The 72,089-nt window shown below is 43.4% G+C and overlaps 1 protein-coding gene across 1 annotated transcript; it reads right to left on the bottom strand.

Moving 5' to 3' along the window:
* Window positions 1-12,214: 12,214 nt before the first annotated feature.
* On the bottom strand, window positions 12,215-41,089 carry RAB12 (RAB12, member RAS oncogene family). The gene is made up of 6 exons (XM_054381559.1): window positions 40,837-41,089; window positions 24,996-25,056; window positions 16,903-17,041; window positions 16,297-16,386; window positions 13,946-14,050; window positions 12,215-12,865 (listed from the first exon to the last, which is right to left on the bottom strand). The coding sequence occupies exons 1-6, from the start codon at window positions 41,078-41,080 to the stop codon at window positions 12,752-12,754; spliced, it is 753 nt and encodes a 250-aa protein (XP_054237534.1). The 5' UTR covers window positions 41,081-41,089; the 3' UTR covers window positions 12,215-12,751.
* Window positions 41,090-72,089: the final 31,000 nt, after the last annotated feature.

Raw genomic sequence — 72,089 nt, forward strand, 5'->3', positions numbered from 1 at the left:
GAAAGGCTCTGGCTTAGCCTTGCTCCTGTGCAGACCAAGTGCACTGCCACATCTTCTGCCCCACCTTGGGGGACAGGAAGTCAGAGGTGGCAACTGCAGGAAGGAGCAGACAGGACAGGTGACCCTCAAAGCAACAGATTGCATTCCATGGACATCATCTTCAGGATCAAGCTGAGGGATCACCAGGGTCAAGCCTCTTCTTCACTGGCTTGGTGTCTGAGGAGGACTGTTTGAACTTTGATCCCCATCCATGTGTTCCTGAATCCAGCTCTAGAATCCAGTTCCCATCTACTGTTGAGTCCGCTCCGGGACTTCCCTTGTGCCTGCTTCTGGCATCAGTGGTGACAATGGTGATGTTGTTGTCATCAGGTGCCAGGTTCCATATTGGTTTCCATCTCTGTCTGTTTCATTGGATTGTTCTTATTTCCATTCCAGCTGGTTTAGTTTCTTTCCCAACCACCAGTCTCTCTCCCTCCTCCCCTTTCTCTGCCCTTTGGGAAGGCAGAGGGGTTCACAGAGAGCCTCTGGAACTCCTGAAAATGTTTCCTTCTTTGCTTTCTCCCAGCTTCTTTGTTGATTGTTGTTGGTCTAGAGCTCAAGAGAAAATATTGCGGTGTACTCAAAGTTCAGCAGGATCAGTCAGCAGCCTAAGAAATTAAGAGGCTAGGAAGAAGGCAAGATACCCACAGCAGCTTTATATGGTGCTTGATACATAATCAAATACATGCAAATATTTTGATAAATAAATTATGAGCCTACTGTCTCTTGGCTCTCCTAACAGTGAAAGAGATGACTCCTCCTGACTCCACTCAGTGAAGGACTCTAATTTAAAGCATCCAGATTTAGATGAGTTAAGTATATGATGTGATGACTCCTTCCCACTCCTCTCCATTTTTCCACTGCTCACATGGGTTGGAAATTCAGATGTAAGTTACTACTTTATTTTTGCTTTAGCCATGAGATGTGACCCTTTATTGCTAATGAGAAGACATTAACCTTTTGAAATGTGAGGATGAAATTACACTCTCTTCAGAGCCAGAGCCATGAGCTAATATAATCATGGAGAGCCTAGGAAAGAGTTATGAAGACACCAGAACCTCAGACCTGAAATTTGTGTCTATAATGAGGAAATCAGAGCCCTTACTAAAGGGTTATTTGAGCAGGCTCAGGATCACAATCCCAACGATTCCCTGGCCAGGAACAGGGAATAGTGAGCAAAGATGTGAACCCAGATCTCCACCCACAGTTTCAGTGGGAGGAAACAACCACCTTCCAGCTGGGTTTTGCCTTTGACTAATCCTACAACATGCAGAATTTTGATTTTCATTGAGAGGTCTAGGAACTCAAAAGAGCTCTTAAACTGCAGCCCAAACACCATTTGGAACTGCATTTTTGGGTGTGTAGCATACACTCCTGACAGTCTTTGGCTGTGCTATGTCACATCTGCAAGCAGTCATGGAGTCATTCCCTCAGAAACATCCATCCTGCTGATGGAAATATTAGTATTCTTAGAAAATAGTAGTCACTAGGAGAGAGCACCCTTGTCTGTCCATATGCTGAGAGAAGAACGTTTATTTCAGTTTCTCTCTTTTATTGATAGAATCCTCAAGGTTGGAAAAGACCCTATTCACAGAATCATTAGGGTTGGAAAAGACCTCTAAGGTTGAGCTGAACTGTCAAACTAACACCACTATGCCCACTAAACCATGTCCCAGAGTGCCACAACTAAACATATTTTGAACACCTCCAAGGATGGTGACTCCACCACTGCCCTGGACGGCCTGTTCCAGGGGTTTCCAATCCTTTCAGGGAAATAATTTTTCCTAATGTCCAACCTAAAGCTCTCCTGGCACAACTTGAGGCCATTTCCTCTTGTCCTACTGCTAGTTATTAGGGAGAAGAGACCAACCCTCACCTCACTAGAACCTCCTTTCAGGGAGTTTGTAGAGAGCGAGAAGCTTTCCCCTGGACCTACTTTTCTCCAGGCTAAACAACCCCAGTTTCCTCAGCCTCTCCTCATAACCCTTCACCAGCTTTGTTGCCCTTCTCTGGACACACTCCAGCACCTCAATGTCCTTCTTGGAGTCAGGGGCCCAAAATTGAACCCAGTAGTTGAAGTGTGGCTTCAGTAGTGTTTCTGATGGCAGAGCTGCAACAGGTTAGACTTTCTCCAGAACCTCTGACTTGCTTAAGGATTTTTAGCAACTGAAACGTACAACCTCTCCCCACCTCTTCCCCCCCATTAATTTGGTGGGAATTCAGTTTCTAGATGTTGTTAGGATAGAACTAGATGGATGATTCAATTAATCTGCCCTGATGCCTGTTGATAAAGCTGGTAACTGAGGTTCTCCAGGTACTGCTTTCTGACCTCTCCAGAGATGGGGAGGCTCCTGGAGGCAAATGTCCAATTTTCATTTGGACCCCTACATCAGATAAAATCCTGTTTTAAGCCTTTGTCTCTCAAACACTGCTATGGCTCTCACTCAGATGTGCACTGCATTGCAAAGATTGATTTTTATCACAGAGCCCCGCAAATTCTCTTTTTCTCACTGACCTAATCGTGTGCTGTATCCATTTACTCAGAAAAGAGCAGCTGAACTGGTGAGGATAGCTCTCTTCCACCCTCCTTTGGGTTCCATTCTCCATGACATCTTCAATAACAGCAGAATCTAAACATCCTCTCCGAGTGCTATCACAGCCTAGCACAACTACCATGATTTAAACCTCTCCTACCCAAACACATTTCACCCATCAGTATCTTATGACCCAGAAAGACATAAAACTCAATTTCCTCATTAACCTGAGCTTTGTGAAACTGCAATTACTGCCCTGTGTGCAGGCAGGAATTGAACTGAATAAGGGGAGCATGCAAATGCCAGCTAGCGCTGGCTACTGCTGGGAAGATAATCCAGTGTGCTTACAGAATCACAGAATCCCAGCATGGGAAGGGGTAGGAAGTGACCTCTGGAGATCATCCAGTCCAACCCTCCCTGATAAAGCAGGGTCACCCACAGCAGGTTGCCCAGGATGGCAATATCTAGCCAGGTTTGGAATCTCTCCCGAGGAGACTCCACAGCCTCTCTGGGCAGCCATTGTGTTACAGATCCAACATTCTACTAGCTGAGGCTTACAGTTACAGATAACAATGCACAGTAACTACTTCTGCACTGGAAAGCATCTTCTGAGTGGGTTGTTTCACCTCACAATCAGATCTTGTTTTCCTCCCTGCCTTTTGTAATTCAAGATGTTAGCTTGGCATTTTATACGTAGCCTCAGCATCCCTCGCCCTAGGTGCAGCAAGAGAGATCAAGATGTTGCAAACAAGGACTATAGTCAGCAAAATGAGAATCATTTTGAAGAGCACTTTTCATTCAAAACTCCTCCCCTTTCAAACATGAGTGCAGGCTTTTCCAGGCTTGTGGACAGAGCTTTTCCATTTTCCACCTTGATCTAAGTGTAGGTGACCCACCTGGACATGATCCTGTGCAATCTGCTGTGGGTGACCCTGCTTTAGCAGGGGGAGTTGGACTAGGTATCTCCAGAGGTCCCTTCTAAATACCACCATGGTTGGGATTCTGTGATTTTTAAAAGCCATTCAACCACATCCCTCATTGAAGGTGCTTAGAGATAATAAGATGCCATGGGATGAAAGGAAAAGTCCTTCTCTGGACAAATTACTGATTAAATGATAAAAAGGTATTGTGTAAACCAAGAAGACCAAGAGCATGCTGGCCTGTATCAGCAACAGTGTGGCCAGGAAGACCAGGGCAGTGATCATCCCCCTGTACTCAGCACAGGGCAGGCTGCACCTCAAATATTTGTGCTTAGTTTTAGGCTCCTCATTCCTAAAAGGACATTGAAGTGTTTGAGCTGGCCCAGAGACGAACAACAAAGCTGGTGAAGGGTCTGAAGAGCAGGTCTGGTGAGGAGCAGCTGAGGGAACTGGGGTTGTTCAGCCTGATGAAAAGGAGGCTGAGGAGAGACCTTATTGCTTTGTACAATCCTCTGAAAGAAGATTGTAGGAAGGTGGGGGTCAGTCTCTTTGCCCAAGGAACACATGATGGGATGAGAGGAAACAGCCTCAAGTTGTGGCAGGGGAGGTTTAGGTTGCATGTTACAAAAAACCTCTTCACTGAAAAGGTTCTCAAGCCCTGGAACAGGCTCCCCAGGGAAGTGGTTGAAACCTCATCTCTAGAGGTTGCTTAAAAGCCACAGAGATGTGGTGAAGGACATGGTTTAGCATTGGACTTGGTAGAGTTAGAAAATGGTTAGACTCAATGATCTTAACAAGCTTTTGCAACCAAAACTGTTGTATGATCCTATGAGTGAAAGCATAGTTTTGAGGGCAGTGCTGGCCTTATGGAAAAAACAAAACAAAACAAAATAAAGGAACCAGAAAAGCTGTACAGAGGAGGGCTGTAAGGATGTTTAGAGGTGTAAAACAGCTTCTGAAACAGAAACTCTTGGAGATATTAGGACTCATCAAGACTATAATGATACGACTGATAGAAATGTTTGATAAAGGATCTTAAAATGATGAGAAGCACAGAAAAAGGTAAAAAGGAAATGATTGCTCAGCTGTTTCTTCTGGTAAGAGAACTCCAGGGGTGAAATGAATTAGCAGATGATAGGTGCAAATGAAAGGGAAGCACTTTTCTTTCCCCACGGTGCATCGTTCTGCTGCATAACTTACTGCCACAGCATACTGAGGGTATCAATAATTCAAAAAATAAATGCAAGCAATAACCAATTCAGGGAAGAAAAATCCATTGTGCCACTCTGATTCTTCCACTCAGGCGTACGAGAAGTTTAGCATCAAGATTTCCTACCCTGTTTTCCCATTTTCTCCTACTCCTTGCATATTAAAGAACAGCAGTGGGGGAAAAGCCTCTATTTTATGCCTATAATCATGAGGGATTAAGTTAAAGAGGCCTGAGTAGCCCCTTCTACTTCTCTGTTCTCAACAATCAAAACTGCATTGGAGCAAACAAAGCTGTGTCCTTATGCAGAGGTCATCACTGGCTGCAGATGGATGTTGTGGTCTTCTTTTTCTCCCAGGGGTTATCAGAGCTCTTTGAATTTTTGTTTCCCTCCTGCCGTGACACTAGAAAGCCTCATCAGGGGCAGCTGCAGCCTCCTCTGAGAAGTAACCATAGTCAGAAATCTGCAGCAGAATGCCAAGTCACTTCAGAATCTTCAGGTGCCCTCCTTCCTGCTTTTCATGCCAGCTTGGACAATTCCATGAAGCCTATCTTTACATATGGATCACAGAATGGTTTGGGTTGGAAGGGACCTTTAAAGGTCATTGAGTCCAACCCCCCTGCACTGAGCAAGGAACATCTTCAACTAGATCAGGTTGCTCTGAGCCCAGTCCAACCTGACCTGGAATGGTTCCAGCAATGGGGCTTCTACCATGTCTCTGGGCAACCTAGGCCATTGTCTTACCTCGCCTCTATCCAGTGTAAATCTCTCTCTTTTAATTTAAAGCCAACACCCCTTGTCCTGCCAAAACAGGTCCTGCTGAAAAGATTATCCCCATCTTTCTTAGAGGTCCATGTTTAGCTCATATCCAGGGCTAAAGGCAGCAGTTTTTCTACCACCCAATAGGCACTCCCCAGCCAAGAAGTGGGATCAGGAAGATATGAAAAAAAATTTCATAAAACAGCAAAATTGATCCCAATGGCAACATAAAGTATTGAAAGTTACAACCAGCTTAGTGAATCGCAATAAAGAGGAAAGCAGTCCTCAGGAACAGGAGAAGGAAGAGGAGCAGCAGAGGAATTCTAGCCCTAGGATCATTGTTGTGGCCTCCTCTGGCCCTGCTCCAACAGGTCCATGTCTCTCCTGGGCTGAGGACTCCAAAGCTGGACCCAGCACTGCAGGTGGGGTCTCAGCAGAGCAGAGTAGAGCAGAGAGGGAGAATCCCTTCCCTCCACCTGCTGCCCACTCTGCTGAGGATGCAGCCCAGGACACGGTTGGCTTCTGGACTGTTAGCACAGATTGGTGGCTCATGACCAGCTTTTCACTCACCAGCACCCCTAAATCCTTCTCTCCAGGGCTGTTCTCCATCCCCTTATGCCCCAGCCAGGGCTGACATCAGGGATTGTGCCACCCCAAGTGCAGGACCTTGCACTTGGCCTTGTTGAACCTCTTGAGGTTCACATGGACCCACTTCGCAAGCTTACTGCAGTACCTCTGGATGATAGATACAAGTGGTAGACTTTATAACCCTTATATGAAACTTTCAAGAGCTTTAGAGAACATGAGAAGGAATTCTGGCTTAGAAGAAAACATACCAATTTTAATCTAAAAAGCACCTTAATTCCCCCCTGACAATCAAAGCCAGAATTAAATTCAAACAGGATTTGCCCTAAGAGACCAAAATCACCTTCAGGAACCTGAAAAGGTAGAATTATAAATTAAATAAACCTCAAATGTTTCATAACTATCTGAGAGGATCTACAGAAAGTTGGAATCTTTTGCAAGGGCTGGCACTGACCCAGACTGACATTAAATTTTGTTTTAATAGGATCAGAGAATCACAGAGTGCATCAGGTTGGAATGGACCCTCAAAAGTCATCTTGTCCAAGTGAGAGGGACATCTATAACTAGATCAGGTTGCTCAGCAGTGATCTTGAGACAGAACAGCATCCTTGGGGAATAATGGATAGAATTGGACCTCTGAAGTACTTAGAATTAAAGCTGGATCTTTACAATTTTAAGGGAAAACACTCTTCATCAGAAATAAATTGGAAGGAAAAATAATTTCACCCATAGCAACCTAAATCAAGAAATGGTACAAAGAAAACATTTTAGGGATAATTCTAGGAGCAAAAAAAAAAAAAAAAGTATTATGAGTCCTGACAGAATGAGAAGTAACAAATCACACTGGATTCTTAACAATTTTTGAGCAAGTCATCAAAGAGGTCCTCAAGAAGCACACCTAAATAAATTGGAGTTATCATACAGATGCCTGGGAGTTAAATAAACCCAGCCCTTCTGCCAGGAAAGATATTTAAGCAAACACAACTTTGCCCACAGAAGTGTCTATTTTAAATCCTTCAATACTTCCTTCCTTCTATCACCACCACCACACATTTGTGCATTTCTTTGGCTACATCTTTAGTGCTCAAAGCTACTCCTCACTTTAAGTTGCTGCTTTGGAAGAAAGCAGATTTGAGAGGAGACAGTTGCTCAAGGAAGAAGCAACCAACAGGACAGGTACCACATCCTGCAGTGGTGGAGCTTCAGTGACCCCTAACGGTCAACCTGCAACAGCCCTTGCAGAGAACTCAAACCCTAACCATAAAACCTTGCAGCACTGTAAATTAATTATTCTTCTTTCAACCTAATATGAACTCTGGTGCTTTGGCTTTTCATTACTGAGGATGTTTACAGCTCACAGTGAAGACCACTGTACTACATGGACCCTCGAATTCTGACTGTTTGAAATGCTCTAAGCCAGAAAGAAAAGTGGACAAACTCTGCCCATTCTGACAGTATCAGGCCACGTTAAACTCAACTTTACCAAAACTAGGGTCAGCTAGCGTTTCATCCTTCAATAAGAAATAATGAATGTTAAGGACTAACATTTAACAGTTGGGCTTGATGATCTTAAAGGTCTTCTCCAGCCTAAACAACTTAGCTGAGCCACTTAAACTATTTGAAATGAAGATTTGCCATTAATACCATCAAGAATCTGCATAAACCACTGCAGTAATTTGAAACAGTACAAATATTTCTGCCTTTTCTCCCCAACGTGAAACTACAGCTCCCACAGCAATGAGCCATTCTCATTACAGGGAAAGGATTTGAGGGAGGTGATTCTCCCCCTCTACTCCACTCTCGTGAGACCCCACCTTGAGTACTGCATCCAGTTCTGGAGACCCTATTGCAAGAAAGATAAGGATGTGCTGGAACACATCCAAAGAAGGAACATGAGGATGATGAGGGGGCTGGAGCACTTCTCCCATGGAGACAGACTGAGAGAGTTGGGGCTACTCAGTCCAAAGAAGAGAAGGTGCTAAGGAGATCTTACTGTGGCCTTTCAGTATCTGAACAGGGTGTACAAGAAAGCTGGTGAGGGACTTTTTAGGGTGTTGGGTAGTGACAGGACTAGAGGGAATGGAGCAAAACTAGAAGAGGGTAGATTCAGATTGGATGTTAGGATATTGCAAGTGGTGTTCCCCAGGGCTCAGTTCTGGGGCCAATGATCTGGACAAGGCAGTAAGTGCACCCTCAGTAAGTTTGCAGAGGACCCTAAGTTGGGTGGGAGTGTTGATCTGCTTGAAGGTAACGAGACTTTGCTAACGGATCTGGACAGGCTGGATCAACAGGCTGAGGCCAATGGGATGAAGTTCAACATGGCCAAGTGCTGGGTCCTGCACTTGTTTCACAACAACCCTGTGAATGCTCCAGACTTGGGGCAGAGTGGCTGGAAAGATGCCTAGTAGAAAAGGACCTGCGGCTGTTGGTTGACAGTCAGCTTAACATGACTTAGCTTGTGCCCAGGTGGCCAAAAAGGCCAACAGCATCCTGGCTTGGACCAGCAATAGTGTGGCCAGCAGGACCAGGGCAGTGATTGTGGCCCTGTATTATGCACTAGTGAGATTGCAGCTTGAATACTGGGTTCAGTTTTGGGCCCCTCACCACACAAGGGACATTAAGGACTTCCTTTACATCATTTAACATGAGGAAAAACTTTTTCTGTGAGGGTGCTGGTGCAATGGACCAGGCTGCCCAGAGAGGTTGTAGAGTCTCCTCCTCTGGAGAGATTTCAAACACACCTGGTCATTGTGATCCTGGGCAACTTGCTGTGGGTGACCCTGCTCTAGCAAGGGAGTTAGGCCAGATGATCTCCAAAGGTCCCTTCTGACCTCCCAACATTCTGTGATTATATGAGGTGCTGGAACTTGTCCAAAGAGCAATGAAGCTGGTGAGGGGTCTAGAGAAGAGATCTTATGAAGAGTGGCTGAGGGAACTGGGGTTGTTTAACCTGAAAAAAAGGAGGCTCAGGGGTGACCTCCTCACTCTCTAAGATTCCCTGAAGGTGGGTTTTGGTCTCTTCTCTGTAGTAACAAGTAATAGAACAAGAAGAAATATCCTTAAACTGTGTCTTGAGGGGAGGTTTACATTGGACATTAGGAAAAAATTCTTCCCTGAAAGGGTTGTCAAGCCCTGGAACAGGCTGCCTCAGGTAGTACTGACGCCCCCATCCCCGGAGGGACTTCAAGGTGTGTAGATGTGGTGCTGAGGGGCATGGTTTAGTGCTGACCTGGCAATGCTGGGTTAACGGTTGGCCTTGATCTTAAAGACCTTTTCCAACTTATGCAGTTCTGATTGTTTGGGGGAATGTTGAAATCTCCAGCAAGGGCACAAACCCAGAGCCCTAATTTTACTTCAGCAAAACCACTTCCAGTCTTTTTTTCTTTGTCACATCCTCCTTCATCAGAAGTACCAAATGTTGGCATCAGGTGTGTCTCTCTCCTCTGAAGAAGCAGAACACCTGGTGAAAGATGGGACTGTCACTGTTCCTCTGGCACACACAAGACAACAGTACACAATTACAGGTGTCCTGGTAAGCCAGTGGTTTCCAGCTTTTACCATATCATGACTCTTTCTCATAAAGAGAAGCTTCCAGTCTTCCTACTTTCCTTCTGGTCACCTATGAAGAAATGATCTGTTAAGCCAAACCACTGGTTCAATATCCATCACAGGCAGATCTAACACTTAATGGACACAGTCAAATATTTTATCTGTCTTCTGACACATGAACTTCAGTTTTGGGGTAGGAGATGCTGTGCTAAGTGGACAAACCACTGAAAATGTCTGATTTTGGGAACCTGCTGCATTAAATCCTAACCACCATTCAAAGGGCCATGATCTGTCTACTGTTATTTCATGGAAGTCAGGAAACCACCACTGCTGCGGGGTAGATGCTACTATCCTATTTCTCACACTCCAGTGATGTCTGATTGCTTAGCAAAAGACACTCCTGTGTACTTTCTCCAACATGAAGAAACCACCAGGGACTAGAGGATCTTGGCAGCAGCTGATCAGTTCAGTGGTAGAACATGTTGGGCACAAGAAGTGTGGGAATGGTCTACCCTAACCAGGGCTCCTAAAGAACAGCGATCTTCTAACACAGGTCAGAACAGACTTAAAGCTCATCGTCCTTTCTTTTCCATGCTGTGAACTCTCCCTGGTTGGGCAGACTGTTCAAAAAGTCCATCAAGCAGTCAGCCCAACCCTTGCTGATGTCTAATAAACCTCTGTATGATGCAGTGGAGCAGCAAGAGTAATTTTGTAATTTTTTTCTGGACTCGTCTTTCCACATCACACTCCAAGTTGTGGCCAGGTAGAGCAAGGACATAAATTAACTTTTTTTTTTTGGACTCATAAGTTGAAGAGCTAGAATTAGGAGACAAAACCCTCTTCAGTCTCACAGTATAATGGACGCAAAGCAAACAGATTTCCTTAACTTTTTATGATTTCCAGTGAATAATCAAATACATTCAAGCACTCATACATAAATATGTTTTTCTCAAAGGCAATAGTATTTAATTTTTGGTACAAGAGACTGGGGTCCCAATCCACCTATATACAGACAGCACAGAATTACAAAAAAGAAAGTTTATCTAAGTCAAAGTTCTTAAGTTTTATTAAAGTCAAAAACTGCAGAAAAAAAATCACAAGTTTCTAAGTACGAATAAAAACAAATCAGCTAAAATAAAATGGTTGTCAAGGTAAAACTCATTTTTCCACCATTTTCCCTTCCTTGCTGTTGCCCACATTACCATCAGAAGTCCTACAAGTGCTTTAGAAACTGATTTTTCTCTCACCAATGTGATAGTAAACCATGAGTTTACTACCTAAAAAAGCAAACTCTTTAGGCACAAGGTGGCAGAAGACATAAGCACAAATATCAACCACGCTTCCTTAAGTTGTCAGTTGAAATCCAAGTGTGGTAAAGACCTGCATGGTGTTGTTTTCACAATGTCAGAGCCCACTTGTTGAAATAAGGGCTCTGTTTTAATTCTTTTAATAAATATATTTTTTAATGTTAACAGTTTGTTTGTCTTTTTATTTTTCCCTTCCAGAAAAGAGAGAAGCTGTTTTAAGTCAGTGGTATTACTGTACTGGCTAGAAGAGTGGCCAAAGTGACAAAATGGGTTCCAGCACCAGAGAATGAGAAGTAGAGAAGCTGTAGTGTGAAAGTTCTGGTTCATACTTGTGTTGCCAGTGTAATGAATCGTTTGCTGACCGCCTGCTAAGACAGCATGACAAGCAGTCACATGGGCTACGTCATCAGCTGCTCCCCAACACAGCAGTGATCCAGGTGAACAACTAACCTCTGCTGCTCTTCTCACTGCACCTCCAGGAACTGTCAGACTGAAAATTAATCCTAACAGAATTAAACCAAGCGTTGCTCCAGATTCTGCCTCTTAGCCATCGTTTGAGACTTGCTGTTCTAAGAACAGGTGCCCTTCCGCTGCCATTCATAAACACAACATTTTATTTGCACTTCATTAGTTTAGAAAGACCACAACTTTGGGCTTTTTTTGTGTTTCTTTTTTTTTTTTTTTTTTTTTTTGTTCAATACCACAACATTCAGGACACATCAAGTTATTCAAATATGTAACTACTGATTTACCACAGCTAAACTAAACAGTGCATTTTAATAAAAGAAGATACCCAAAGATAGGATTCACAAATTCATTATCAGACAAAAACCCCAACACAGTATTTGTTTGTATGGGAATCACTTCCACCAGTAGGGAAGAAAAGAATTTTACCTTAGGTTCCCTTCTCCCCTGCCCTCCCAACCTTGACAGATGTCCAGACAAACATACATACATACATATATATATATGTGTGTGTATATATATATGTGTGTATATATATTTTCCTTAACATAAGAAAAAGTTATCATATTTTTCTTTTTAAAGGATTTGTCTAGGACAGCAGCATTGCTTTTTTACACCTTCTTTTATATCTCAATTCTTTTATTGACTCTTAATGATTCTTGCAACCAAATTTAGGCTTATGCAGAAAATTATATATGCTACTTCAGAGTGCAGTCTTAGATCTTGCACCAGATGTGATGCCTTGGTACATAACGAGAGGGGTGCAGCATTAAAATGCAATAAATAAAAAGACTGCCCCCCCAAAAAAAAAAAAAAAAAAGAAAAGAAAAATTTAAACTTAGCTTCTTGATAAATCCAGTCAGCAGAAGATGCAACAGCCAGAAGAAAGTTTTGACTACATTAAAAAGGAAACGTAACGCTGATTATGGAAGCTTTGTACATAAAGTCCTCTGTCCTTAAAAAATTTTGTCTTTAAAATAGTTAGCAAAGCACCATATACTTATCTTCATACCAGAAGAGCTTCTGCCTGTTTATAATAACAAAGAACTATTACAACATTTATGTCAAGAATAGGTATAGATTTAATTTCTCCTCCTCCTCCCCAACTGGAAATGTGGTAACCCCCCACCCACTGTACAGTATTTATAACACTGGGGCAACGAATGAACCATCATCACGGTGGGGGATGGGGGGGGATAATAATTAAATGTTATAGCTGAATCCTACACAGGATTGCATATTTGCATATTTACAAGTTAGTGTGTAGCTCTGACTCGAATAACAAAGTGCAACAAGAAACTGCCAAATGATTGTAGTGCAGAGTAGTACAGATACTTCCTTCACCCTCCTGTGCTCCTATTTTTCACTCTGTGTGGAGTAACAAGTCAACAGCAACGGACGTGTGGCCTTGGAGGAGGCAGTTCTGGTGGGATTTCTGGCTCTGGTTGCAAGGACAGGATACTGTTGGACAACTCATTTCTTATAACATCCAGTGGCATCTTAAAGAAAAGAAAAATCACCAGAAAACAGTCATCGAATCATAGAATGGCTTGAGTTGGAAAGGACCTTAAAGATCATTTAGTCTCCACCACCCTGCCATGGATAGGGACACCTTCCACTAGATCAGGTTGCTCAAAGGCCTCATCCAGCCTGGTATTGAGCACTTCCAGGGATCATGTTGCCTACAACTTCTCTGGGCAGCTTGTTCCAGTGTCTCACCACCCTCATAGTAAACAACCTCCTAATGTCTAATCTAAAGCTACTCTGCTCTAGTTTAAAACCATTGCCCCTTGTCTTATCAGGCCCTTATAAACAGTCCCAACTCCAGCTTCCTGCAGGTCCTCTTCAGGTACTGGAAGGCCACTATAAAATCTCCCTGGAGCCCTCTCTTCTTTGGGCTGAACAACCCCAACTCTCTCAGTCTGTCCTCTGCTCATCTTTGTGGCCCTCCTCTGGAGGACCACAACAGACTCACAACTGGACCTCTCCAACAGATCCATATCCTTCTCGTGTGGGCTCCAGAGCTGGGAGCAGTACTCCAGGTGAGGTCTCACAAGGGCAAAGTAGAGGGACAGAATCACCTTCCTTGACCTGCTGGCCACACAGACATAGTCCAGGACATGGTTCGCCATCTGCAGAGACCTCGGCCCAAAGAGCTCGTTTCAAGGGTTTTCTATCAGCCAAAGCCTCCACTTAGGGATATTTCAGTTCTTATCAGGGAACTACACTTGAGTAAGTTGTGTTAGGAACTTCTTTCACACAAGCTAGGAGAGGATACCAAAATAAAGCCACTTCCTAAACCAACCACAATAACCAACCACAGAACTGCCCACAAACGAAAGCAGGCAAATGGTACAGTGAGCTGCTGATAGAGAGGGAAGTTAGAAGAACGAGGAAATAGAGAAAATAGGAGAAAATTCAACAGCAGAGTCTGTGAACAACATTATGGCCACTATGTATTAACCAAAAATGTCACCTGACTGCATGCCCTCACCTTCTATGTCCTCCCAACAGGTACCTGCAGTCATTAGACTGTGACCAATGATGTGGTCACAGGAACTCCCACCTGAATGTTTTACCTTTTTCAGAATGTCATCAACAAGCTTTAGAAATATTTCATCCACGTTAAAATTATCCTTGGCACTTGCTTCACAGAACCGCATCCCAGTTATCTGCTGTGCAAACTGATGGAAGAGAAAATACAGAACTATGTGAAGACACAAACCAGGCAGCCACAAACAGCAAATATACCTCCTGAAACATTTTAAATAAAACCCACAACTGTCCCCAAATCTGTGATTGAAGACTAAATCAGTTAATAATCCTGAGCCTCCCAGATTCAACAAATATTGCCACATATTGGTTATTTTCACTTAAAATTGGATTACTGGAAATGTGTGCTGAGTTTTCCAGACTCAAAGCTGAGAAATTCAAGTTTTGAGTTGGAGTGGAGTGCTGCAGACTGCCAAACAATAAGAACTTTTCAGAAGAACCTTATTCAATATATTCACCAGTGACCTGGATAAGGGAAGAGAGCACACTGTCATCAAGCTTGCTGATGACACAAAACTGGAAGGAGTTGCTGACATGCCCGAAGGTTGTGCTTCCATTCAGAGGGACCTGGACAGGCTGTAAAGTTGGGCAGGGAGAAAGGTAATGAAATACAGCAGACAGTGCAGAGTCTTGCATCTGGGAAAGAACAACCCCATGGACCAGTATAGGCTGGAGCCTGATTTGTTGAAGAGAAGCTCTGGGGAAAAGGACCTGGGAGTCCTGGTAGACAACAGGATGACCATAAGTCAGCAACGTGGCCTTGTGGCCAAGAAAGCCAATGGCATCCTGGGGTGTATTAGAAGGGGTGTGTTTAGCAGGTCCAGAGAGGTTCTCCTCGCCTGTACTCTACCCTGGTGAGGCCACATATGAAATACTGTGTCAAATTTTGGGCCTCTCAGTTCAGGAAGTGCCTCAGAGAACTGCCTGAAAGAGTCCAGCGCAGAGACACAAAGATGGTGGAGTAGAACATCTTCCTTAGGAGGGAGCTGGGGCTCTGTAGCTTGGAGAAGTGGAGACTAAGAGATGACCTCATTCATGTTTATACATATTTGAAGCGAGTGTCAGGAGGACAGATTCAGGCTCCTCTCTGTGATGGTCTATCTCAATGATAGGACAAGAGGCAATGGGTAAAAGGTGGAGGTTCCACATGAACATAGGGAAAAAGTTTGTCGCTGTGAGGGTGACAGGACACTGGAAGAGGCTGCCCAGAGAGTTTGTGGAATCTCCTTCACTGGAGACCTTCAAAACCTGCCTGGATGTGTTATATGTGACCTCATCTAGGGGATCCTGCTCTGACAAGGAGGTTGGACTAGATGATCTTTGGAGGTCCCTTCCAACCCCTAACATTCCGTGATTCTGTGATTAATAAAATGCAAAATGGGAAGACAGACCTAAGTATTGGCCTTGACTCTCTAACAGAAAATCCTTCCCTTCCAAATACATGACAGATAGCTGAAGGAAAATGTTTGGGTATGTCCATGCTGATACTGTCTTGATCAGGATGGTGCAATGAGTGTCATGCTAAAACATACTCCATTGTCAGGTTCCTCAGCACTTTTGGAGTTCATCAGGCAGGGCTGTTACCTGTCCTAAAATATTACTGAAAAGCAAACAACTAGAAGGAGACTCACAAAGATGTCCTGAGGAGAGGTATCTCCATTTGTAATTCAAGTTTTCACTGTGTCTGTTTCAGAGCCCAAAAAGGAGTGGGGTCCTGTAAGCCAAGCTGTAATTTACTCTAAAATCATTGAATCATAGGATGCACAGGGTTAGAAGTGACCTCTAGAGGTCATCTAGTCCAACTCTCCTGCAGTAAGCAGGGACATCCACAACTAGATCAGGTTGTTCAGAGCCCTATCAACACTGACCTTGAGTATCTCCAAGGATGGGGCCTCCACTACCTCCCTGAGGAACCTGTTCCAGTGTTCCACCACCCTCATAGTAAAAAGTTTGTTCCTAATGTCCAGTCTAAATCTATTCTTTAGTTTAAAACCATTGCCCCCTGTCCTGGTGCTTCAAACAATCCCTCCCCAGCTTTCTTGTAGGCCCCCTTCAGGTACTGGAATGCTGCTCTAAGGTCTCCCTGAAGCTTTGTCTTCTCCAGGCTGAACAACCCCAGTGCTCTCAGCCTGTCTATGTGTAGGACAAGTGCTCCAGCTCTGATCAGTTTCTTTAGATCAAAGACACCCTGCTCCAGCAGGAACATGTAACTGCATAGTCTATAAAATAAGTATTGTGGATTTTGACAGACCACCACCACTTAAGTTAGATCTTAAGTCTAACCACCTCCACAAGAGTAGTCATGGACCATGAGCTGCAATGCCACAGCAGCTTTGCTTCTGAGAGTAACTAAGAATTTGGTTAGACCTGTTCTTACCTTTTCTCCCTGCTGTCGAGTAATCTCTCGATCAACTTCACAGTCCAGTTTATTTCCAACTAATAGAAGCTCTGCATCTTCTGAAGCATACTGCAATTAAAACATTTTTAGTTAACTAACTCAAAATATTTAGTTAACTAATACAAAAAGATTTTGTAGTATAAGTAGTATTAAAAAGGGGCAATTCCTCTACTAAGAATCACATCAGCAGTTTACATTTCCAAATGTTATTTCAAAGATTTTCAGCATCAATTTTGACATTCTGTTTTAAAAACATCACTTGAGAACCAGCTGGTCAAGTTCATCTAAGAATGGACATCACAACCTTATTTCACAGACAGGAAATAAAGATTTTTTCCTCCCCAGTCCACAGGCAAATGAAAAATGTTACAGATTTCCAGTGCCACTTTGAACAGGGATGATTCTAGTTCAAGGAAGCAGGAATGGACAACCATTTTGCAATGTAAGCAAACTGTTAAATCCTGGCTAAAAGAATCTAGGGAAAAATAGCAGGCCTTAATAATCCTACATCAATGCTACTATAAGTCTTATAGAGTGCTTTTGAGGAAAAAAAACCCAACAAACACATGTAAAAAGATGGCTCACCTTATCAATCATTTTCATCCATTTTGGTAAATCATCAAAGGTTTCCTTCTTGGTGATATCATACACCAAAATAATTCCCTTGGCACTTCTGTAATAAGCTGAGGTAATGCTGTTGAATCTCTCCTGACCTGCTGTGTCCCTGAGAAGCAGCAGCAAACATTGGCACAAACATTTAATCAATTTGTGAAGTACAGAATAACTCAGTTTACATCTTAATGCAAGCACACTTTCCCCCAGCACACACTCCCTAGGAAATACTCAGTGAAGAATGTCTTTTTAATTGTGTGAATTTTAGGCCCAAAGAAATGGAGCAGGACTTTAAATCATAACAAGTTATTGTACCAGTAGTCCTTATTTCCATACTAACTTCACCTAGAAAGGCCACCAAACAGTTCTAAGAATGAAGCTGTCCAATGAAAATGCATCAGCAGATGAAGCTGGGTTTGTGGCGTTGGGGTTCGTTGGGTTTTGTTTTAATAGCCCTGAAAAAAAATGGAAGAGGAGATGGAGACATGCTTATCAACCACAGCCAGACACCCAGCTATATAATGAGCAATGCACTGATTGTTATGAGTTGAGTGTTCAGAGCCTTTTTGCATCAACCAGAGCAATTTGGTCATGGCTCTGAAACTAAATGAAGAGGCTATGAGCAGAAGTGAATGAAGAGAGTGAGCAACTGCTGTGTGCTCTGGCTTTTGAAGGCAGATAGCTGGATTTCACAATTAGAGCTAATCTGAGATGTTCACATAACATTCCCACTCTCAATTCCAGCCTTGCAGGTATCTTGGACGAGGTGTATTTAGACTGGAGATGGTTTTCCAACAGTGACACCATGTTGCCCATACTAGCTATGGCTTCTGTTCCAATGTGGATAAAAGGGTTATTTTTTTAACTGAACCACGAAAACCTGTGAGCTGCTTTAAATCATTTCATCAAGCCTGCTTAAGGATGATTTTTGGTAGTTATGCTAAAAGAAACACACCCAAAACCATAGCTGGTGCGTACGCTAAGTCTTAAAATGTGACAGGTATCACAACTGGAAAGTAAGTTATATGATGATGCAAAGCCATCAGGCATTTGCTGCTTGAGTTCAGCTCCATGGGCAATTTTGATGTTTCACCATTAGAGCAAGTCAAAAGATGGACCCAAACTAAGAGTGGTGGGAGGGAAATGTGTGCATGTGTGTTGGGACTCCAAAGCTTAATAGCAACTCTCTTTAATGGTCATTTATTAGACAAAAGGAAAAGGAGGATGAATTCAGGAATGAGATTAACAATGGGGACCCAAAACACTTGTCACCAAAAAATAAATAACATCATGTTCACAAAAAATCCCCCATGTTGATTGTCCTGAGTAATTCATTCTTTTGAAGCCTGCATACAATGACCAGTAGAATAGAACACCACACACCTGTGTTGCTCTTCACAAAAGCTTTAAGAATTTCAACTAGGTTTAAAAGTATTTAACTGCTTCCTGAATTTGCCACAGGGATACTTGACAGCCATAAATCTTTGCTAGCGATTTCACAAAACAGTGTCCACTAGAAAAAGATTTGAAACCTCAGGTTCATAGCCTATGGAAAAATATTGACTCATGCTTTGCTGCAAGCCAAGGGCACTGCAATATGAGGCAGAAGAGAACAAATTCCTGTTGCATCCATTTGTATTTCTGTTCAAATCCCATTCTCTGCACAATTTCAATCATACAAACCTTTAGGAGCCCACAGAAGGTACAAAGATGTAGCTTGTTTCAGTAAGGCCAAGCTCTAGTAGTATTTCAGACCATTTCAGATGGTTAATTGGTTGCCTTCTAATCACTAATTAAACATTTTTATTAAAGTAATACAAGTTCTGGCAGCTGAAAGGACGTAAGTAAATATCACTCAGAGCAAGTAATTCTACTTTCTCTTCCATCACTTCTTTGATATGGTCAGATGTAATTTCTGAAAGGTCCTTTGGATGTTCACTCCAGGAAAGATTTAGACATTTTAGTACAAACCGTTGATTTTCCACATATGGATAACATTGCTTTAGTGCTTATGAACTTGTTGAGCAGCCTCTGCCATCTGTTGCTAATCCAACCTCCTGAGCAAGAAGGACTAAGGCTGGGATCCGTTCAGTTCCATCACTAAGTAGATGTGACTGGATGACACGTGTAAGGGCATACCTGATGTGGAAGAATGATCAATTCCAGCTTTGGGCAGAATTTGGGCAGAAAAAAAATATTTATTTTTTTAGCTATCTGGTTTTCTCTTTTTCTACAACAAGGACACTGAGATGCTGGAGTAGGTCCAGGGAAGAACGATGAAGCTGGTGAATGGCCTAGCGCAGAAGCCTTGTGCAGAGCAGATGAGGGAACTGTGGTTGCTTAACCTGAAGAAAAGATGGCTGAGGGGAGACCTTCTCACTCTTTGTAACTACCTAAAAGGAGGTTGTAGGGAGGTGAGTGCTGGTCTCTTCTCCCTAGTAGTAAGTGATAGGATGAGAAGAAAGAACCTCAAGTTGCACCAGGGGAGGTTTGGGTTGGATATCAGAAACTTCGTCACTAAAAGGGTTGAATTCCCCATCCCTGGACATGTTTAGAAGATGCAGGTGTGTGGTGCTGAAGGACTTGGTTTAGCACCAAAGTTGGTAGAGTTAGCTAATGGTGGGACTCAAGGATCTTAAAGGTCTTTTCCAACTGAAGTGATTTTACAGTACCTATGCCCCTACAGAAGACAGAAATAAAGGAGCTGTATCAGAGTCACCTGATGGTGCCTTCAGGTCAGTGCTAAGGACCTTGAGCAGCTCCATCACAGAGGCACTACCAGACCACTCAGTTCATACACTCGAAGAACAGAGGGAAATAAATATGTTGCTGTTCAACTACCCTCCCTGAAGACAGTCAGCAACACTGACTGGGTAGGTGATGGAGCCACCCACAGAACATGATACTTTGCCATTCCCGTTATGTCCAACTCAACATTTCTTGCCTGCTAAGTGTTGTATCTCCAAGTCAGTCTGTACTACTAACCTCTCCTCATTCCACAACACCCACAGGCTCTTTAGAAGTTTGGAGTGTTCCTGGGCTGCTACTCTTCTGGCTGCTGAACTCAAGTCCTGCACTCCTCCTCCTTCACCCAAACATCACACAATAGTCTGTCTTACTGGCTGTTTGAGTCACATCACATGCTGTGGCCAGTTTAAAACAGCCATGGACAGCCTGGCTGCCCACTACATGTGTTAAATGGCCAGAAGCCCACCAACTGTCTCCTACCAGTCAATCTAATTACCATGGACTAAAGTAAGACTTTCTTTGCCTTGCTTTGAGGGATTGACTTCTCTGTGATCCACACAACCAACACCTCTACTGCTGCACAAGTTTAAATGAAACCAGTCCACAGGTTTCTCGTTGTGAAGATGGTAGCTTAATTCTTGTTCCTTTGAAAAGGGGAAGAAAGTAAGCTGAGTTCACAATCTCTAACATTACATTTATATTGTCCTTCAAACAGCTAGGTGAACCTTAGCAAACTACTTCTGCAGTAAGCTCAAAGCAGAAGTCCAAGCTACCTAAATAAGCTACAGCTGAGAAGAGGAACAAGTTGATCTTTCAGACGGAAAAATCTCATCTTCTACCAGGTGCTATCTCAGTTTCCATGAAAACATGCAAAAGGTCTTCCAATATTGAGGAAAAAATTACAACCCCTACCACACAGCTAATATTAAAAAACCCAACTTCGAATGTCTTCCTTTCATGTGTAGTGCTGGGGGAATTAAATTTGTTATGGTGTTTTCATTGATGTACTACACTTGAGGAGTGTTTTACTAAGGATTGCTGTTGAAACACTAAGGGGAGCATTGGAAGATGAGATGAACATTATCTAACCAGGCTACCATTACTCTTAAGTGACTATGTGCAGCTAGTTGTTTATTTGCTTGGTCAGAATCAACATAATGAAATAAGTCATTTCAATTTAATTCAAAATCCCCAAGTCCAAATAACAAATTGCTACAACTTAAGCAATGATTTAGCATCACTGGGAACAAAACCCTCCAACAACAGATTATTCCTTTTTTAATGCTAAAAGTGGTTTTCTTCAGTTGATTTCATCAATGAATTGTTCTAGTGGAAAAACAACTAAACTGAAATCACAAACATGCAGTACGTGACTCCTTGACCACCTAGAATCTGCAAGAATAAAATCCCACTGCTTGACTCTGTGCCTCTGCTCCCAAAACAAAAAGTCTGAAAACATTAACAAATATCACACCAAACAAAGGCAAATTAAAACCACACAATCCCCACTTTCAAGTGTTGACTTGTCACAATCTCACTACTTCAGACAGCATAAAATACAATACAAATACAGCTGATCTTAATTAAAATAGGCCTGGATATTTTGGGTTTTGTATAAATGTTCTTCTAGAAGGACCTGTGAGTCCTGGTGGACAAGTTCACTGTAAGATGGCAATGTGCAGTGGTGGCCAAAAAGGCAAATGGTCTGGAGTGCATTAAGATGACTGGGGTCAGCAGGTCGAGGGAGGTTCTCCTCCACCTCTACTCCACTCTAGTCAGGCATCTGGAGTACCATGTCCAGTTCTGTGCTCCCCAGTTCAAGGGACAGGGAACTACTGGAAAGAATCCAGAGGATGCTACAGGGATGCTAAGGGGACTGGAGCATCTCTGTGATGAGAGAAGGCTGAGAGACCTGGTGCTGTTTAGCCTGGAGAAGACTGAGAAAGGATTTTCTCAATCCATATCAATATCTAAAGGGTAGGGGCCAAGAGGATGGGGCCAGACCCTTTTCAGTGCTGCCTAGCAATAGGACAAATGGGCATAAACTGCAACACAGGAAACTCCACCTGAACGCGAGGAAAAACTTCCATCCTGTGAGGGTGCTGGAACCCTGGAGCAGGCTGCCCAGAAATGTCGTGGAGTCTCCTTCTCTGGAGAGATCCCAAACCCACCTGGATGTGATCCTGGGCAGCCTGCTGTGGGTGACCCTGCTAAAGCAGAGCAGGGCTGGACTAGATGACCTTCAGAGGCCCCTTCCAACTCCCACCATTTGTAATTCTCTATGTCTAGCTAATACAAGTTGCTTCAAACTAACATATGGAACAGATTCAAAACTGTCTTTGGCTCTGAGTGACAATTCTTTCATGAGTGGTGGTGTGAAGTGGCAATAGAAAGAACAGTATTTTGAAACATAATAAAAAATGTAACACTAATTTTACACGTTCACATGCTTTGGGTAGGGAGCAGGGAAGGGGGAAGCTGTTGGTAGCGGCCTGGTTTGTCCAGAGGAGTTCTTGTGTTGTTTATAAATTGTAAATGCATGTAAATATTGCATATTTTGTACATATTCATTGCATTTCATTTCTAGATTATAGTTTTGCTTGTAAATACAGCTTCATGTGCTTTCTAACTGAGCTGGTCTGGCAATTTTATGTTGGGGGAAATTTTCAACCCACCACACTCCTTTATTAAGAACTTTTAATATATGAAATAATTTATTTCACATGTACTGAACAGAAGGAATTACATTCTGTTCTAGTCCAAGACAGGTGGTCTTCTCCTCAGACTAATCCTCATGCCAGAGGTTTTCCAAGACAAGAAACTGTACATTAGAACAGACAAGAGTTGCAAGCTTTATGAAAATGCACCAATTTAAACAACCTTTGGAAACAAATCTGGAGCTCTGATGCATTCCTGTGTAACCTGCTCTAGGCAAAGCTGCTTTAGAAAGGGGACTGGACTAGACGATCTCCAGAGGTCCTTTCCAACCCTCACCATTCTGTGAAACCAAGACTGTTTTCTTGCCAGATGACTGACTTCCTTGCATGTTAAACCTGTAGGAGTACCAGAGAGCCCCTCTGGCTCTCTAAAAAGACACCACAGCTTCCGGCAACCAGGTTCTCTCAGAAGGGAAGCCAAAAGTGACTGCTTCTTACGTCAGCCGAGTGCCCAGATGATTCAGGCAAGAGGAGACAGACACACCTAAGCTTTGAAGCATGGAAGCAGGGTTCCTATTGTTTAGTCTAGTTCTCAGGCTTTGAAAAAGCATATATGAGCTTGTTTCAACCAAGAACTACAATCTGCAGAACCAGATTTACTGTATCTACTACTTCTGGCAGCCCAAGGGGCACTACTGCTGTTCTAGGGGGGTACAAAGAAAAGATGGACACTACTTTGTGTCCTCAGTGCTGCTCAATCATTTCATAATCCAAGGAGCAGGAGGTTGTTTTCTGACTGAAAGTTAGGGGAAGAGTTGCTGTGGTGGAGTCACCATCTCTGGATGGATTTAGAAGACACATAGATGTGGTGCTGATGGTTCAGTGGCAGACTTGCAAGTGTTGGGTTAATGGTTGGACTAGATCTTAAAGGTCTTGTCCAACCTAAATGATAATATATTTTATGATAATAAAGGTTTATAAAGGTCCAACAACATACACATAATTCAGGACAAATCAGCAAAATAAGTGCTTACTTAATTCTCAAACTGTCTTCATATACTTCTGCTTAAGGATTAAATCCAATAACAGCATTTTAAGAAATTAACATGTAGGAGCAGAATGGTATGTTCTAAGATTCCATCATATTTTAAAACACTATCTCTTAGTATTGTGTGTTCTCCACCATTTCACAAGAGTTTCAAACAGCAGCAATGGCCACATTTTAGGAACCTCTTAATTTTCAGTCGTAAAAGTTTACTAGATCCTACCCAGCATATTCTCAATATGTGGAAAATAATGGTTTAAACATCTTTTTTTTCAACAAAACATCTCCCCTATAAAGTATTTATTCATCATGAAGAAATTATTTGATAAGCTTTAGCACATTTCACAGCAAGAATTTACATCAGTAGCATCTCCATATCAGAATTTGTTGTTACCTCTGTCAGCTTCAGCAGACCCTGGCTACCAATTGCTGGCTCAGCTGCCAGCCTTGTGGTCACAGGTTTCCAAACAGGGACAGATGATGGGTGAAGACATGCCACTAACATTCAAGTGTTAGGTGACTGGTGATACCAAAGATGAAGCAGCAGTTAACTCAGAGGGAAGCAAGACAGACACATGGTGTGACAGACAGTTGATGGTGACCTGCCAAGAGGAGTTAGTAGCTGAATTCACTGTGTCCATGTAGTTAAGGACAAGAAACCACCAGTATATCCCCAAAGCGTAACAAACCAGTAATTTAGAGATTTCTTATCCCTTTTATGGATTGTTAGCAGCTTTAGCAGTTTAGCTACAACGCCAGTTCTGCATCAGGCACTGTTAATAACCCACAGCTAAGCTTCTGTGTAGTAGTTATATAAGATTAATGTATAGAACAGAGCTGGTTTATTCTCTCATAACAATGTTTATGTATTGTACTACTCTGAAAAATAAAGGAGCTTTTAATCTCAATGATTTCTAAACAATAACAATAGTTTTAATCACTGACATGGAGAATCATAATGAGGAAACATCTGACCTACTCCAGAAAGGAAAAGCTCAGCTCAGAGCCATCCTCTGTAGTAGGACTTGGGCACCAGTTCAGGTATGTATGGGACTATTTCACTTCTTAGTGCTGTTTAGAGTAGATATAATTTACTTAGGTCTTGAATGCTCTTCACTTTAAAGTTATTAAACATGTCAAAGAAACAGCACTGCCTGTACCAAGATTTAGAAAAACAGTTTAGAAAATATTTCACAATTGCTTTGGAATTGTTATACTGAGGGCCACTCTTCAACAGTTCAGAAAATAAAACCCCAAAGTGTACTTCTGTAGTTGTCTTTTTAATGCTTTTGTCACCTTTTGTTTGCAGAACTCCTAATCTATTTCTTGTGTAGGTGATGTCATTCTTCTAGGAAAACCTGCTGAGGCCTCTGTGATGCACTGACATTTCAATAATTACATTCACATCCTAGTTCTAACTTTATCCTTCTCCTCCTTCACCCTCATAAAAATCTAAAAGCTATTTGGTTTTGCTTAAGTCTAGCACGAACAGAGAAGAGGAATAGAGCAAGAGCTAAACCAGCTTATAACAGTTAATAGTATTAGACAAGCATATTAATTCATGCCAGAACATAAAAATTAAAACATACTGCTGGTTGCATGTTTGTTTTACTTACCAGATTTGTAATCTAATTTTCTTTCCTCTTAGCTCTACTGTTTTGATTTTAAAATCAACACCTATAAATAAAATACAGTGAACAGAAAAGGAGGAATAAGAAGCAAAAGTAATGAGGGTTCAATTATTTTTTTTGTTTTGCTTTGTTTTTTTATACATCAACTTGTAACAGTTTACAGCACTATGGGTCACCTCAGGAACATCATGGGGATCTGACAACTACTCTACATTCTGTGAGCCACTCAGTTTGGCAGCATCACAACATAAACCTTCCACTTTGTGCAACACTTCCAGCAGCAGCTAAACCCAACATAACAGCACAACAACAGGCACATAATGTTTGTTTTTCCCCTCTTCATCTCAGACTGTCAAGGACAAGCCTGCTCTACTTCCAGCTGGCACAGGTGTCCTGGGGCCATGGAGCAAAACCAGTCCCTCCACATCAGTTTTGCAGTCTGTGAAGTGGGAACCAGACACATCTGGTTTCCAGGCTGGATGGTTAGCATCTGTAAAGTGCTGTAGTAGAAGTGCTGGAGCTGTAGTTCCTTTATGTGAAGAAGTTTGTCAGCACTTTCTGTCTTAATTCCAGCAAATATTTATTAGCAGACTACTTAGATTTAGAGACTTAAAATGTTTGTTTCACACCGGCATGGTACTTTTATCCATCATCTCAAAACTCTAGCCACAGTTTGAATGCATGCCAAATATCAAGAGCAGAAACCATGAAGACCTTGTTTATACAGAAAGATTTGGCTTCTATAAAATGATGCTGGTCATCAACACATTAAGACATACTATGGTCAAACAATACCTAGGATACAAAGATTACCACCTTAAGTACAAGAGTATTTCAGGGTATAAATGTCCTAGAATATCACAGCATTTGTAGATGTGCTGGGTTTGGTCAGGATTGAGTTAATTTTCTTCATTTTAGTATATATTTGTATGAAGATTTTTTTGCTTCAGCCTTCCTTCTGAACGCCATCCCCTCCTAATATTGCTAAATCAAAGAGGGGGAAATCAAAAGACAAGAGAACACGGCTCAGACTGGCACACTTAAACTCACACAGAAGTGAAGGAGTGTTGGAAACACTTTGGCTGTTTCACGTGCAACTGCACACCATGGATTAGGATGAAAGTGAAGAGAGGAAAAAGGTGGTTTTATTTTCTCTAGCAAAAACTATTCCTTTTCCTAATGTGTACCCCTGGTTACAGCCAAGTATCCTTGTTGATAGTCAGTCAAGACTGGATTGCGACTCTGACAGAAAGGACTTGGCCTTTCTGCAAAGCTTTTGAAAACTCCTGAAAATTTAGATAGGGGAGGGAAAAAAAATAAAGAAAGTACATTTTACATCCTGAAAAGCAGTTACACATTGTTGGCTTAGCATTTATTCCAAAATAGTTTTAAAGATAGTTATATCTGTCAAGGTGTCGACAGAAGAAAACAAAAAATTATTGTTTTATGTGGAATCCAGGCACCCTCAGCAAGTTTGCACACCATGCTGTGTGGTGTGGCTGACACGCTGGAGGGAAGTGATGTCATTCACAAGGACCTGGACACACTTGAGAGGTAGGCTTGTGTGAACTTCATGAAGTTCAACAAGGGCCAAGTGCAAGGTTCTCTACCTGAATTGAGTCAATCCCAAGCACAAACACAGGCTGGGTGGAGAATGGATAGAGAGCAGCGCTGAGGAGTAGGGCTTGGAGGTGCTGGCGGGTAAGAGCCTCAGTATGAGCTGGCAGGATGTGCCTGTAGGACAGAAAGCCAATTGTGTCCTGGGCTTCATCCAAAGTGTCATGGGCAGCAGGTGGAGGGAGGGAATTCTGCCCCTCTGCTTTGCTCTGCTGAGACCCCACTGGCAGTGCTGGGTCCAGCTCCAGAGCCCCCAATACAAGAAGGACATGGAACTGTTACTGTTAGAGCAGGTCCAAAGCCATGAAGATGATCAGAAGGCTGGAGTACCACTGCTGTGAGCACAAGCTCAGACAGTTGGAGTTGCTCAGCCTGGAGAACAGAAGGCTCTGACTGGGCCTTACAGCAGCCTTCCAGTATTTGAAGGAGGATACAGCAGAGCTGGAGAGGGACTTCTAACAAAAGCATGGTATGACAGGATGAGGGCTAATGGCTTCAAAGTGGAAACTGAGATTAGACATTAGGAAGAAAATTTTCCCCATGACGGTGGTGAAGCACTGAAACAGGCTGCCCGGAGAAGCTGTGGAGGCTACAAGTCTGAAAGTGTTCAAAGACAGATTGGATAGAGCCTTGAACAACTTGGTCTAATAGGAGAAGTACTTGCCCACGGCAGGGGGTTTGTAACTAGGTGATCTTTGTGGTCCCATCCAACCCAAACCATTCCATGAAATGAAGTAGGAAGGAGTCTACATGCTAAAAGATGGTTTTGAAAGAAGAATGCTGTTGACATTATTTCAAAGGCAGATCTTTCAATTAACCACCTCAAAGTCACACTATGAAACATTTTCCTACCGTTAAATTTTGCAGAGAAAAAAGCAAACCAATAACAGCTTGGGAAAAGCCCATTCTTCTACAGAACTGTTTGAATCATTTAACACCAAAGTTCAGCTCGCCAGAGCTAAGCAAAGGTTGCTTGATTGCTTTTCATAATTAGTAACGCTCTGCAGGCATCAGCACAATACTAAAAGCTTCGTGTCTGTCAGCACTGAAGGAAAAAAAAAACTGGCAGCTTTCCTTTTTGCACATGAAGAAGCAAATTCCCGAGCCTGTCAGGTTTCATCACTGTGTTCCACCACAGACCTGGCCAAAGGTAGTGCTTTGAGTTTCCATACAAATTAGTAATTAAATTAAAACAACAACATGATAATTTGTTTTCCACCTCCATTTCAAGCATCATCTTGAATTATGAAAAAGTTCAACAAAACAAATTTTTTAGTTTGATTAATGAGAATGAAAACATCTAAATGAAAGGTTTTGCTGTCCATACAAGGACTCCATCTACTAAAAACATGAGGAAAAAATAGCCTCTGAAAGTTAATCAGGAAATCAACTCTTTCCAATATCAGAGATAATAAATATTTATTGGTCTACCATGACAGAGATTTTGACAATGGCACATTTCCACTCACTAAGCTAGTCTTAGATGTTCTTCATATTTGTAGCTGTAGAACAGAAGATTTGGACCAACTGCTGAAAAAATCCCAGGGATGAGGCTGATTGAACAGCTTCAACCACTCTAGCTGTGGTGAGTCCCAGTTGTGTGTGAGACTTGTGCCAGTGTCCGACCACCATCAGCAGAAAAAAATTCTTCACTGTATCTAGTCTAAATCTCCCTCTTAGTTTAAAACCATCAACCTTTGTACTGTCACAACAGGTCCTGCTGAAAAGTCAGTCCCCAGCTTTCTGATCAAACCCTTTAAGTACTGAAAGGCCATAAAAAGGTCTCCTTGCAGCCTTCTCTTCTCCAAGCTGAACAATCCCAACTCTCTCAGCCTGTCCTCACAGCAGAGGGCTTCCAGCTCTCACATCATTGTTGTAGCCTCCTCTGGCTTCACTCCAACAGGTCCAATTTTCTCCTGTGCTGACTCCAGAGCCAGATCCAGCACTGCAAGTGGGTTCTCACCAGACTGGAGTAAATTGGCAGAATCCCCTCCCTCCCCCTGCTGCCCATGCTGCTAGGGATAAAGCCTAGGATGCGACTGACCCTCTTGTTAAACCTGCTTCTAAGATCTGATAAGCACAAGCAAATGCTCAGTATTCTGTGCAGTTTCCTGGTGTTTGTAATGACTCTGGTAGTCCTTGTGCAGTCACCACTTCCTTAAGTCAGATCCCAAAACACAACTAACACCCAAGGTTAATGAACTTGAGCATCCAGAGGCTGCTCCAGCCTTGAAGCTGCAGAGCTGCACAGCGGTGTGCTTCAATGTGTGTGCCGACCAAGACGACTTACTAGCGCTAGCATAACATGCTACTAGCACTCTGTATGTTCCCCAACACATACCTCCAATTACAGCAGGTATCCCCTAAAAATACAACAACAACAACTAACAGAAGCCACTTGAGCACCTTGTGTCCTTTGTTATACAAACAGAACCGAGGGCACAGATTTATGCATAGTTCAATAAACCAGAAGGATCAATAATTGCTGTTGACAACTGCATGAGACCCAAACTACACACAGAAAGGGTTTTAAAAGGCTCTCTAGCTAGTACAGCATTGTCAGAGTACTGCTGGTTTACATGCTAACTGGTTTGTATTTTAAATGCCTGCTGGCTAATTTATTAATGAAAACCCAAATGTATACATGCCACAGAGGCAAAAAGGGCATGTGCTCGTGGGTGTACCCTTTGTCATGTCACAGTGGTGGAAGGACAACCAAGAAGACCTACCACAATCTCTCCTCCCAGTAGGGTGGCCTTCTCTCTATACATCAGGCTCACCTGGACCACAGGCAGTGAATGTGTTCAGTTTTTCCACAATTAATCCACTCACACCATGAGTAAATCCAGATAACAACTTTCCTTTTTGTGAGTTAAAAGCTGTGCACTTGGATGTGAGATTTTGACCCCCATTTTTCTCTGGGAAAAGGCCTTTTTCAGAAATCCAAACACACATCCCATACACATAAGAACTAAAGAAAAAGGCACAAAACCAGAGATCACAGAATGGTGGGGGTTGGCAGGAATCTCTGGAGATCATCTAGTCCAATGGCCCTGCTAAAGCAGGGTCACCCAGAGCAGGTTGCCCAGGATGGCAATATACAGGTGGGTTTGCAATCTCCCCAGAGGAGAATCCACAGCCTCTCTGGGCAGCCTGATCCAGGGCTCCAGCACCTTCACAGGAAAGAAGTTTTTTCTCATGTTGAGGTGGAACTTCCTGTGTTCCAATTTGCAGCCTGTGCTCCTTGTCCTGTCACTGGGCACCACTGAAAAGAGTCTGGTCCCATCCTCTTGATGCCCGGCCCTTTGGATATTGATGATTAAGGGACTGATAAGTAAAGGCTGTAACACCTGGGGCTATTTAGCCTGGAGAAGAGCAGATTGCCAGGGGATCTTCTCAATGCTCAGCAATATCTGAAATGGGGGGCAAGTGGATGGGGCAAGACTCTTTGCCAGTGGTGCTCAGCAATAGGACAAGGGGCAACAGGTATAAACTTAAATCACCTGAACATGAGGAAAAACTTCTTTCCTCAGAGGGTGCCAGAGACCTGGAGCACGCTGCCCAGAGAGGTTGTGGAGTATCTTTCTCTGGAGAGATTCCAAACCTGCCTGGACATTGCATTCCCAGGCAACCTGCTGTGGGTGACCCTGCTTTCACAGGGGGCTGGACCAGATGATCTCCAGAGGTCCCTTCCAACTCCCACCATGCTGGGATTCCATGATTAAAAATACATTTCATATAAATGAGAACATCTATGACAACATGTGCTCAACTGAAACAACACTTTTTTCCAGGGAAAATAGAGTGCTAGTAGAATAGAAGGGAGTTTAAAAGCATATTAAAGAGACAGCTCAGTGAACTGCCTGCACTGCTTTCAAAAATAAACAGCCTGAAAAGAAAGAGAACAGCCACTCAAAATAGAAGTGCACTAATGAAGTTCTAGATAAGGGCAAGTCAGTGAGGGTGACGTATCTTGTCACTGAACCAAACCTGAGGCTGTTCCAAGCTTGAAACTGAAATCCAATAAAAATGAAGTCTTGCCCAGAACAGATTACAATGTATTAATTTTTCACCCCAAAGAGGAAGTTGAAATTATCTTCTGAAGCACAAACGGAAACACACAGAACTGGGCCTCACCTCTCTCTTTATAACAATTTGTTTAGAAGTAAAACAAATAGTGAAGAAACTTCTTGCCATGCATTTTGCATCTGTTTTTCAGTAGCATTATCATTTTTTGCCTAAGTGGCAGAAAAGGGAAGTAGAAACTGTTCTGCTTAATGCACACAGAGTGACCTTTTGGTGACCAAGACTTCCTGAGGGTGAAGTTAAAGGAAGAACTGGGGAAACATGAAAATAGAGCACACAAAAAAGCCCCCTCCAACTAAAAGCAATCCCCACAGATTCAATTTTCAGAGGCCTATGAGTGATTTGTATCTAAACAATAAAATCAGAGAAAAAAAAATAATCAGACCACTTTTAAAGGAACACAGTTTAAAAATTCAGAGGTCAGATACTAATTAAGCATTAGAGGAGATAATACAATTCAAAGTCTACCACAGTTGATTTAATTTGGACATCTGACAACATTATACAATCAAATCATCTTACTTCCACTACCACTGATGACTTGAGGTTATACTGATGATTGAGGTCACATTCTTCTCCAAGCAAGCACCATCTTTGTTAGCCTGAGTCTGTAACTAAATACAGTATTTACACCCATCCACAAACTGCTGAAATCAATGAAAAGAAGCTCAAGATCTTTGCTGCTTGTTTCTACAATGGGAGAGGAAGGAAGTAAAAACAAAAAGTACATGTTGGGGGGAGGGGATGACTGCAAAAAGTGCTTGAAGAGATAAAAACAAACCCAAGCCCACTCTATCTTAATCCAATTGAAGCTGTAGGACAGGCAGTAAATCTTTAAAACACTCTAAAGTGGAAGTACCTTTTTCAAACTGTGTTACAAAGATTTTTAAGAAGATACTGGAATCATCAAGGGTTAGTCAGACATGAAGCAGTTTAAGGATTATTTTAGAGGCAGATAAAGTGCATTGGGCATAAAGCTTCAGTGTGCAATTCCAGAATGATTAACACACAGACATTTGAGACTGCTCGCCTAAAATAAAAGTGTACAACTGGCAACTGTGCTACAGAGCAGAGCGAAACATACACTAACAACAGAGGAAAAAAACCCAAGTATATATACATGCAGGCACTAAATTCTGAAGGTGTAGTGAAACTGTCAGGAAACTGACAGTAATTATTTTAATCAGCTTCTCAACACCTCAGATGCTTGGTACGTCCAAACTCAATGGGAATGGAGAAAACTAAAATGCCATTATATTCTTGTACAAAGCAAAAAATGTAGGGGTTTTGACACTATTTATGGTACTAAGTTCAAAGCACGCACCAAAATTTTGATAAATAGAATGAAGTAGGAGGGAGCTTCGAAGGAATGTGGCTGGCTGTACAAACAAAACTTATTTTCAAAATTCCTGATTACAGAACAGGAAAACATAGTGAGCTACAACTACCTGACCTGAAAAGAAAATGGAATGAGAACTTAAATTTACTACATGAGTAGCAATCTCCAGATTTTAAAAAAGGCAGAATCAACTTCAAAATGAGACTGCATTTACCATTTTGATTTGGGTCTCATTTCCCACTCCTTGGGATATCAGAAAAAATAGTTGAAGTGGGGGCATTGAATAGTTGCTGGGAATAACCATCCTCTTTCTTCTTTACGGACAGCTTAGTGAAGAGATGTAATAAAGACTTCAGGATCTTTGTGATGAAAGGCACTGTAAAACGTGTCTCTTCCATGCTGTGGTGTAGCTAAAGCCACAATTATTCTGCATAGTGCACACACTATTTTCATGAAATCAACATTTAAGCTCCCAGCAAGAAATAAGAAAGTCCAGAACCCAGAATCATATGGCCCTACTTTTTCTTTCCCTTTGCTACTGACACGTTCAGCTGTTCACAGCAGAGATGGAGTCTGACAGCTGCATTCCGCTCCCCTTGCAAACTGCACTCTGTGTTTGACACCATTCAAGTGGCCTCTTCACTTGGCCTGTTGCTTTATTGTGTATTCTCATATATGTTCTGACTGGGGACTATGAGGTGCTCTGGCACTTCTGTAGTGCTGATAAAATCCAGGGCCTGAATCTCATGAATTCAGCAAGGGCAAGTGTAGAGTCCTGCACCCAAGGGGGAACAACCCCCTGCACCATTACAGGTGAAGGATTGATGTGCTGGAAAGCAGCTCTGCAGAGAAGGGTCTGGGAGTGCTGATGGACAAGTTTCATGAAGAACCAGCAATATACTGTGACCAAAAAGGCCTATGGTATCCTGGGGTGCATGAACAAGAGTGTGGCCAGCAGGTCAGGGGAGGTTCTTCTGCCCTTCTACTCTGCCTTAGTCAGGCAACACCTGGAGTACTGCATCCAGTTGTGGGGTCCCCAGATCAAGAAAAAACAGGCACAATTGGAGAGAATCCATCAGAGCCTACAAAGATGCTGAGGGGACTGGAGCATCTCTGTCAAGGAGAGGCTGAGACACCAGGGGCCATTTAGCCTGGAGAAAAACAGACTGAAAGGGGCTCTAATCAATGCTGATCAATACCTAAAGGAAGGGGGTCAAGAGAATGGTGCCAGGCTCTTTTCAGTGGTGCCCAGTGAATAGGACAAGGGGCAACAGGCACAAACTGGAACCCAGGAGGTTTCACTTAAACATGAGGATAAACTTCTTTCCGGTGAAGATGCAAAAGCATTGGACCAGGCTGCCCAGAGAGGTTGTGGAGTCTCTGTGGAGACCTTCAAAATCCCCAGGACACAATCCTGGGCAACTGCTTTAGCAGGGCGGTTGGGCTAGATTATGCCGGGAAGTCCCTTCCAACCCCTACCATTCTGTGATTTCTATCAGCTGAAATTTATAAATTAAGGAAACAAAGTCAATTTCAAATTTACTCTTCTTCACAACCTGCTGATAATTAAAACTTCCTCAAAACCTTGTTTCTGAGCTCTGATAAATTATATTTTCCTATTTTATATGCTACCTTTTTCTATTTTATAGTTCTGTTAATTTGTGAGGATTCAAACAACTATGCACAGAAAGCAACAGCTGATTACACCAAATGCTATAAAACACAGAACTGTACATATCCCAGGCAAAATATGTGCATAGTGACAACACTGTTCCTAAAGGCAGCTTCCAGAGAACAGCAGCTTCTGTTCCAAGTTGCATTCCCTTAACTTCTGGCTATGGAAATGAAGACACTCGAGGCAGGGTTACACACACTTAACTGTCTTAGGGTTTTCACCAAGACAAAATTGTTTTCTGTGTCAATTTCCAGCCTCCTTCTCTCCTCAAGCTATACTACCTCCTCTATACGTAGTAATTGCAGCACATCATTAATGAGATATTTGTTTACTTGCACTATTATTAAAGTAGACATTAGGAAGAAATTCTTCCCCATGAGGGTGGTGAGGCACTGGAACAGGTTGCCAGAGAACTTGTGGAGACTCCAATCATGGAAGTGTTCAAAGCCAGGCTGGATGGGGCCTTGAGCAAGCTGGTCTAGTAGAAGGTGCCCCTGCCTATGGCAGGGGAGTTGGAACTAGATGATCTTTAAGGTCCTTTCCAACTCAAACCATTCTATTATTGGCAAAAAGCCAATATATTAAGAACATATATGTATTAACACCACGGATATGAGAAGATAACAATTCAGTTATCACAAAAATATTTCTAGTTAATCAAACCTTTCTTCTTTTCTGTGCAGCAGTAAAGGTGTCTCAGTCTGAGTGCAGACCTTATTTGGGGTATAAAGCCTTCCAGGAAACTCTTAAAATGGGTATAAGGAAGAAACATTTTATGCTGAGGATGGCCCAGGTTGCCTGGAAACATTCCAGGTCAGGTTGGAGTGGGCTCTGAGCAACCTGATGTTGCAGATGTCCCTGCTCACTGCAGGGGAGTTAACTAGAAGACCTTTCAAGGTCTCTTCCCACCCAAAACATTCCCTGATTCTGTTACATCTTACTGCTACTTTATGATGTGCTAAAGCAAGAAACGTCTATTTCTACCCTTTCTCCCTTCTCCCCATTCCAACTAAATATTCAGTTCCATCTTATGCAAGGGAAAAAAAAAATCTTTAGAGAAAAATTCAAATGAATGATGCTTGTCAGTTAAAGAACTCACAGGCAGATACCAGCATGGCAAAAAGTGAAATGTTCTTCTAGTCAGGATGTTTATCTGAGAATCTGATGTAGATTGCCATTCAGCTGAGATTACACCAAATTACTAAATTTAGCATTAAAAGATTATTGTAGGGCAATTTACTAAAAAAAAAAAAAAACAACAAAAAGTTTTCAAATGGTTAATAATCCCCATACCACATTTACAAATGCTTGTGAGAATAGTGATGTGAAGTAAGTAAAAAATTGAGGACCAGCTTAAAGAGTGGTTCTGAAAAATGACCGAATGATACAAAATGATTACAAAATGAGCAGGCTGATACTTTTAAGTGAACAATTGTGTTACACAACAAGCTTATAAGAAGGAAAATTTTGTGTTTTCAGTCCACATTTTTAAGGACAGGGAATAAGGAAAGGGTTTCAATTGGGACAGAACCCCCAAACATATGTGTGAGTGTGTATTTATATATATGTAATTATATAGTTATGTATCATATATGTGTACATATGTTAAAAGCAGAAGCTGCCTTACTTAAGATTGCTGTGGGAAAAGATAAAAATGAAGTTTTCACCTTTATTATTATTTGATGGATATGAGGTATTTTGCACAGACATGGGTACTTTAGGAGGAATCGGTAGGGAAAAGACTGCATGGAAGGAAAAGCTACAGAGCTCTATAAATCTAATGAGTGCCCAACTTGCACAACATCAACCACTTCACAGTAAGATCAAAGTGAGGTGACACAAGGTCGAAGAGCATTTCTGGGAAGTCAAAGGAGCCTTACACAGCAGTGCATTTGCATGTCACTGATGTGGATCCCACAGGCTACAATTAGTACTGAACAAATCACAGGTCACAGCATTCCCATCCTGATCCACAACAATCCTACCCATTCCAGGCTTAGTTGCACAGCTCTCCCTATGATTTTTGCTTGTAACCCAGGAGTGAAGGAAGCTTGAGACTTTACTACAAGCAGTAGTTTCCTGTGAACAGCTGTTAAAGAATACAGAAATGCATATGGCACCTAAATTGTTCTGATACTATCATGGCCAAGGCCTCTCTCCTGGGACGCTTTCAGAGTTGGTGGAAAAGGAGCTGAAGGACAAAGGGAGGCCTCGGAACCTTTACGTACCACTTAAAAAAAAAAAAAAAAGCCAAGGAACTCAGCTTGGTTTGAGGGAGCAGGAGAGTCAGCTGCCTGAGAGATGAGTCAGTGCTGGGCTTCAGGTTTGGGTGAGCAGGAACCTCAGGTTCAGTGATTAAAACCTGGAGAGAAGCATAATGCCTGCGGCTACATGAGATAGATGGGAAGTGCTCTGAGTACAGGAGTTGTGTAGATCAGTCATGGAAGAAAAACAGCAAAGAGACTGGGAAGAAGCTAAAACAGCTGGAGTCTTTTTACAAAGGCATATAGTGTCAGGATGAGAGGTAATGGTTTCAAAGCAGAAAAAGTTCAATATAGATTAGCTATTAAGAAGAAATTCTTCCCCTTGAGGATGGTGAGGTACTGGAATAGGTTGCCCAGAGAAGCTGTGAAAGTGTTCCAGGTGTGGAAGTGTTCCAAGGCAGGGTGGATGGGGCCTTGACTAACTCAGCCTAGTGGAAGATGTTGCTGCCCAAGACAGTAAGTTGGAATTTGCTCGTCTTTAAGGACCCTTCCAACCCAAACCATTCTATGATCCTACGTTAAGATTTGGTGGATGCAGGTAGGACAAGGTAACTGTGAGACTGAGCAGTGATTGGGCGGACACTGGGAAAAGAATCCAGGCCTTCACTATTAAAGTGACTGATAAAAAGAATGCAAGACAGCACCAGTTTTAAAAATCAATATATAAACATCACCGCCGTAGATATCTGAATTAAGATGCATTTTTCTGGGGATAAAAGCAACTTGGGATGAGGTAAGAGGGGTGCGGGGGGAAAGAAGCAAAAGCAAGCACCCTTCCTTCACCACTCATTTTCCAATCATCTCACAGTGAGTATTTATCCACTACCTTTGGGAAATCGTCCTTTTTCATGCTGAATTTGTTTTTTAATTGTCAAGAGCCTGTGACACCTCAAAGCGATAGTTTTGGATTCTGCTCCTGTGTGAATAATGCAGGTATAGATGAGGGTCAGGTAGCAAATCATAAACGGAGCTCAAATTTTACTTTAACATTATATTTAAGCTTGTTGGCAAAGCTAATATGATGCAGAAGCATTACTCCATTACAGAAGTTACCTTAACTATTCTGGATTTAACACTGGCATGAAGAGAGTCATTTTATGTCCTTGCAGATACAGAGGAATATGTTTACAAACAATTTCTTTGCCCAAACAAGCAATAAAACCAAGTCATAACCTAAGAGTACGAAGAAACATTCCGAACTAGCACATAAAAATTGGAAACAGCAACATCTATTCCTCATCTGACAACCGCATGCAAAAAAAACCCAACAGTAAATATTTGAGCATATTGAGCACTCTCAGTACTATGTAAATAGCAGATGAAGCAGACACAATATTCTATGCAACGAGCAGCCCAAAATAAATACATCAAAAGAATTTTATATCAACAGCAGCACATCGTGTGCCACACTGAAATCTGCCAAGCTATTTTTGAACGCTTTCAAAGAACTTCAGCGTCGGAGATGAGGCTGAAGACGTGGTGATGTGATTTTATTACAGAACTGACTTTACCAATCTGGCAGTGTAGTCTTCTTAAATTAGCATTAAAATCCTGTTTCTTCCTTAATTGAATCCACACCGCTCCTGCTCAGCAGAAACACTCCACTTTTCAGTGACACAGCGTTATAGGAATTTGTCAGAGTCCATACTGGACCTTCTTCCCAGCAGCGGGGCTGTATCCCAGTGGCACTGACAGCTGCACAGCTACACAACAGGGATCTGTTTGTCCTGAGCATTCCCAATGAAAACCATTAAAAAAAATAATGATGGAACTTGACTAACAAAGTTCAAAAGGGGCATTTTCTTCCCTTTTAAGTGTGGCTCAACAGAGGGAAGGTGGATACAGACTGCCGGCATAAAACAAGTTCGTAAAAGCACAACAGCTTTGAAGAAAAGGATTCCTCTCACAGAAGTTGCCCCGAAGCGAGGAAGAATTTAAGAACCTGGCTTCAAATCAACATCTTTTATACCTTCTCTTGACTTGATCAATACAAAGTGCCAGAATTTGGCGATTTTAGTCTTACAGTGTCTGAAAAGGTAATTTCAGCTGCTGAGGATACAGGCAGGACTTCTAGTGTACATAAATCACAGTTTTCAGAGCTAAATTCATCACTTCTGTGAACACAAGTATTTATTGTTACAGAAGTAATGCAGGTATAAGAGACCTCCTTGCTCTCTGCAACTACCTGAAAGAAGTAGTAGCTGAGTAGGGATTGGTCTCTTCTCCCAAGAAGCAAGCAATAGGACAAGGGGAAACGGCCTCAAACTATACCACAGGAGGTTTACATGAGACTTGGGAAACATTTCTTCACCAAAAGGGTTCTTGAGCCTGGCTGCCCAGGGCTGTGGTGGGGTCTTCATCCTTGGAGGTGTTCAGAAAACCTGTGGTACTGAGATACATGGATCAATGGTGACCTGGGTGTGCTGCGTTAATGGTTGGACTTGGATGATCTTGGAGGTCTTTTCCAACCTTAATAATTCTATGACTATGCTAAACCAGCACTTAAGAGACAGCCCAAGTTTTGGGACATCTGCAGGTCTTCCACTGTAGGAGAAGAGCTTTGAGCAGCCTGCACACTTCCATACAAAAGGTTAAGGTGTTAAATGTTGTTCTCTTTCGCCTGTACTTCTACAGGTTTAGTATAAAAATCAAGGTTGAGAGCATTAATATCAAGATGAGGAGGTAAACATACAGATTCAGCATTCCATTTAAAACACAGCTCTCCTAATATAAAGTAGGCACAGCAAACTTTAGCCTTTTCAAACTGCATCTCAAGGAATTTTCAGTTTAGCTAACTCCCTCTGAAACTGGATCAGTCACAGAGTTTTCAACAGTGTTTCAAAACACATCCTCTCTCCACTTGTAATTCTTAAAAACAACTGCAGTAAGTGGTGGCAAGGAAAGAGCCTGATGATTTCAGCTCTCAAAGTCTAACCTCGGGTTGTTTTGGAGCGTGGGTTATTTTCAATCTCTGTAAAACGTAAACAGCAGAGGTTACTTTTTCATACTCTACAGTGCAGCCAAGGGATCTGGGGGAATCTCAGCAGCTCTCAAGTTTAGTCAGAGGACCTTGAAAGAATGCCACTACTGTCAACTCTTTCTACATGTGTTTTGGCACAAGTTAATTTCCCTATACTGCTTTATGTTGGCACACTTTGTGTATCAAACATTATGTAATCTTCTGTCTAGCAGCACACTTATCATTTATTTCCTGTTTCTTTTCCAAAATAAGGAAGTTTCTTTGATTCAATTGCTGTCTCAGTTATCTAGGAAATCGGGTTTGCTTACAAATCACCACACTGGAAGTCTGGACTGGGGTCTAGAGAATCTCCTCTCACTTCTCAAGTTTAGATCAGGAAACTAACCCTGGTGACAGAGCCCAGCCTTGAAGGAACCGTCAATGTAGGTCAATGCAAAGAAGACATGAGTTCAAAACAATATCTAGACTTGGAGAATTCATAAAGAATACACTCCAATTCTATCCTCTCAAATGGACGATACAGTTAATTAAATCTGCCCATCTACAGAAGCCATCAGCATTTCTTCATTACACCAGGTCACTTGAGGATTAATGCCTTTGATATGTTTCTTACTGTCTAACTTCTATGAGGCTATCAACTTCAAACCAAAAATAATACCAACATTAAGAGTGATCTGCACTATCAGACTTGGAATTTAAAACAACCTTGGAAAGAATGAAACGACTGATAAAATATACAGTAACTTTCAACTAAGAGTAACTGTGTATTATTTTGTCACTGGAAGACAGCTTTGGATAGTAATAATTCAGCTTCTAAAGGGCAATATAACCACTTTCCATCAGGTGCTCTAAGTTCCCTGACACTCCAAGCTACCATTAAGCTAAGGACGCATATTTTCCCATGACACAGACTTAACAACCTCCTTGCTGCCCTAGTCAAAGAGTTCAACTCCAAGGACAAGACGCCAACGACGACGCAGACTAACCAGCTTGTTTTCCTACCTTTACACACCTACGTATTAAAAGACAGCAGGTACTAAATTACCTCACGACTTGCAGAGATGCCTAAACCATGAATAAGACTGCATACTACAAAGCTAGAAGGTGGCTCTCCAGTTAGTGTGAGGAGCAAAACACACAGCATATGCTTAAGAGGCACTACTCTTTGAGAAACATGAAATTCCTCAGCCCTAACATCACGAGGGGGTTCTCGAGGAAGGCGTAACAGCAATCTGGACTTAATCAGACTATGGTCTGGAAGAGTATTTTAAGTCCCATCGACTACACTGAATACACACTGGGCAGCTTTTCAACTTCCAGAATACTCGTTTCCCTGCTCACAACATCTAAGACTTGAGCACAGTATCATATTTTACCAACCATCCCTAAATGGTTTTAAGCTGTGTCTTTTGTTAGTAAGGCTGCAACTGGGCACCCAACACCTTACCCAAACTTGCAAAGATAACTGGAACCTCCATGACCTTTCCATTAAGAGCTGGGAAGTTTGGCACCAAAGGACTTTCTCAACATAAACCCTATGAACTTCGCACTCGGATGAGGAACCCAGTCAGGGCAAAGCAATCCTGCTCTGATGCTGGGTGGGAAGAGGACTGGCACAGGGACCACCACACACCCCAAAAAGGGGACGAAGCCTGGGAGGCCCCCGAAGGGAAAGCCTGGGGCCGGCATGTGGGGAAGGGGCCCACACTTGGGGGAATGCGGGAGTGGGGCCAGGGAAGGCGGCCGCCACACTGCGCCTCGTTTCTCTACGGCCAGGCCCCTACAGCAGGGTGGGCACAGCGGGCACCGGGACTAGGCCAGCCCCCCTCCCCCAGGACGGGGCGCGGCCCGGCGGGCTCCCTTACCCACGGTGGACTTGCAGGCCTCGCAGAAGGTGTCGTCGGTGAAGCGCTCCATGAGGCTGGTCTTGCCCACACCCCGCGACCCGATGATGATCACCTGCAGCTTAAAGTCGGCTGGGCGCGGCGGCTGCTTCCTGCGGCGGGACTGTCCCCCGGAGAGGGCCGGCGATCCCCCAGCCGAACCCGTCCCGAGGTCCAAACCGCCGCCCCCCAACCTGCGCTGCGGCAGCCCCGAGCCCGGCTCCATCAGCGACGCATGCGGCGCCGCGCTGGCGCCCCGCGCTCCCTCACCGCCACCAGCACCGACGACTGAGGGACAGAGGGAAGAAAGGAGCAGTGAGGACGAGACACGGCTGCCGACTCGCGGCCCTGTGCCCAGCCCAGCCCGACAGAACGGCAGCAGCAACAGGAACGGGAATTGCGCCGCCACCACAGCCGCCGGCAGCGGCGCGCCCAGCCCTGCGCCGCGCCGCGCAGCGCCCTCTACAGCGCCGGAGCCGCGGCCCGCGCCGCAGTGCCGGGGGCGGAGAACGGCCTCTTGCCTCTTCGTCCTTCCGTCCTGGGCTCCCCGCCTGTCTGGCTCTTGCTTGTGTGCACCGAGAAACGGCGGGACGAGCGGTCCCTCGCCGTTAGAGCTCGGAGACAGGCCGAAGCATTGCATCAGCGCCTTATAGAATCATAGAGTGGTTTGGGTGGGAAGGGATCTTTAAAGGTCATCGAGTCCGACTCCTCAGCATCTCCAACTAGATCAGACTGCTCAGAGCCCCAGACAACCTGAAGTGGATTTTGCCAGGGATGGGTCATCTCCCACCTCTCTGGGGAACCTCTCACTAGCCTCGGTGTAATAACTTTCTTCGTTCTTTCAGGTCTAAATTTCCCTCTTTTGAAGCCATCATACATTGTCCTGTCACAACAGGCTCTGCTAAAAAGACTTTCCCCAGCTTTCTGATTGACGTCTTTTAGTACTGAACGGCCACAAGAAGGTCTCCCAGGATCCTTCTCCAGAATGAATGACTCCAGCTGTCTCAGCCTGTCCTCACAGCAGAGGGGTTCCAGACCTCCCATCATTGTTGTGGCCTCCTCTGGCCCCGTTCCAACAGGTCCATGTTTCTCCTGTGCTTAGGACTGCAGAGCTGCTCCCAGCACAGCAGGTGGAGTCTCAGCAGAGACAGGCAGAATCCCCTCTCTCCACCTGATGCCTGCACTGCTGGGGATGCAGCCCAGGACACAGTTGGCTTCTGGGCTGTGAGCACACACTGCTGCCTCATGTCCAGCTTTTCACCCACCAGCACCTCCAAGTCCCTATCCACAGGGCTGCTCTCTAGCACATCCTCCCAGCCTGTGTTGATACCAAGCATTGCCCTGACCCATGCGCAGGACCTTGCACTTGGCCCTGTTGAACCTCATGAAATACACACAGGCTCACTTCTCAAGCTTGTCCAGGTCCCTCTTAATGGTCCTGTCTTGCAGATGCATCAACTACACCACTCGGCTTGGTGTCATTGGCACACTTGCCAACAGTGCACTCAGTCCCATTGTCTGTGTCAGTGATGAAGATACTGAGCAGCACTGATCACCGCATGGATCTCCATCTGGATATCAAGTTACTGACCACCACCCTTACATGCAACCATCCAACCAATTCCCCATTGACCAAAGGATCTACCCACCAAATTCATATCTGTCCAGTTTAGAGAGAGGAATGTTGAGGTGATCCATGGTAGACTCTGGCCTCGTGTGCTGGGAACCTGTACAATCAGGCATTTCTTGGAAGCCCAGTGTGAGCTGTCCCTGATGGGAGGGATGGTGGGGTCTCCCCTAAATTTCACAGAATCATAGAATGTTAGAGGTTGGAAGGGACCTCGAAATATCAGAGTCCAATGCCCCTACTACAGCAAGACTATTTAGAGCAAGTCACACAGGAACTCATCCAGGCAGGGTTTGAATGTTTCCAGTGAAGAAGGCCTTCAAGCAATTGGACCACAGCCATGGGTTGACACCTCTCTGTACAACAGTACAGGTGATTCTGGCTTTGGCTGGGGTGGATTTCATTATCAAATCCAAACCTAATGCATTTACTTCAGGATGACACACTTGCTTCTAGGCATGGACCTTTTCAAAACAACCATTTCTGTTGTTCAAATTCCAAGAAAAGTTAAAAATGGAATTAGAGGAAGTATTATCATAAATCATGTGAAGGAAAACACTCAGGATGAGTGTTGCTTACTGTAGTTTTTGAGTAAATTTCTACTGCTCCAAGCACTGAGGACATAGAATTCACATGATCCAGATTTTTCAGCAAGGATTGGTGGCAAAAATGAGGGCTTGATTTCTAGATGTAGGAAGGATTCAGTTTTAACTGAGATCCACATGTAGATGCAGATTCCTCTGAACATTGGACATGAAGGCAACCAAAACTAAGGGATATCTGAGAAAATTTGGTTTCATTTTCTAGATCCTTGCTATCATTTGTGAGCTAAGGAAGTTCCACATGGGAATGTCATGTTGGACTTTACACATAGGAACTCCTTTCCATACTGGAATGATTTTTCTCTGGAGCTAATTTTCTTGAGGAACCAAGAGAGTTTGATGGCAAGTCTGTGTTGTCAAGAACAAACCAAAACAAAAACCCAAAACAACAAAAATGAGAACTAGAACTAGTCTAAGATTTTTCGTAGATGTCACTAATTTTCAGCACCAGAAATATTGGTAGCTCTTCAAACAACTGGAATGGTCTAAACCTTGAAAACCCCAAAGAGCTCAGCAAATCAATCCCAAGGCTTCTTGCATGTTCCTGTGACCCCACCCTCTTTTAATTCATTTGCTGTAGTGCTTTAATTAGTTATTTGAAGGGGAAATCTATCACTGAAAGTGAAATCATCTGGCCAGTAGAGCATTATAATGAGATAACATTTTTGTTTTGAGTTGGGTTTTTTCGTCCTTAGATTCTTCCTCTGGGATTACAATGTTCTCCAGAATCAGGCACTTGCTGTAACCATATGTAACTGATGGATCCTCAGGATTGCTCAGCTCTTCGTAAATCATGTAGACCACAAGGTGTGGTGTAGACTGTTCCTCCATGTTTGTTATCAGTCATTGGAGCAGCCCCAGTTCCACCCACTGTCCTGTTCCTACCATGTCACTTTCAGACAAGTCTAGATTGACCACTCTATTTCTGTACTGGTGTGTAGATCTTTGGCAACATCAATATTCATTTTCAGTCTCTTGCTTGTAGCTTCTGTGGATCAGAAGAGTTTTTTCCTGACTAGTCAATAGCTGCAGAGAACCCATGTACATGAAGTGAATTCCTTTGTGCCTCCTGTCTGTCATGTTCAGCAGTTTGTCACCAGCCATTGCCACTCTTCCTTTTTACTCTTCTCTAGCTTTTGGGTGGGGCCATCTCAGCAAGCATGCACAGATTTTTTACACAGGCTAGTTTCTGGTATCCCAACTTTTCCTCCAGCATCTGTTTTCAGCTTTTATACATGAACATGTATATTTAACTACTAAGTGTCATAGAGTCATAGATCAACAGGTCAAGTTGGAAGGGACCCATAAGGGTTGTCAAGTCCAGCTCCCTGCTCCTTGCAGGATTGCCTAAAACTAAGCAACATGACTAAGAGTGTCATCCAGATATTCCTTGAACTCTGTCAGGCTTTGTTCTGGGACCACATCCTTGGGGAGCCTGTTCCAGTGACTGTCATATTTTGAGGTGGGTGCCTTTTGAAGAAAAAAAAAGAGTTGAGTCCTCCAGGAGGACCAGAAAGGTACAGGAGGTGGACCCTGGAAAATTGTAACTGTTATTCAATCCCATAATTCTGCTATCTCTTTATAAATTGGCATCAGGGCCAACTCATTCTCTTTTTCTCCCTCTTGTCTGCTGTCCAAAGAGAGTCCTTAAGTGGTGAGCCATGGGGGAGAAGGCCTGTTTGGGGTCCTGCAGAGGCCTGACTCATTTTTTCCTGTACAATTCTGGCTGCTTAGACCAGGGAGACAACCTGAAGAAAATGAGCACTGGAGTTTGTGGTTTAGTCTGACTGGGGGAAGGTTTGTGGGATTTTCATGTATCCTGTATATGTATTAGGATTTTCCTGTATATTTTTGAATACAATTTCTGTATTTCTCTCAAAATTCAAACAAGAATGTCTTTATTTTACTTCCTTTGGGATTACAGTTATTTCTGTCTGCTCTTTAAACTAAGACAGTGACCAACAGTGAAGAAGCTTTTCCTAATGTCCTATCTGAACTTCCTGTTACGTAACTTCATTCCATTTCTTCATGTCTTATTGCTGATATCCAGAAAGAGGAGCAAGCAGCTCCCCCTTGTTGCCAAGAAGGCCAATGGTATCCTGTGGTGCATGAAGAAGAGTGTGGCCAGCCAAGGGAGGTTCTCCTTCCCCTCTACTCTGCCCTAATGAGGACAATGGAGTACTGGGTCCAGTTCTGGGCTCCCTAGTTCAAGAACGGAACTACTGGAGAGTCCAGCAGAGGCTACGAAGATACTGTGGGGACTGGAGCATCTCTGTGAGGAGGAAAGGCTGAGAGACCTGGGGCTATTTAGCCTAGGCAAGAGCAGCCTGCAAGGTGATCTTTTTAATGCTCAGCCAGAGCTAAAAGGTAGGGGGGAAGAGGATAGGGCCAGACTTTTTCAGAACAAGGGGCAATGGGTGCAAACTGGAGCACAGGAGGTTCCACATGAACACGAGGAAAAAATTCTTTCCTGTTAGGGTGCTGGAGCCCTGTAGCAGGCTGGCCAGAGAGGTTGGGCAGTCTCCTTCTCCGGAGAGGTTCCAAACCCACCTGACCATTGCAATCCTGGGAAACCTGCTGTGGGTGACCCTGTTTTAGCAGGGGGGTTGGGCTGGATGATCTCCAGAGGTCCCCTCCAATCCCCATCAGGCTGGGATTCAGAAGAACACAGAAAAAAAACATACAGAGTGATTTTACTGAGGCAAGCTTCTTTACCTCAGTCCCATTTCTAGCCATACTTCAAACAATCTTACATATATTTCCTATTGAAGTGAGAAACTCAGCAGAAAGCAAAAAATAAATCCTGCAGATAAATGGATATACAAACACATTCTTAGAATAAAATCAAAGCCAAAGATCCAATAATATTTGGTGTGAAACATACCTTCAAGGTGTGCAGTCTTATGAAACTCAGGTTGTTATAAGAAGCTTAACTGACCAGGTTGCCTCCTTACTTTTAATTCTGTGCTTTTCCCAGCAATTCAGAGAGCTTTTTGTTGGATAGCTTTCAAATAGTTTGATTCATTTAAGTAGAAATAAGCTCTGAGGTTTGGTAATCAACGTTGCTAATTATTACTATTAACTTGGGGGCCTTGAATACGGAATTGAAGGGTTACATTTAGATAAAGGCAGTTTAGGTTATTTAACTGAATATAAAAAATTACAGAATTTTTGTGAATTGTGGCATCTTCATGTGGGTTGGCTCCATCCTAACCAATGACTTTTAAAATCTCAAGAGTTTTTCTTCCTTTTCTTTATAAAATACTAAAGTCCCTCCAGATGAACATCTTGATCTCAGAGCAAATCAGAAATGGAACATTTTCTGTCCTGTGTGAACACATGTGGACACACATCCTTGTGCACAGTGCCCAAGAGAGACTAGACTGCAAGCCTCAAGCAACCTTAACCAATAGAGAAGGGTTTCCATACAGGCAAGAGGTAACTCCCCATCCCTAACCCAATCTTAGCGTTTTTATTTCCTCCTTTACATGACTGTGGGCAAGACAATGCCAGAATGGAGTAGAGTCCCTTAGGGGCTGATACTGGGACCAGTACTATTCAATATATTCATGAAGAACCTGACTGAGGAAACAGAGCGCACTGTCAGCAAGTTCGTTGATGACACAAAACTGGGAGGAGTGGCTGATACACCTGGAGGCAGTGAGACCTGTACAGGCTGAAGACTTGGGCAGGGAGAAATTTAATGAAATACAACAGGGACAAGTGTAGAGTCTTGCATCTGGGAAAGAACAACCCCATGGACCAGTATAGGCTGGGGGCTGCTCTGTTAAAGAGCAATTCTGGGGAAAAGGACCTGGGAGTCCTGGTGGACAGCAGGATGACAATGAGTCAGCAATGTGGCCTTGTGTCCAAGAAGTCCAATGGTATCCTGGGGTGTATTAGCAGGGTTAGTAGGTCGAGAGAGGTTTTCCTCCCCCCTGTACTCTGCCCTGGTGAGGCCACATCTGGAATACTGTGTCAAATTCTGGGCCCCTCAGTTCGAGAAGGTCCTCAGGGAACTGCTTGAGTGAGTCCAGCACAAAGATGCTGAAGGGAGTGCAACTTTTCCCTTATGAGGAAAGCCTGAGGGAGTGTGGGTCAAACCTTAAAACATGCCCTAGCCCAGACAACGGCTAAGCACCGGGAATGTGCTAACCTGGACAGTTTCTGGGGTCCAGATCGTCAAGGCAAATGTATAGCACGTGTGATTTAACTTTGTAAGCACCTGGGAATGTGCAAACCTGGACACTTCCTGGGGTCCAGATAAACATGTAGTATATATAATTAACTTTGTGACTCAGCTGTGAACTGTGTGCATGCCCCTGGCCATGTGTGGATATGCCCCATCCTATAGGTCCAGTTACCAGGTTTCTGTGTTACTAAAGGGCATTAATTGTCTTGGGACAGTATTTAAACCAGACCAGAAGGTAGGCCTTTGCCTTGTTCTTACCCAGCAAGCAACAAGAGCCAAATGCTGCCAGAGTAGCAGCTGAAGGCCTGCACTAGCAGGCAATGACTGCACCCAGGCCTTGCACTGGGACCAAGGAAGAAAGGGGAAAGCTCCAAGAGAACTGAATCCCAGAAGAGCCACGGAAAAACTACAGCCCGGCAACAGAGCACGCAAGAGAGGACCCCATGGCCTTCTCTGAGCCAAGGGCAAGCTGCAGACTGTGAACTGGGCATCGGAGGAGAGAGGCCTCTCCCCTCCTCTGAGCCAAGGGCCACTCAAATTCTAGTCACAGCATCCGGGAAGACACCGAACAGAGGAGCAAGCTGTGAGTCCCTGGCTAATCTGCCACAGGATCCCGTTTGTGGGAAACCGCAGATCGCAGCACCTTTATTTCCAATTTGAATTGCTGTATTGCAGGTTCTTAGATCTGTGCTTGAATCATTTAACTGTCCTCATATGTGAAATGTATCACTCACACCCGAATAACAGAACCCCTAAATACAACTTGTAAATAAGTTACGGCGGTGTGTGAAGGTACCACCGCCAGAAAATATTAAATATAAAATATATAAAAAAAATACATTTTATTACAGGGAGATGGGGCTCTTTAGCTTGGGGAGGATGAGATTGAGAGGTGTCCTTAATAAATACATGAGAGGCAAATGTCTGGAGGATGGAGCCAGGCTCTTCTCAGTGATATCCAATGACAGGACAAGGGATAACAGGTGCCTCCTGGATCATAGGAGGCTCCATGTGAACATAAAGGAAAACTTTTTCCCTGTGAGGGTGACAGGGCACTGGAACACACTGCCCAAAGAGGTTGTGGAGTCTCCTTCACTGGAGACATTTAAAACCTGCCTACATGCATTCCTCTGTGACCTGCCCTAGGTGGCCCTGCTGTGGCAGTGGAGGTGGAGTAGGTGAGTTTTTGAGCTTCCTTCTAACCCCTAACATTCTGTGATTCTGTGAGTGGATTATACCATCTGGATACACAGGGTGGTCAGCTGAAACCGACAGTGAAGGCCTCAGGCTTCTCTTTATCTTACTTTCTCAGTCAACTGAGATCGAGACGCAGATCATATTTGTTGAGGGATTTCATGGCTCAGCTGAAGTTTCAGATCTTTGAATGATGCAACATTGCTTTATTTGATCTATGGCTTATAGACAACTGGAGCTATCTATCCAGCTCCCCTAGGATGTCTCTGAATAGTTAGGGTCTCAAGGTGATCCAGCATTGGGTTGCTTTTCAAATCTGCCCTGAATTGCCTGCATGCAATAGACATTACCAAAATTTACTTATGAACTATGAGACAGACAACCCCATCCAACACTCCAGGCTTGGGGAAGAGTGGCTGGAAACTGTGTGGTGGAAAAGGACCTGGGGGTGTTGATTAACAGCTGGCTGAACATGAGCCAACATCCACCCAGGTGGTCAGGAAGGCTAACAGCATCTTGGCCTGTACCAGGAGTAGTGTGACCAGCAGGACTGGATCAGCGATTGTCTCCCTGTACCCGGCACTGGTGAGGCCACACTGTGAGTACTGGGTTCAGTTTTGGGCCCCTCACTCCAAGAAGGACACTGAGGTGCTGGAGCAGGTCCAGAGAAGGACAACAAAGTTGGTGAGGGTCCTACATAGCAAGTCATATGAGGGGCCTGGGATTGTTTACTCAACTGGAGAAAAGGAGGCTGAGGGGAGACATTCTTATGCTCCACCTGAAAGGAGGTTGTAGTGAGGTGGTGGCTGGCCTCTGCTCCCGAGGAGAAAGCAACAGCACAGAATCACAGAATGTCAGGGGTTGGAAGGGACGTTAGAGATCATCTAGTCCAATTCTGTGCCAAAGCAGGATCACCTAGGGCAGGCTGCACAGGAATGCATCCAGGTGGGTTTTGAAAGTCTCCAGAGAAGGAGACTCCACAACCTCTCTGGGCAGCCTGTTCCAGTGCTCCGTCACCCTCACTGTAAAGAAGTTTCTCTTCATGTTGAGGTGGAACTTCCTGTGTTCTAGCTTGTATCTGTTGCTCCTTGTGCTATCACTGGGCACCACCAAAAAGAGACCATCCCCTTCATCCTGACAGCCACCTCTAAGATATTTATAGATGTAAGACAGACTCCTGCCTTAGCCTTCTTCTCTCAAGACTAGATAGCCTCAGTTCTCTCAGTCTTTCCTCACAGGAGAGACATTCAAGTCCTCCAGTCATCCTCATAGCTCTCTGTTGGACTCTCCCCAGCAGATCTCTGTCTCTCTTGAACCTGTCACAATATTCCAGGTGTGGTGTCAGCAAGGCAGAGGGAGAGGAAAGCCTCCCTAGATCTGCTGGAATGAGAGGTAATGGCCTCAGGTTGCACCAGGATAGGTTTACTTTGCACATTAGGAAAACTTTCTTTTCAGAAAGCTTTGTCAATCCCTGGAGCAGGCTGCCCAGGGAAATGGCGGAGTCCCCATCCCTGGAGGCATTTAAAAGACCTATGGATATGGTGCTGAGGGGCATGGTTTAACAGGGGATGTGGAAGTGTTGAGTTAATGGTCAGACTTAATGATCTTAAAGGTCTTCCATGATTCTACAATTATGTAATACTTTTAGTTCATGAAATATTTATACCACGAATTTGGAACTGTTAAGAACTGTTTTTGCATTTCCAGACCACTAGATGCTGCCTGTTCACTGCAGCAACCTTCACAGCCTCTTACATTGTGAGTGAGAGGAAGTTTGTGAATTATTCATAGTATCAAACTGAATTTGAGGCCTTTTGCTTCCCAGTGTAATCTGAACAACTGAGAATAAAGCTAAAAATACGTTAGAGGGCTTATGTTGTATAATTAGCAGAAGCATTTCCTTGGCCACTTAGCTTTGAGCCCTTGGTTACTGACAAGGTGGAGAAAAGGTATCAAGAAAATCCTGCAAAAAAGCCTTCCCAGTGTTTTAAGAAAGGAAGACACAAAAAGCTGTCTTGTATTGTGGTCTGACTGGTACAGGAGGGATTTATGGGCAGGTAATTACGGAAAATTGAAAAATATAATTAAGGTTCACTTAAAAGTTTCTAATCTCACTATAGCTCTGATGCTCATTATCATTCTAAATGTCTTATTACATCTTCAAAGTCTTTTGTCTTTTAAGTAACACATGAAGAGCTGGGTTCTCACAGTTGGCACTCAATCCTTCCTAATTTATCTCATTACCTGCTAATTTTGTACATGCAACTGCAGATTAAGGACAGGGAGAAATAGAAGAATAAAAATTTTCAGTGTGGTTAGGATCAAGTAATCCTAGATTCATAGAATGCACTGGGCTGGAAGGGACTCTTGATGGTCATCTTGTCCAACACCCCCTGCAGTGAGCAGGGACATAGAATCATAGAGTCACAGACTCATAGAGTCATAGAATCATAGAATCACAGAGTAGTCCAGGCCACAAGGACTACCAAAGGTCATCCAGTCTGACCTGCCTGCCATCAGCAGGGACATCCTCAACTAGACCAGGTTGCCCAGGGCCTTGTCAAGCCTCACCTTGAATATCTTCAGGGAAGGGGCTTGAACCACCTCCCTGGACAACCTGTTCTGGTGATCCACCACCCTCATAGTAAAGGATCAAACTGGATCAGTTTGACCTTGAATGTCTCCAGGGATGGAGCCTCCACTATCTCTCTGGGCAACCTTTTCTCTACCTAAGGAATGTAGAAAGGAGAAAACTAGTAGCATCCTCCAAAATTAAAGACATTTATACCAATAATTGATGTTCTGTTAAAGTTCTTCTTCAAGTGGCATTAAATAATACTAATTCTCGAATTATCTTGGAAACCTGAAGATAGGTTGTTTCTAGAGAAATTGAAGGAAAATCAGGGATCTACTTATCTGCTTAAATCCCACACAAAGTTACAAAACAATAAATTTTGTGTGAAATAAAATGATAAATTTCAGCTGTCAACCAACATCATTTCATGGGAGGTAGGGCTTTCTTTCCAAACAAACTCACCATGTTTACTTCATAGACAAGGCAGTTGTATTGATACAGGGCTGGATTTCTCTGGTGGGTTTGATGTAATAGGGCACATGGTGAAAAAAAAGATGTGATTCTTGTGGGAAAAGAAGTGTGCACAGCATAGAGATTTAAAACTGGATTACTGAGAGGCTTTGATATGCAACTGATAACCAGGCTGGCAGAGCTGGGTGTCTCCAGCAGGTTCCAAAGGGATTGTTAAAATACTTCTGCACTCTTTTAAAAATCAATTGTGTAGATGATGATACAGAATCTTTGCCTGGATGGGTTAAAGATGACATAAAGATCGACTAGGAAGCAGATAATGAATACAAATTGCTTCACAGAGAGGACTTAGTTACCTATTTAAATGTAATTACCCAGTTCAAAGAACTGTGATTCCAAAAAGCTTGTACTTAGGAGTCATTACAGAATCACAGTATGGTAGGAATTGGAAGGGACCTCTGGAGATCATCTCCTCAAACCCCGTGGCAAAGCAGGTTCACTTAGGGCAGGCCACACAGGAATGCATCCAGGTGGGTTTTGAAATTCTCCAGAGAAAGAGACTCTCTGGGAAGCCTGCTCCAGTGCTCCAGCACCCTCAGAGGATATAAGTTTCTCCTCACACTGAGGCAGAATTTCCTGTGCTCCGGTTTATCCATTGCCACTGGCACCAGTTGAAAGAAAATCTGAGCCAGCCTGAGTACTCCTCAGGATGGTTACTTTGTCTTGGTGTGTAGTTTTGGCTATGCTGTCCTTAAAATTAACTCTTTTAGGGCCACCTCAGGTTTATCTGTATTGCATTGGCTTGCTTATGTGATGAGTGAACTGAAGATTGGAAGTTCACTGTAGATGATCATCTCAAAATCAGACATTAATGCTAGGTTTTGGGAAGAGGGAGCAAAGGAGAACAGTGAAGTAATTTTGCCAGTGCAGCTGTCAGTTCTAAGAACATCACTAGAATGCAGTCTTCATGTTTCATAGCTCATAGCTATGTTCATTTTCCATACCTATGCTTCTAGAAGGATGTGGAGATACAGCTGAAGGGTACTGAAGAGTACAGAGCAATGTCGTGACTGGGTCTGTGGCTATCTCTGCTCAGATTATTGCCTTCTGACTTGCAGGGAGTTTATAAAGAAGCAGATGGAGCCCCCTGAGTTCTAGTTTGTGCCAGTTGCCCTTTGTCCTGTCACTGGACATCACTGAAAAGAGTATGTCCCCATGGTCTTGAACCCCATCCTTTAGCTCTTGTTGAGCATTGATAAGCTCTCCTCTTGGTCTTCTCCATGCTAAACAGCCTGAGTCTCTCAGCCTTTCCTCCTCACATTGATGCTCCGGTCCCTTCATCAACTTTGTAGCTTCTGCTGGGCTCTGTCCTGTAGTTCTGTGTCTCTTGAACTGGAGAGCCCAGAACTGGGCCCCATAGTCTGAATGTGTCCTGACTAAGGCGGAGTAGAGGGAAGGAGAACCTCCCTCAACCTGCTGATCACACTCTTCTGAACACAACCATTTAAGTTAAAAATATTCAGTCTTTTTCTGAGAATCACATCTGTCTGCTCTCCAGTTTGTGTCCCAAAGCGGAGTTTCTCTTCAGGGTTCACCCCCCTGTCACTCCTCTTCTTTGTGCTTCCCCATTTGACCCTTAAATAGTCCTTGCCTTGTGACCTCCTTTTTACAGAAGTCCATTGCTTATGTAGAACAGACATGAGAGGAGATAAGCAGAGAAGAGTGACTAAATAAATTCTGCAGTGGCAATCGCTCAAGACTGTGCATTTGAAATGTAAACCTGACTTCTTTTTAGAAGAGATGTTAGTCATTGTAGATTATTCCAAAGACCCTCTATAATTACCTTTTCATTTTCGCTGACTTCACTGATAGCAGAGGATGGACCACTAACGATCTTTGGCTACCCAGTGCAGTTTTCCTTTCAATGAGAGGACAGTAGATAATTATAGCTTAATAATGGACAAGAGAATGGTTATATATACACAAAATGAATGGCAGGGTCTTGCTCAAAGCTGTGGAGACATAACTTTCAATGCATAGAGACACTGCTTTATGGAAAGACTTTGTTTCTCTCTAAACACTGGTTCTTCAGAGAATCATTGAACCATTAAGGTTGGGAAAGACCTCTCAGGTCATCAAATCCAACCATCAGCCCAACACCACCATGTACACTAAAGCATGACCTGAGGTGAAAGGGGGTGAAAGGCTCAGTACCATTGTGCATGCTGCATTATTTTGCTATCTAGCCTTGTGTGAGGATTTACATCTTATGAAAGGGGAAATGTACCAAAATTCAAAGTAGTTTCTGGTTTGGTTTATTAATTCTAGTTTAAGTGGGTCCCTTTTTTTCCAGTGAATAACAGACTTGGAGCCAGGAATTTTAAGTAAGTGTGAAGTAAAACATCCCTGCCACTGGAAAACTCTTGCCATCTGCAGTGTCCCAAATACCAATTCAGTGTGTGCTTTGACTATTTTTGAAGATAATTTTTTTAAAATGTATAACTCCAGTGACCATAGGTATTCGAATTTGAATGGTTTCCCCAATATTTAATGTCTGGTGACTGCAAAAAAAATCTATATATTACATTAATAAAGCAAGACCACTTGCCTCCAGCCTTGATCAATGTATCAGTTGTTAAGGAAGGGATAAATCTGTGCTGTAAAAGACAGCTATTTGTTTGCACTCCAAACCCTTTCAGGAATAGGTCCTCTTCCCCAGTCCCTAACAAATATGACTCAGAAGTGCAATTCAGTATGAGGTTATTTCCATTTCAAAAGGAAGGGCGGATACATGGGAGATAAGAAAGCACCAGAGACTTTGTGGGGTTTTTGTTTCCATTCGTTGTTAGTAAAATGCACCACAAGATGGCCCTCTAACAACAAAAATAGTAAAACATCCCAGCGTTGGCTCTTAAAAACAGTTGCTGAGCTCTGACTGGGAGGAAGTTCACTGGCACAGATCTGTTCCTGGTACTGTTGAAGATGAGAAGTGGTTTAGTCACCCTGACAACACCAAATGAATCAATTTTGGTTGTTTTTTTTTCTTTTTCTGGAGGCAACTAGGATGTAACAGTATTAGTCAGGCCAGCATGTGATTAGTTAATCATGTGTTTGTTCAGAATAAGAGAAAGGAAATTCAGCATATTCCAAGCTCTCATTTATTGACAAAAATTATATACCTACCTGTAACTTGACCTATGTACAAGTTTACTACTTGGAAACAAAGATCTGCACGGTGTGCAGAAGTGTGGGGAGAGAATATGATTGTGGAAAATACAGACCTGGGAAAAGTGTGTGTGCAAAAACAATCTTATAAAGATACAGGCAGAAGTGACTCCTCGGAAAGGCTGTGTCTCAAGGAGTCTGCACTGACTTTGCTGGACACGAAGCACCAAACTTGTATTTTTGTCCTTCATCTCATAGGTTATTACCAGAGAATCACACAGAATCACAGAATGGTGAGGGTTGGAAGAACCTCTGGATCATCCAGTCCAACCCCATGCTAAAGCAGGGTCATCCACAGCAGGTTGTACAGGATCACATACAGGTGAGTCTGGAATCTCTTCAGAGAAGGAGACTTCACAACATCTCTGGGCAGCCTGGTCCAGGGCTTTGGCACCCTCACAGGAAAGAATTTTTTCCTCATGTTCAGGTGGAACCTCCTGGGTTCCAGTTTGTGCCTGTTGTCCCTTGTCCTGTCATTGGGTACCACTGAAAAGAGCCTGGCAACATCCTCTTGTCCCCCATCCTTTAGCTATTGATCAACATTGAGAAGATTCCCTTCAGTCTTCTCCAGTCTAAACAGCCCCAGGTTTCTCAGCCTTTCTTCCTCACAGAGATTGTGCCTGTCCCCTCATCATCATAGCCCTCTGTAGCCCTTCATAGCCTTCTGTCAGAAAACAGAACTTCCCTGCTTGTAGCAAAGGCTAAACCAGACTTCAGTTCTTTTAAAAGCAGTGACCATTTTTGAGGACACATTGGGTAGGTGTACATAGTTCAAGCACAGGATTATTCATGCCTTGGACACCCAAAAGCAGAGACCAATCTAACTTAACTAGTCAAATCCAGTTAAACTACCCTTGGAGCTTAAGTGCAAATTTAACAGCACACTGGAACAAACAGGGCAAGCATCTGAATCTGTCCATTCTTGCTGGCAGGCCAGGGCACATGCAACCTAGAGGAGAAAGTGAGAAACTGTCCTTTCTGGCTGCCCTTCAGTAATTGCCCACATGAGCCCTTCTGGTCTGTGTGAGGACAGAAATCAAACAGGTTAGTTCAAATACAGCTTTAATTCACCTAAATATTTGTGGTTTTTTTTTTTTCCTTTATATGGAGCAGAAGAGCCCTTGTAGCCAGTTACCAGCTCTCAGCTGTTATACACCATCCAGTTCATAGCAAGGCAAAAGAACAGATTAGTTTCAACTATCTTCAGCAGCTTGTTAAGAGAAAATGTCCTGAAATGAAGTGCTCCTCTCTCAGCCATAGCAGAGGTGCAATGCTAAATTCTCTTTTTCCTTCTCTCATAGCTGCTAGCTGCTGCCTCAGACCTAACTGGAAAGGCTTAGGAGGTGCTAATAAATCAAAAGCAGGAGCAGATTTAATGTCTTAGCAGGTTTGCTGTGACTGAACTTGGGATAGAGAGCTTAGCCCCAACCTATTGTTATGATGGTTCTGATAGAGAACATTTCAAAGAGGCTTTTGGAGCTAGTAATGAAATATAAGAAGATTACTGTTCTGGACAGAGATTTATATCTGGTCTTCACAGCTCTAATAAGAAATGGTCCTAAGCCTCATAAAATGGGATCTGGGCTTTCCTAAAGTTTAGTGGTGTTCTGAATGGGGAGTTTGCTCCAGGAAACTTACAGATCCTGAAGTGTCTACTTCCTGAGGCTCCCTAGTCCTATTTACAGCTCCCTGTGAAGCAGGCCAGCAAAATGATGTTGCTAAAAGTTCTGCTTTGCAGCTCCTTGGTGCTAACCCTGACCAGATTTTCTATAAAGGCCTCTTGTTGCTGAGTTGGCCTCTTTTGTACTGCCCTTCAAAGGGAAGAACTTTTTGCTCATGTTCAGATAAAACTCCTTGTGATCCAGTTTGTTCCCATTGCCCCTTGTCCTGTCACTGGGCACCACTGAAAAGAAAGTAGGATGTGGATGTTGTTTATCTGGGCTTTAGTAAAGGCTTTGACACCATTTCCCACAGTATCCTCCTGGAGAAACTATCTGCTTATGGCTTGGATGGGTGGATGCTTTGTTGGATGGCTGGGCCCAAAGAGGGGTGGTGAATGGAGTTAAATGCAGCTGGCAACAGGTCATGAGTGAATCATAGAATCACAGAACTGTTAGGGTTGGAAGGGACCCCAAGCATCATCTAGTTCCAACCCTCTGCCATGGGCAGGGACACTCTTCACTAGATCAGGTTGCTCAGAGCCATATCCATCCTGGCCTTGACATCCATGGACGGAGCTACCACCTCCCTGGCAACCTGTGCAAGTGTCTCACCACCCTCATGGTGAAGAACTTCCTCTCCATGTCTAATCAAAGTCTCTCCTCCTCTTGCTTGGATCCATTCCCCCTAGTCCTGTCATTACCTGACACCCTAAAAAGTCCTTTGTCAGCTTTCTTGTAGGCCCCCTTCAGATATTGGAAGTTCTCCAAGACTCAGTTTTTGGGGACAGTTCTCTTTAATATCTCTATCAATGATCTGGATGTGGGAGCTGAGTGCATCCTCATTCAGTTGCAGATGACACTAAATTGGATGGGAGTGTTGATCTGCTTAAGGGTAGGAAGGCCCTGCTGAGGAATCTGGACAGGCTGGATTGATGGACCAAGGGCAGTTGTATGGGGTTTAACAAAGCCAAGTGCGGGGTCCTGCACTTAGGTCACAACAACCCTGTGCAATGTTACATGCTTGGGGCAGACTGGCTGGAAAGCTGCCCTGTGGAAAAAGACCTGGGGCTGTTGGTCAGCAGCCAGATGAAGACGAGGCAGATGAAGATGAGGAATATCGTGACCAGCAGAAGCAGGGAAGTCATCATGTATTGGTACCAGTGAGGCCACACCTCAAATACTGTGTTCAGTTTTGGGCCACTCACTTCAAGAAGGACATTGAGGTACTGGAGCATGTCCAGAGAAGAGCAACACAGCTGGTGAAGAGTCTAGAGAACAACTCTTATGAGGAGTGGCTAAGGGAATTGGGATTATTTAGTGTGGAGAAAAGAAGGCTGAGGGGACACCTCATCGTTCTTCATAATTCCCTGAAAGGAGTTTGTAGTGAGGTGTGACTCAGTCTCTTCTCTCTAGTATCAGGTGACAAAGCAAGAAGAAATGATATGAAATTGTGACAGGAAAGGTTTAGATATTAGGAAAAATTTCTTTACAGAAGGAGTAGTCAGGCATTGGAATAGGCTGCCCAGGGAGGTGGTGGAGCCTGAAGGTGTTACAGAAACTTGTGGACATGGTTTAATGGCCATGGTGGTCTTAGGTTGATGGTCAGACACAATGATCTTAAAGGTCTTTTCCAACCAAAACAGTTCTATGATTCTGTGATTCTGTTCTAAGAGTCTGATCCTCTTGCCCTCTGCCCTTTAGCTGTTGATCATCATTGATAAGAACTTCTCTCAGTCTACTCTTCTCCAGGCTAAATAGCCAGAAAATTAAAAAAAAAAAAAGCCTCTACATAATTATTTCATTATAGTACTATGGAATATTAATAATGAAATAGCAGTGCCTTGTTCTGAGAGACTATTACAATTCTTAGTGGTCTTTCATTACAAGAATGACATTGAGGTGCTGGAGCCAGTCCAAAGAAGGACAATGAAGGCTCTAGAGCAGAAATCTTGTAAGAAGTGGCTGAAGGAACTGGGGTTGTTCAGCCTAGACGAAAGAAGGCTGAGGGGAGACCTTCTCACTGTCTACAGCTCCCTGAAGATGTAGCAAGATGGACATTAATCTATTCTCCCAAGTAACCATCAATAGGACAATAAAAAATGGCCTCAAGTTGTGCTAGGGAAAGTTTGGGTTGGACATGGGGAATACTTTCTTCCCCAAAAAGGTTGTCCAAGCCTGGAGCAGGATGCACAGGGAGTGATGGAGTTCCTAACCCTGGAAGGACTGAAAAGCCATGTGGATGTGGTGCTGAGGGAGATAGTTTAGTGGTGACTTGACAGTGCTAGGTTAGTGGTTGGACTGAATGATCTTAAAGGTCTTGTCCAACCAAAACCATTCTATGATTCCACAATTCCAATCTCTGTACATACTGAAAAGTTTTCTATTTGAGTGAATTCAATACAAATGAAAATAAAAGCCACAATAAATTTCATCTGTGGTGTTCCACTGTGTCACTGCAATATTGTGAAATTTACAGCCAGTGACTCAGGTAATGATACTTGAAAGTCTTAAGTGATGAAGCACAAAACAGTGGCTCGTTCAGAACGCAGTGGCTGCATCAGTGTGGACTCAAGGAAGACCACAATAGGGAAAAAAGAAAAAGAAGGAAAGTTGTGGAGATGCACTCATTGCTTTCAGAGACAATGCGTGGATGGGAGGGGCAGATACCTGTTTGAGAAAAACTCTCCTTAAAAAAAAATAATCTCTTGACTTTAGCCAGCAGTGAATAATATTCTCAGGGTATTAAAGCATCAGCTTTGCAGTGTATTTCATCTTGTGAGATCTGTATCATTAATCTGTAGATGCCCCCAGTGCAGTACTGGGTTATGGAGGTGCATGTGGTTTATCACATTGTGCTGTATTTCCTTAGATCTGGCAGTCTCTGGAAGGATGTCATGCTGCTAAACAGCATTAGAAGAGGCAATATTTTTTCCTCCTCACCATGTGGGGAGTTTATGTTCCTAGACAGCTGACAGGGCACCAGGGACTTTTCTCATTATTAAAGCTGAGGAGTGCCACCAGAACATGCCCAGTTTTAACTGAGAGGTGTAATTCAAAGCCAATGTTGATGAAGATTTTTTTCTCAAGGGAAAATAGCAGGAGTTGTAAGGGATCTATGGAAATCATCTAGTCCAGCCTCCCAACAAAAGCAGGGTCATCCACAGCAGGTTGCCCAGGATTGCAATGTCCAGATAGGTTTCGAATCTCTCTGCAGATGGAGACTGCAATCTCTCCGAGCAGCCTGCCCCAGCACCCTCACAGCAAAGTTTTTTCTCATATTTAGGTGGAACCTCCTGTTCTCCAGTTTGTGCCCTTTGCCCCTTGTCCTATCACTGGGCACCACTGAAAAGAGCCTGGCCCCATCCTCTTGCCCTCCACACTTTAGTTATCGATCAGGCTTCTCTTCTGCGGGTTAAACAGCCCCAGATGTCAGCTTTTCCTTCTCACAGTGATGCTCCATTTCTGTCAGCATCTTCATAGCCTCTGCTGGATTCTCTCCAATAGTTTCTTGTCTCTCTTGAACTGCAGAGCCCAGAACTGGACCCAGTACTCCAGAACTGGACCCAGTACTCTGAGTAGGGCAGAGTAGAAGAAGAGGAGATTCTCCCTCAACCTCCTGATTGCACTCATCTTAATGCAGCCCAGGAGACTACTGGCCTTCTTGGCCTTATGGGCACACAGCTGGCTGCTGATGGTTTTGTAGTGAGGCTCTAGCTATTAGCAGAATCAGAAATAAATAGGTTAAAACAATATGAAAAGTCTCTTCATCTAGTAACCTCATCTTTCAGACTTGTGTGCTACGACATACATCCACAGAAGGTCTTTCATGGTCATAGATCATGGGATCATAGCATTGTTCTGATTGGAAAAGACCTCTAAGATTATCAACAGTCAACCTAACACCGCCATGGCCATTAAACCATGTCCCATATTGCCATGTCTACACAGTTGCTGAGCACCTCCAGGGACAGTGACTCCACCACTTTCCTGGGCAACCTATTCCAGTGTCTGACAACGGTTCTCTAAGCATGCGGGTGCACAAGTTCCTTCAAACACTTAAATCATCTGCACTAGAACTCATATATGAAGCAGCAGCTGAGGGAACTGAGATTGTTTAGTCTGAAGAAAAGGAGGCTGAAGGGAGACCTTGTTGCTCTTTACAACTACCTGAAAAGAGTTTGTAGTGGGCTGGAGGTTGGTGTCTTTTCCCTAATACCAAATGATAGGAGAAGAGGAAATGGTCTGAAATAGGGGTGGTTTAAGTTTGATATTAGGAAAAATTTCTTTGCTGAAAGAGTGTTCAGGCATTGGAACACGCTGCCCAGGGAGGTGGTGGAGTTGCTGTCCTTGGAGGTATTCAAGAAATGTATAGACATGACACTTCAGGATATGGTTTAATGGCCATAGTGGTGTTAAGTTGATGGTTGGACTCAATGATCTTAGAGGTCTTTTCCAGCCAAAACAATTCTATTACTCTGTGATTCTATTGATTCCTGCCCTGGAAGAAGTTACCTGTCTTAGTGCCTACAGGACTTGGCAATTCTGCCTTTGCATTGTGCAGGTACAAATGTCAGGCAGAACAGTATTGAAGCAGTTGCATTTTAGCATGAAAGAGATATCATAGCAGTGTGGTAGATGCCTGTGCATTGGTCCAAAGCAGTGTTTTCAATGAAATGTGCTGCTAAATTACAATAATAATACTTTATTTGCTTAATGTCAAGCTATCATCAATCCCGTGCAAATTGTTAGCTTCGCAACAAAACACCATGTAATTGTCACTACAATCTTAAGCCTCAGCAGTCTTGATTTTCAAAATACTAGTTCATCAATAAACCATTGTAAAGGCTTTAAGCTCCAACTGGAATGCAGCAAGGAAGCTCTTTTCATCTCTGATGTCAATAAGCTGAGATGAGAGGAGAAACTAGCTTCATCTAAGTGACAAGTGGGTATATATATATTTTAATTCTAATGAATAAATGACATCCCTATTAATGATTTATCTCCTTTCAGCTTTAACAAACAGTTCTTGTGATAATGGCAAGTGTTTCTTTGGTGTGGGGTTTTTTTTTTGTGTTTTTTTTTTTTGTGCAATAGAAAAGTAAACTGACATTTACCTAGCACAAACAGAGCCTCGTTCGATATTCATAAATGCTGGGCTTTGTGCATGGAGCCCGTGTTGGGTAATTACAACCAGAACTACTCATTTCCCTTTTTTCAAAGTAGATACCTGGGAATGCCATTTAGTCATTACTCAGAATTACTTGTTATCTTTGATGAACTTAGGCTGTGCTTTCACTGGGTACCAGACTGCATGCTAATGCCAATCAAGGGAGTAAATATGCAAAGGGAAAAAAAAAAAAAAGAAGATATTTGGGATGCGAATTTTAAACACCTTTGGTGTCATTTTCCTTTGGCTTCCATTTCTGATTCATTCTCATTCTTGTCAAATCAGAGTGGCATCACTCTCCCCCCAGAACTGCTGCTGTGGGGGTAAAAGGGGATAACACCACACTTAGAGAAATCCATCTCTGTTCTTGTGACAAAAAATGCACCACAAATGGGCATTTCCCCTGTCCCTCACTCCATTCCATTTGTTCCTGTTCTTATACCCATTTTGAGCCACTCACCCGTGTCCTGCCCATTAGAGCTGGTTAGGATGTGCTGTCCATTTATCAGATGGGAAACAGGCAGCTTCACAGGTCAGATGTTTTACAGGACCGTATCTGTTTCCTTCAGGTTTTTTCTGGAGGCTTGAAAAACACAAGAGCAGAGCCCAGTGCCCCAGGGCAGCCCTGGGGTCCCAGCACAGGCATTGGATATGGAAAGTCAGCACTTTGGCACAATGGACACGGGTTGTTTATATCCTTGTACAGAGTAACAAACATAGCAGCAACAATAAATCAGAGCTGCCACACAACAGAAATGTCATCCTCCAGTCCCCTCTGGAGACTTCTCATTTGGTGATCAAACTCAGCATCTAAGGGAAAAAAAAGGAAAAAGAGGGAAAAAGAAAAAAAAAGATGATGTGGCTGTTTTTCTGCAATTAGTTTCTATTTTTTCCTTCACATCCTCAGTAGTTAAAAATATCTATTTGAAGCTTTCCTGTAGTGTCTGTCATCGTGCTCTTTAGGTACCGCAGAGGAAATTCTGAGACACAAATGCTCAATAATAATACTAAATGCAGCAATAACAATAAATATGAATGTCAGGGACCAATTACTCCTCTTTTTGCCTTTGAAAAGTTCTCCCACTGAATCATTGAACATCCCCAGTGTTCTCTAACCTCAGTACATTTATCTGTAGGGTGATGAATGCTCTTTTCAAGCTATGGGTCATTATTCAAGATGTTGGTTTCTTCCTGCTTTCCATTCATTTTTCTCAGGATGACTTTAGTCCACAGCAATGATTTGCAGTACAGTAGTTCTTCAACTCTGAAGAGCAGGATGAGAGATTTTAGGCTTTCACACTTGTCCCTCATATTTATTCAGACATAAACTGCAGCACAGCTAACAGAAAAGCTACACAGCAGCCATGTGAAGACTTGGGGGTGCTGGTGGGTGAAAAGCTGGGCATGAGCTGGCAATATGAACTCACAACATGGAAGCCAACTCTGTCCTGTGCTGCATTCCCATCAGACTGGGCAGCAGATGGAGGGAGGGGATTCTGTCCCTGTACTCCTCTCTGCTGAGACCCCACCTGCAGTGCTGGGTTCAGCTCTAGAGTCCTCAGCACAGAAGAGACATGGACCTGTTGGAGCAGGGACAGAGGAGGCTGCAACAATGATGTGAGGGCTGGAACCCTTCTGCTGTGAGGTAAGGCTGAGAGAGTTGGAGTTGTTCATCCTGGAGAAGAGAAGGCTCTGGGGAGACTTTAATGAGGCTTTTCACTACTTCAAGGGGGCCACAGAGGTGGTGGAGTCAACATCCCTGGAGGCATTCAACAACATGTAGACATGGCACTTCAAGGCATCGTTGATGGCCACGCTGGCGCTAGGTCAGTGGTTAGACTCAATGCCCTTTTTAGGATGGGGACAATCTTTTTAGCAGGCCAGTTGTGACCAAACTAGGGGTGACAGTTTTAAACTAACAGAGGGAGATTTAGACTAGAGGGAAGGAAGAAATTAGTTATGCTGAGGGTGTTGAAACACTGGCCTAGGTTTCCCAGAGAGGTGTTGTAAGCTCCATCCCTGGAACCATTCCAGGTCAGGTTTTCTGGGGCTTTGAGCAGCCTAGTCTAGTTGAAGATGTCCTTGCTGACTGCAGGGGAGTTGGATTAGATGACCTTTAAAGGTTCTTTTCACCCCAAGCCATTCTATGATTCTATGAAAACCAGGTGGGAGCAGGAGGCATGGTGCAAGTTTGGAGGGGTTTAGTATTAAATTTAGCTGCAAGGGTTTTTAATGCCTGCAGACCTAGTTAAACCCAAGCTAGGTGGTCAGCAATGAGGTGAGTGCATTGTTATCAGCTAGACCAAAGTGAAACCAGGACTTAATCCACCTTTTTCTGCTGGTTGCAGGTTTGGTGTTATACCCTAGCAAGACTTGTAGAGCTCTGTCCCCACCTTTGCACACCAGACAGTAGCCTTGAAGGACAGCTATTTGCATAAAATATGTTGCAAATACTGGATTTCTGAGCACAGGCTTCTGTTAACATATTTCTTCTATTTCAATAAAAGCACATTAAAAAATAAAAAAAAAGAGAAAAAGGTTATTTGGAATTGTCACACATTACAGTGAATACAAATACATTCTTAGAAATGAATAAAATGCTAAAGCTTCTTATGTTGGGATCTGTCACTCAGTCTCAGTGGAACTTTATCCTCTTTGAAAAGGCTTAAATTTTCTACTGAAACAAATATAAATCAGCACCTCGTTCTAAGTCATCGAAATGGTGCTTTGCTTTGTTTTCCTTGACGGAAATCAGATGGGATCCAGTTGGCAAGCTTGTGGTAAATGCTTTAGTGGTCAGACTAATCACCTTTAATAATTTCAAGCCCCAAGCCTTTCTGACATAAAAGGGAAAATTCAGGCTTGGCTGTCTGCACTTTCCTGAGAAAAACTCTATCTTTGGGCATGAAGAGCAACGAAGGCCATGACCTAGGAAAGAAAGGCCAGAGGGAATAACAAACCAAATTCATCCTGGACTAGAAAAGTTCTTTGTCCCTGTGGAGACCCTCAACAGGCTCAGGAGGATGCTTCTGCTGCCCTTCAGACATAGAATCATAGAATGGTTTTGATTGGAAGAGGTCTTTAAGGTCATCAAGTTCAACCCTTAACATAGCACTGCCAAGTCAATGATAAATAGTGTCCCTCAGCTCCACATTTACACAGCTTTTAAATCCCTCCAGGGATGATGATTCCACCAGTTCCCTGGGCACCCTGTTCCAGGGCTTGACAACCTTTTCAGTGAAGAATTTTTTCCTAATGTCCAACCTCCCCTGGTGCAACTTAAAGCTGTTTGCTCTCATTCTATCACTTATTCCTTGGGAGAAGAGACCAACTCCCAGCTCACTACAACCAGCTTTCCAGGATCTGTAAGAGTGAGAAGGTCTCCCCTTGGCCTTCTGTTTTCCAGGCTAAGCACCCCTGGTAACCTCAGCCAATTCTCACAAGACTTGTTCTCTGGACCCTTTGTTAGCTTTGTTGATGTTCTCTGGACATCTGCCAGACATTACTTGGAGTAAGTGGCCCAAAACTGAACCCAGCATTGAGGTGTGGCCTCACCAGTGCCCTCTCCAGGGGACAATCTCTGCCCTAGTCCTGCTGATTAAAGGCAGGATGCTGTCGGTGTTCTTGGCCACCTGGGCACACTGCTGACACATCTTCAGCTGGCGGTCAACCAACACCTCCAAGTCCTTTTCCACCAGGCAGCTTTCCAGCCACACGCTTTAACCTAACTGGGGAGGTGCAGAGAAAGTGGGCAGCTAAGTGTGCTGGACTGTGCAGTTAGGCAGTGCAGAGCTATTCAACAGCTTCAAAAAGTGAGTTTTGAGAAGCTGGCTGGCAGGGAGGAGTGAAGGTGTTGTTTCTGATGGCTCACTCCTAGGAAGAGGCCTCTCAAGCTCTTTTCCAATGGGGGTCTTTTGCAGAAAGTTGTAGCAAACATCAGCCCAGGCATCAGGCAGTTCTGTGCTCTCGCTGACACATTCACAAACAGTGTGTACAGACCATTTCGTTATTTACACTGGAAATCACAACTTCCTAGAAGAGGCTGGGGAGGTTAAATGAGATTTGTTAACATCTTAGGAACTCCTGCTAGGCTGAGGTCCATGGTCTGCATGCAGGTGTTGATAGTGTCTCTGTATGAGAAGGAGGTGGCTTAGAGAAATCAAAATGGTTGTTCAGCATGAATGTGATTTGTGACCACAGACTCTGCAGTGCATATGAACCATCTCTGATCTTGGCATAATAAGATGCAGGGAAAAAAAATTAGTTTGGAATAAAAATGTTAACAGAGCTTTTCAAGTGAAGCTTTGACCCTTTTGCCCAGCTTCTTTCAGTTATTATAACAGTTGAGAATCAACATCTGTTTCTCCCCCTCCCTCTCTCTTTCATTTCTCCCTTGTCCCTGCACCTCAAGCACTGCCAAGCTCTAGCTGCTGTGCCTGAGGTGCTTTTGGAGCTTACTGGTTTCCAGCACCATATAGGAAAAAAAATCTGGACTGGGACTAGGAAACAGCAAATCGAAAGGAGGAGTTAAGGTATGTGTTACAGACCATTTGTTTGCAACCTTTTTTGTCCCCTGTGGCATCATGCAATCAGTTCTTGATTACCCACATTAAAGGAGGCTTTAAGATGGCTCATGAGAAGCAAAAATGTAGCTAAATGCAAACTATGTGGTGATTAGACTACCAGAACATTCCCTGAAAAATGGAATGGGGAAGAGAAATAAGGCCAGTAAAACTCCTGAGACTGCAGCTGAGCTGGTAAATCCACACTGCCCTGTGGCACCTGCCTCCAGCTATGTGCAAGATTGGGAAGGGCTATAGGAATTGCTCTCGAAGAGTGAGTTTCTTATCTTACAACTCAAACTGCTGGAAAATAATCCAAAAGTAATGACTCCAAAGAAGATGTATAGAACCTCCTTTCTTCCTGCCTTTCAAGAGGAACAATGATCACAATTCACAGAATCATATAGAATCATAGTTTGGGTTGAAGGGACCTTAAAGATCACAGAATCACAGAATCACAGAATGTTAGGGGCTGGAAGGAACCTTGAAAGATCATCCAATCCAACCCCCCTGCCAGAGCTGGATTGCCTAGACCAAATCACACAGGAATGCATCCAGGCAGGTTTTGAATATCTCCAGAGAAGGAGAATCCACACCCCCTGCCCTGGGCAGCCTGTTCCAGTGTTGCTTCACCCTCACAGTGAAAAAATTCCTTGTTTTAAACTGAAAGAGGGAGATGTAGACTAGATAGAATGAAGGCTTTTTTTTTGTATTGAGGCTGGTGAAACACTGGCCCAGGTTGCCCAGAGAGGTAGGAGATGCCCCATCCCTAGAAACATTCCTTGTCAGGTTGGATGGGCTCTGAACACCCAGATCCAGTTGAAGATGTCCCTGCTCAGTGCAATAGGGGGTGGACTAGATGACCTTTAATGGTCCCTTCCAACCCCAAATATCCTATGATTCTTTAATTATATGATTTCTTTTTTTTTTTTTTTTAACTCTTCTGTTTGGTTCCCCCATCCTATTGAAAAGCAGTAACTGGGATCCATGTAATGACAGTACTGAAGCCACCAGATTCCCCATATGTTGTAGGGCATCACTTTGAAATCTACTCTACTGATTGCCACTGTCTCACAGTAAAATGGCTGGAAAGATCCTGTAACCTCTTCCTACCCGCCTTGGGTGTCAGAATGTGCTTTCTGGTGACTCTAATATCAGTCTGTGGTTCAGGAATGGAATATTAAGGGGAAAAGAGCTCCATAAATGTCTGGGAGATAGAAAACCCACAGAAAAAAAAAAGAATCTGTCCAGGTTTACAAAGAACAAATCGTACCACCCAAGCTAGATTATTTTTTGATGGAATTACTGAATTAATGGATGATGGGAATGAAATCGATTACGCAGTTCTGGGCTTTCAGGAAGGTGCTTGATACAGTGTGTCACAAAATCTGGTGTGAAAAATGAGGAGCCATCTGAGCTGCAAAGAAACTGTCGAGGATTGAGTCAAGGACTTAAAGCGGGGGGAGAAAGAAAGTTCAAAAAAATAAATGACAATAAAATCAGAAGGAGATATTTGCTCTGGGCTATCCAAAATCCAGTGTTCTTTTCACTGATATTTCATACCCTATTTAGGAGCTGTTATGAGAAGGTGGCAGTTAATTAGGAGATTCAACTGAGTTAGAAATATCAGCAGAAATTAGTAGGAGGATGAATTTCCCCTCAGCCTCAATTCACTCTGCAATGTTTCCCCCTATCCTGGACACCCTATAAAAATCCAAACCTCTAATTGCACCAGGGAAGGTTTATGTTGGATATTAGAAGAAATTTCTTCCCTGAGGGGGTTCTCAAACACTGGAGCAGGTTCCCTGGGGACGTGGTTGAATCCCCATGCCAAGAGGTGTTTAAAAGACACAGAGATGTGGTGCTGAGGGACATGGTTTTTCACCATACTTAGTAGAGCTAGATACTGGTTGGACTCAGTGTTCTTAAAGGTCTTTTCCAACTGAAAAGAGTCTATGGCTCTGTGATTCTAATACACTGAGAGAAAGGGAAGGAAACACATTAGGACTGCAATGGACCTTGGTGCACAGAATGAGAGGAGACCTCTTGACCAGCTTGACTGCCAGTTCAGCCCATCTCATTGCCCAACTAGGGACACTCCAGGCTCTGAGTTTTGATTCTGCCTCGCAGCTTGCCTTGTCTGACAGCCTTGCTCCTCTTTGGAAGGCTGAGTAGCCAGCAGAGACCTGTAGAGATGAGAATTGAAGAGAAGAAATATTAACAACCCAACCCACATACCCCAGATAAAGGATATTTTAAGGAGTATATAGGAGTGTTTCATATCATGTCACAGCAAGATTCTGTCTGCAGAGTGCTAATGTAAGTAACCTTCAAATACAGCTTTGTTGCACTGATTTTCACTCCCATTTCTATGCCTCTTCAACAACAAATAGCATCTTCTTCCCGGCTCTCAAGTAAGCTGCACCTGTTGCAAAGATTGTTTCTTGAAGTTGAGATGTCACTATGACTTTTCAGTACTTAAAGGGGCCTGTAGGAAAGCTGAGGATAGACCTTTTAGCAGGGCCTCTTGTGAAAGGACAAGGGGTGATGGTTTTAAACTAAAAGAAGGGAGATTCAGACTAGAGAGAAGGAAGAAATTTGTTACACTGAGGGTGGTTAAACAGTGACCCAGATTGCTCAGAGAGGTAGGAGATGCCCCATCCCTGAAACCATTCCAGGTCAAGGTGTTTGGGACTCTGAGCAACCTGATCTAGTTGAAGATGTCCCTGCTGACTTCAGGGTGGGGGTGGACTAGATGACCTTTAATTGTACTTTCCAACCTAAACCACTCTGTGATTCTGTAATTCTATGAGTCTATGAAAACCACCAGACAGATAACCCACATGCTCTGAGGAGCTAGCTGGGTGGCAGTGTTTTTCCCTGCTCAGTACCAGGAGAAGGGAGCAAGTAACAGTTTCTATACCACACCTTGCTTTATTCTCTCCTCTATTCACTGCTGCTGAATTAAAAGTATCTCATGGCTGCACATATGACACCTGTACTACAAGCTTCCAAGGACTGACTAAATAATAAAGTAGATACAATCTTTTTATTCTTTGTGTCCTAAACCTGAAGACCTGAAAGGTGATGAAATCAAGCTGAAGGCTCTGTGTGTGACATAGCCCAGGGCAGCCCCCTGAGTTCTTGATGCTTTAAAACAGGATGTCAACATCAAGCTTTTCTACCTTCTAAACAATTCCTTCCCACACTCATAATATTAATATTTGCTCCCAAGTGTTCTGAATTAAACCACTCATAGTCCTGAAGAGGGCTTTTTAATCCTTTCTACATGTTGTAGCAATTTATTTTCTGACAGTCTTGAAGATGTGGTGCTGATGGACATGGTTTAGTTGTGACCTGGCAGTGCTGGGTTAATGATTGGACTTGATGATCTTAAAGGTCTCTTCCAACCACAATGATTCTGTGACTTTTTTTTTTTTTTTTAGGTGTGTTTAGCTTTTTGAGCAAGTGTAGTAGCAATTGTGAGCCATAGGAAAGCCTCACCACACAGAGAGACTAATTTTCTTCTGTTACAGAGATTAATGTTATTCTTTTTGGACACAAATGAAATCTCTTGGCTGATGAACTTTGCTATGACACTGGGTGGGAATGGCTCCAGACTGTTATTCTCTCTGTTTCTCCAGAATCACTTTACTCAGCAGCTCTTTGTAGCACAGTGAATAAGCCAAGGAGCTGTGCCAGTTCCTGCTGAGAATCAGTGATCAGCTCTTCTGCTGGGGGAAAAGGCATCAGGAGCAGAACGCTTTGGAGGAAGAGCTGCTGTGATAAAGATCTGTCAGCTGCTGCCAAACCCAAGAAGGTGAACAGTCCTCATGGGCAGCCCTGAATGCATGGGGCTGAGAGGACTCTGCTGCTGGCACAGCCCTCTGGGAGAAAACACCTGGGGTTTGAAGGAGCCAGTGGTCCTTTCTGATTAACAGCCTCCTACAAAACACATTTTCATCCAATTTACCTCTTTTGGCTTTCAGATAAGCACATAATGTCACACCTGCTAAGCAGCTAGAATTATGCAGCATCATAAATTACATTTTTTAATTTGCCAAAATTCCTGGCTTGTGTCATTTATCATTCAGAGCCACCCTTCAGAGAGGCAGAAGTGTTTCCTGCACGGCTGCACGTGAGAGGAGAAGCTTTTCTCCTCGCCCCACTGTGCAGAGGATAAGGCGTGTGTGATGGTGGGAAGTAGGTGCCAGCACCAGAAGCTCTCCAGAAGGATGCATCATCACTTCAATCACAGTGATCACTCCCCTGTAAAAGGCACTATTGAGGCTGCAGCTCTTGAATACTGGGTTCAGATTTGGGGCCCTCACTCCAAGAAGGACACTGAGGTGCTGGAGCATGTCCAAAGAAGGGCAACGAAATTGGTGAAGGCTCTAGAGTACAAGACAGTCTAGTGGACTGTCTGAAGGAATTGGAGTTGTTCAACCTGGAGAAAAGGAGGCTCAAGAGAAACTTTCTTGCTTTCTACAGCTCCCTGAAAGGAGATTGGAGCAATGTGGTGTTGTCTCTTCTCCCAAGTAACAAGCAATAGGACAGGAAGAAATGGCCTCAAGTTGCACCAGGGTTGGACACTAGGAAAAATTTCTTCCCCAAAAGGGCTGTGAAGCCCTGGAATAGGGCTGCCCAGGGCAGTGGGGTGTATACCTGGGGGTGTTTAAAAGCCATGCAGATGTGGTGCTGAGGGACATGGTTTAGTGGTGACTAGGCAATAATCAGCTTAATGGTTGGACTTGGTGATCTTAAAGGTCTCTTCCAACCAAAACAATTCCATGATTCTGTGCTTCACTAGGAAATTCGTGACCCCGGGATATGTGTGGCAGTGCCATGTTTTTTGTCTGATACTCCCTGAAGCTGCTTTAGTCTCAGTGAGTGGTGAGGTGCTGCTGTTTGGATCCCCATGGCCTGGCCTGGAGCCTGTGTCAGGGCAGGTAGGTTCGGGCAGTGGGCTGGCACTGAAGAGCTCAGCTGCTCTGCTACTGTCAGACACTCAGAGAAGTTCTTACAGACAGGAGCACTATGCTCACATTAGTGATGCTCTCTCAGCCTAGCAGGCTGGCATCAACTACAAACACTGCCATACAGGGAGGGAAAGTGTGCTTATGAAGATGGGTAGTTTTGACCTTCCTCTTCCCCACCCTCAGTTCAATGCTCAAAGCTACTTAACCCATGAGAGAGGGAACTAGAGGAGAGGCTATTTCTGTAAATGCATTTCAGTGATGAAAGCTGGGCTTTGAAGATTGATATCTCTTGAAATCCCTAAAGTATAGTCAATATCTGCTGGAAAAAATATTTATGAGACTGGGTTTTACGTAAAAGAGCAAGTTGATGCTGCTGCTTAAAACATAGATTTGTTTGGGCTAGAAAAGTCCAATCCCTTACAGTGAGCAGGGCTATATTAGCCTAAGCTTTCTAGAAGATATATCAGAAATGTGAGTTTGTGCCTGCCACATGTCTTTTGTGAAAATTTCCAGTGTTTTATTTCCTCCATTGCCTTTCCTTTTCAGGCCAAGCTTTGAACCCTTCTCATCATTTGAAGAGTGGTGGTGGTGGGTTCTCCTTCCAAACAAGAAAGAAAAGCCTTGCTCAAGGATTAGAATAGCTTCGGGGTGTGTGTGTATGTGTGTGTGTTTGTGTGTGATTTGAGGTGGAAATGCTGTTGTGAAAAAAATAATTTTGTTTAGAAGAAATATTTGAAGTCACAGTTTGGGTTTTGAAGAAATCTATGGAGACCTGTCTAGGCAGCAAGTAATACAAATGAGTTAAGCTGCCCATAGGTTGTTGCCTTTTTCCATGAGCAAAAAATCCAGATCAAAACAGATGTATGTGGATGTGCTTAGGTGAAAGAATTGTTCTTAAAGAACCTAACCCCAAAATGGTAGCACCTCAGAAGTAATGTAAACAAAAAGGTGAGGGTGATTTGTGGTACTTTGCAGAGAGA

This window comes from Indicator indicator, chromosome 6 (genome assembly GCF_027791375.1).
Source record: "Indicator indicator isolate 239-I01 chromosome 6, UM_Iind_1.1, whole genome shotgun sequence".
Classification (NCBI taxonomy): Eukaryota; Metazoa; Chordata; class Aves; order Piciformes; family Indicatoridae; genus Indicator; species Indicator indicator.

What these genes read in the sequence shown, in the direction of transcription:
- RAB12 (XM_054381559.1), bottom strand. Translation starts at nt 41,080, where the DNA reads ATGGAGCCGGGCTCGGGGCTGCCGCAGCGCAGGTTGGGGGGCGGCGGT. An exon ending in GGCCTGCAAGTCCACCGTGG is followed by an intron (nt 25,057 to 40,836) that starts GTAAGGGAGCCC and finishes TTTTATTTATAG; the next exon opens with GTGTTGATTTTAAAATCAAA. An exon ending in AAAATTAGATTACAAATCTG is followed by an intron (nt 17,042 to 24,995) that starts GTAAGTAAAACA and finishes GCTGCTTCTCAG; the next exon opens with GGACACAGCAGGTCAGGAGA.